Here is a 72,089-nt window from a genome sequence, read left to right on the forward strand (position 1 = left end):
AAGAGGGTGTGCTGCAATGATTTGGACATATGAAGAGAAAGAGTGTGGGGAGGTTGACAAAGAAGATATATGAGTCAGAAATGGAGGGAACAAGGAGCACATGGATAACAATTTGGAGATGGAAGGATGGAATGAAAAAGATTTTGATCAACAGTTCCTGAACATGCAGGAGGTTGAAAGGCATGCAGGTGCTAAAGTGCATTGGAATGATGTGGTATACAGGGGTCGATGTGCTGTCAATGGAATGAAACAGGGCATGTGAAGTGTCTGGAGTAAACCTAGTTGTGGATAGGGAGCTGTGGTATCAAAGCATTATTCATGACAGATAGAGAATGGGTGTGAGTGGATGCGGCCTTTTCATTTGTTCTTAGTGCTACCTTGCTAATGCAGAAAACAGCAATCAAGCTTGAAAAAACAAATCATTTAAAACTGACTTCTGTTTTCTTTCAAAGTACTAAAATCTCTAAGGTTAAGGTACAGATTTATGGATTTCATTTTTATATTCAATCCTCTTCTGCACCTAAGATTAAGATCCTATAAACACTGAATTGTGATATCCTCTAATCTCTCAAATCCAGCAACCTTGGAGATGAACAGCTGCCAAGTTATAAATTTTTATGATTATGAGCATCAACATTGCAAAGGGGATCTGATAGCAAATCAAATAAATTATCACTTATCTTGTAGAATTTCATTTTCCCAGCAAACAAGCCTTTTAAACATCACTACTGCTGTAGTTACTTAATTTACTACATATTCTTCTTTGCTTTCCATCTTAAAATTTACATGTAGACCACAAGAGTGTCAGGGAAATACAAATTAGTTGAAGAGTTGGGGGTGGCATCTGTCCCAGCTGAGGCTGAGGAAAGACGAGTGCTATCTTGCTTCGGTGAGTTTAATGCCCCAGGAGAAGCAAGCATAGATTTATTCTTTCTTCCTTTTGGTCTTTTGCCATAATTTCCCTTGGGCACACCTTTTAGCACACAACGTATGTTATATCCAGTTTTTTATATTTGTACTATCACCTAAAGTAAATTACCTCCCTGTTCCACTTAACATAAGACCTCTTAACTAATTGGATGTTCCAACCAACTTATCTTTATCATTCTTATCAAAGTCTACATTTCAAATTTTCTAATAGTTTCTTATTTTTCATCCTTAAAGCTTATGTTCCTACACCATACAGAACTTTGCTTCATAGTAATCTCTTCATTGTTTTCACTATCCATTTCTGTTTCAGGAGCATTAGCACTGATGTTCAGCAAAGAGTAGCATGAACAAAAAAATTTGGTTGGTAATGTGTAAAAACTTTGCCATTCACTTTTGCATGGTAAAAATACAATCTATGGCAATGATGAAGTATTTTACATAAACTGCAAGGATCTTTCGAGCTTTAAAGTAAACACTTTCCTTATAAATAAAGGTGAATGAAGTGAAGATTATGTTGAAAAGCTGTTAACCTAAAGATCACTGAGCAACTAAAAGATGGACTAGTGAGTGGTACAAGCACGTTCTGGCTGTCCAAGGAGTAGTTCAGTAATCTACCTACATCACCATCAGAAACCCCTTCAAGTATAAGGATATGGGAATATTTACCAAGCTGTTATTATCATTATTACAACATAATCACAACCTCTGAGTTTCTAAAACAGATCAATGATGTGGACAGTGAACATTCCTTCAAGTAATGCACAGATTGAGCAACAAGAGGATATAACATGAAATTAAGTAAGAAACTTATTTAAAAGGATGTAAAAAATACTTTTATAGCATAAGAGTGATGGATAAATGGAACAGAATGACGGACATGGCTAATACAGAAAATATACATAAATGTATGAAGCTATATGATTGAAGAAATGTTTGAGACAGAACAGAATAAATAGGTAATTACAAATAAAAAAGCACATTTGTCAGATACAGTGTTTGGATAACCTTCATTTACTATCATTTTGGAAAAGCTTTTGCCTCCTGACAACTAAACACTTGTACTGTTGTAGCACATCTGTCCAATGGAGAAAACAGTATCCAGTTATTTCTAGCAGTATTAATTAGCTAGACAGGTTTCTCATTAATCGCATTATTTTTTCAGGTATAAATCTGAGATGCCTTATAAAAGTTATATTCAAAAAGTTTAAACAAAGTATAAAAGGAGTAAACAAAAAATTCTTTTTCATATTTTCTTGTTTACTTGAATTACTGCAGTGTCACTAATACAATGATTAGAGAAGATGTTTATGTAATTTCCATGTAAAATTCCTTCCTATGTTTTATCTCATTCCTTTCCTCTTGATCACTAAGAGAGAATTCAAAGTTTTTAACAACCGACAAATGTAAAAAGGTCTACAAAATGAAACAAATTACACTTTTTGTAGGAGTTCTGTAACAAAGAGGTGCTACATATATACAGGATACTGGTTTAAGGATGAAGCCTGGTATGGATGGTTTGCACTGCTCAATGGTATGCACCATTCACTATGGTATGTGTTGGGCCACTTACTATGGAGGTAGCAACAAAGTATTCAAACTAGCTAACTTTTCTTACCTGGAGAGCTACTATTCCATGTAGTAGCAGATGGTTCTGGAGATGTTTAGTTATCCATGTAACAAGCACAATTAATAATAATGTGATATCAGCAAATAACTTATCACCAGCTGACTAGCAGTGTCGAGGGCACGGTAGTGAGCTAGTTCTCTTGGAGTGACTGATGGTACCAATTTTTCTGCAGCAATATGGAAATCCTTCTCTTCAACCACAATGACAGCATCCTCCTCCTTCACTACACCTGAGGTATTTTGTGGTACATTCTAATTATGAATATTATTGACTTCACAGAATAGTTCCCAAACTCACACACCAAAACTTGTGCTCTGTCAAAACTATTTGAGTAAAAAGTTACCTGAGAAGAGAATGAGATGAATCAAAGAAAGATGAAAAGGAATTAAGGAAAGAGAGATAATAAAGAGACAAAGAAAAGGGCAGACAAAGTAATGTAACTGACCCACCAGAATTGTTAAGTGGAAAATTCAAGTTGGTGGACAAAACACCTTAGAAAACTGGATACAAATCAAAAAATAAAAACTTATAGAGTAAAACAAAAATAAATTCATTGTCAATGAGAGGTTAACCTCTCCTGAAAAAAGTAAGCTGTCATAATGATATGACTTAATGTGTTCAAATTCTTTTTTATCTTTTTTATGATACTTGATCAGTTTTCCACATTAGCAACATAGTGCCAGGAAACAGACAAAGAGAGACCCATAAACACATATACACACATATATACATACACGCACATACACGTACATATACATACATATATACAAACATATCAATATATAAACATATACAAACACATACACATACATATATACACATCGGAAAGGACCACAATTGAACACGTGATTATGTATATTCCTGTGAGTTCATGGGGAAATGAAACACAATGAGTTCCCAAGTGCACTTTCAAGTAATAATCACATAATTAGGGGAGATACAAGAAAGAAGTAAAACAGTCAGTTGATATACAACGAAGAGACATTGCTAGGATGCCATTTGGTGAACAAGTGACTAACCAAATGTAGGTTGGGTGCATTTGAGTCTGGCAACAAGCGTATCATATACTGATTATGTGGTCACGAAGAGGAACTGTTTGCAAATTCTCTCAACAATAAAGCTATCCAATTTGTATAGACCTTCACTGATATCAGTGTGACAATTCTTTGTATATTTGACAATACGAGATTCAATTATATTTCTTGTAATACAGGAATTAGTTAATAATTGAGATGGCATTAGTCCAGTCAGTACAATGATCATCATTTTCAAAATTATTGAATAAGGCATTTGATTCTTGTCCTGTTCTTATACCATATTTATGTTACTTAAGTCTAACTGAAAGATCCTTACCAGAGTGTCCAACATAAAACTTATCACAATTTCCAAATGGCACTCTAAAGATGCATCCTGCAAAACTTTCTGGTGAGTTCCTGATCTTTATAGCATTGTTGATGCTGAAGGCAGCATTTACATTAGAGGATTTAAGCAACATGGAAAGGAAAGTAAAATTATTATCAGAAGGATCCAACAGAATATATCTTTTCAAACTCATCATCAATAAACAATGGACTGCAAATACATAATGCCCAAAGGAACATACAATGGAATGATTATAATTAAACTCTGTCATGTTGAGCTGAGTAACAATGGATATATGAGCATACATTGATGGATTTTCTTTATATGCTAAGCTTATATTTGTTTCCATCCCTATGGATCATGCAATCTAAAAATGATAATGTACCATTATTTTCATTCTACAGTAAATTTGATGGAAGGTATTAAACTGTTAAGTAAAGGGAGAAATGTTTGTAAATTTTCATTTGTTGGCTAAACACAAAGAACATTTTAATAATGATTTTACTTTACCTCCCATGTTGCTTAAATACTTTAATGTAAATGTTGTCTTCAGCAGCAACAATACTATAAAGATCAGGAACTCACCAGAAAGTTCTGCATGATGCATCTATAGAGTGCCATGTAGAACTCACCAGAAAGTTCTGTATGATGCATCTATAGAGTGCCATATAGACACTGTGATAAGTTTTATGTTGGGCAGATTAATAAGGATCTTTCAGCTAGACTTAAGCAACATAAACACAGTTTAAGAGCAGGAAAAGAATCAAATGCCTTGTTTAATCATATTAAAAATCATGATCACTGTACTAACTAGAGTAATGCCATCTCAGTTATTAACTCTACCTTCTGTACCACGAGAAATATCATTGAATCTTTTATTATCAAATACACAAAGAACTGTAACATCAATATTAGTGAAGTCTACACAAATTGGATAGCTTTACTGTTGAGAGAATTTGCAAACAGTTCCCTTTCTTGTCCACATAATAAGTTTATGATACGCTTGTTGCCAGACTCGAATGCACCCGACTTACATTCAGGTAGTCACTTGTTTACCAAATGGCGTCCTAGCTACGTCTCTTCATTATATATCAACTGACTGCCATGTTTCTTGCTTGTACCTCTCCTGATGATGAGACCATTAAACAAATTTCTTGCTTGTATCTCTCCTGATGATGTGACCATTACACAAAAGTGCACTTGGGAACTTATCGTGTTTCATTTCCCAATGGACTCATAGGAATATATACACAAGTACATATTAATTCTTGCTTGCCTTCATCCATTCCCAATGCTACCCCGCCCCACAAAAAACAGCAACGCTATCCCCTGCATCAGCAAGGTAGTGCCAAGAAAACACTGTCTCTAGCTGTCATGTGTAATGCACCAAAACCACGCTTCCTAATCCACATCCAGGCCCCACAGACCTTTCCATGGTTTACCCCAGATGTTTCACATGCCCAGGTTCAGTCCATTGACAGTACGTCAACCTCAGTATACCCTCTTGCATGTTCAGGCCCAGTCACCCAAAATCTTTTTCACTCCATCCTTCAAATTCTATAGTCACAAATAATTACATCTAAATACTCAGAGAGGATTAGTCATTTTTCATAATGAGCCATAATCCAGGTTGCCCTATCCTATTTGCATTCCAATCAGGCTCCCATAAGCAGGAAACTCTCATATCTTCATTAAATCTGAGGATAAATTCAGAGATGATGAACAGGTGACAACTGATTTTTGTGTGAGAAATTACTAACAACCATGAATATCTTTCTTCAGCACAAAGAATCACATACTCTCATACATTCAATAGGATATCACAAATTTTGTAATTACAAATACAAAACATTATAAGGTTATAGTAGCGCCATCAACACTTTTTCTAAAGGCAAAAAATATAAGGAAAACTAATCAAGAAAAGGACTATAAGTCTGAAAGATTATCAAATATGAATAATTATCTGAGAAAAACTCGTCCAAAACTTCATGAAAATCCTTGGCTAAAGCCAATATTGACCATGCACAGACCATAGTGCTGTCATTGAGAGGCAAGGCTGTACTTGAAATACTTAGGAATGATGCAAATGGTACTGGTTTTTTATCCCAATTACAAAACTAATGACTGCACACAATTATTCGCTATGAACTAACCAGTCTACAGGAGAATCATCAATTATGATAAACTGTGCCTACAATAGCCAAACCATACAAAATGTAAGGTCTCCACACCCAGTACATTAGCCTATAATTCATCTATGAAGAAACACACAATGAAATGATATTCCTGATATCTCTTACTTCAACTCTTTCATCATTTTATGAATTACAATGTTTGCGATTAATGCCAATTCTTAAATTGGAGAATTTGTAACCAGTTTGCATCCTTCTTTAGAAATATGCAGTGGCTTATCACAGAATGATAGAACAAAGAGGAAAGGTTTGAGAAAGAGAAAAAAGAAAAATCAAAGATTTAAAGGATGAGATCAGAAAAACAGATGAGAAAATGGATAAAAATGCTGAATATTAGAACGAGATGAAAGTAAGACTACATAGAGGACATAGGATATAGAAGTAAGGATTAAAAGACTGCAGAAAGGATTGGGGAAGAAGAACCGAGGATGAGTCACACATAAAATTTCACCTGCTAAAATCTGGCTTGTGGTACGATGAAGTGCCTTATATAAGGCATCCGTACATAAGGCACAGAGGTCAGCACCAGTTAGTGTTAGGGGCAGCAGGTCTGCAATTTGCTCCAATGACACACTGGATCCCAGAGGTAACCTGAAAAAGATATGCAAATGAACATAACATGGAAAGTTAAAACTCAACCAACAAAACTAGTCGTGTCAATCATAAATTGATTCAATATCAAATGGCAGTCAAGCTTAGCCAAAATCAACTGAAAAATAAAAAATTAGTGTCTGAAATGAATGGAAATAAAACGCACATACATATACATATGTACACACGTACATATTCATATTTGCTTGCTTTCATTCATTCCCATCGCTATCCTGTCCCACAGGAAACAGTATCGCTATCCCCAGCTTCAGCTATTCACAGCCAGGCCCCACAGACTTTTCCACGGTTTACCTCAGATGCTTCACATGCCGTTTCAGTCCAATGACTGGCCCTGATCGCTCAAATTCTTTTTCGCTCCATCCTTCCACCTCCAATTTCTTCAAAGATGCTGTTTTCATCAATATGCTGCAAAAGTGTTGGGAACATTTAGTAAACATGGCAATCAACTCTAACCCAAGCTTGCCATAGCATTATTGATTTCTTAAGTGTTTCTACTTCCTCGCTGTGTCAGAATGCATCGTTTCCTTTCCCTTCCAGTTTTCTTCAGGAGGAAAATATGAATCTCCATCCTTAGTTCATAAAACCTTGTTGAAATTCTGCCACAAGAAAGCCACTGAACTTCTGTATAATAACAACAGGCATGAATGATGAGCACCCATCTCCAGAAACAACATTTCAAACAACTGACTGTTAAGTGAACTTCCTTTGATTATGTTGATAATTTTCACCACCTCATTCAGAACACCTCTGACACTGTCTGGGATACCTTTGGCAACCAGTGATTCATGGTGGATGAACCAATGTTCCTAAATAATGTCATTACCGGCTGCCTCTGATATTTCAGTCACAACCCCACTGATTTACAAGTCATGTTTGTGCTCCATCAGTTGTAATTCCTTTGCAGCTGGCACAGTTCAGTTTGTTTTTTCCAACTACATGGTCATTCAACACTGTATATCTCTGATCCTGATGTATGTGTAAGATTAAGCAACAGAGCAAGTCTTCCAAGAAGTCATCTTTCCATACAAATCTCACACAAACTAAGAGTATTGCACAGTTATATGTATTGGTACTTTCATCAAGTTGAATAGCAAATTCTCCAACAGACTGTGGATGTGACACCAGCTGAAAATCTGAATTTTCCACAAAATCACTTATCTACCATGATACCACTATATCACTGAGAGGGACACATCTGATCTTGTCTGACAACTTCTCATCAAGAACTGCATTCAATGTACCCACAGTGGATGGAAGAATAACTTTTTCACCATAGGTATATGGTTTTTTTTTTTTTTTTTTGCCGCTGTCTCCCGCATTTGCGAGGTAGTGCAAGGAAACAGACGAAAGAAATGGCCCAACCCACCCCCATACACATGTATATACATACGTCCACACACGCAAATATACATACCTACACAGCTTTCCATGATCACTTCTGTTGTCCCTTTTTAGAAAGTTAAAGAATACAAGGAGGGGAGGATTTCTGGCTCCCCGCTCCCGTCCCCTCTAGTCGCCTTCTACGACACGCGAGGAATGCGTGGGAAGTATTCTTTCACCCCTATCCCCAGGGATAATATATATATATATATATATATATATATATATATATACATGGATTGCGCAAAAGATGCTTGTGGCATGAGAAGAGTGGGAGGTGGGTTGATTAGAAAGGGTAGTGAGTGGTGGGATGAAGAAGTAAGATTATTAGTGAAAGAGAAGAGAGAGGCATTTGGACGATTTTTGCAGGGAAAAAATGCAATTGAGTGGGAGATGTATAAAAGAAAGAGACAGGAGGTCAAGAGAAAGGTGCAAGAGGTGAAAAAAAGGGCAAATGAGAGTTGGGGTGAGAGAGTATCATTAAATTTTAGGGAGAATAAAAAGATGTTCTGGAAGGAGGTAAATAAAGTGCATAAGACAAGGGAGCAAATGGGAACTTCAGTGAAGGGCGCAAATGGGGAGGTGATAACAAATAGTGGTGATGTGAGAAGGAGATGGAGTGAGTATTTTGAAGGATTGTTGAATGTGTTTGATGATAGAGTGGCAGATATAGGGTGTTTTGGTCGAGGTGGTGTGCAAAGTGAGAGGGTTAGGGAAAATGATTTGGTAAACAGAGAAGAGGTAGTAAAAGCTTTGCGGAAGATGAAAGCCGGCAAGGCAGCAGGTTTGGATGGTATTGCAGTGGAATTTATTAAAAAAGGGGGTGACTGTATTGTTGACTGGTTGGTAAGGTTATTTAATGTATGTATGACTCATGGTGAGGTGCCTGAGGATAGGCGGAATGCGTGCATAGTGCCATTGTACAAAGGCAAAGGGGATAAGATTGAGTGCTCAAATTACAGAGGTATAAGTTTGTTGAGTATTCCTGGTAAATTATATGGGAGGATATTGATTGAGAGGGTGAAGGCATGTACAGAGCATCAGATTGGGGAAGAGCAGAGTGGTTTCAGAAGTGGTAGAGGATGTGTGGATCAGGTGTTTGCTTTGAAGAATGTATGTGAGAAATACTTAGAAAAGCAAATGGATTTGTATGTAGCATTTATGGATCTGGAGAAGGCATATGATAGAGTTGATAGAGATGCTCTGTGGAAGGTATTAAGAATATATGGTGTGGGAGGCAAGTTGTTAGAAGCAGTGAAAAGTTTTTATCGAGGATGTAAGGCATGTGTACGTGTAGGAAGAGAGGAAAGTGATTGGTTCTCAGTGAATGTAGGTTTGCGGCAGGGGTGTGTGATGTCTCCATGGTTGTTTAATTTGTTTATGGATGGGGTTGTTAGGGAGGTGAATGCAAGAGTTTTGGAAAGAGGGGCAAGTATGAAGTCTATTGGGGATGAGAGAGCTTGGGAAGTGAGTCAGTTGTTGTTCGCTGATGATACAGCGCTGGTGGCTGATTCATGTGAGAAACTGCAGAAGCTGGTGACTGAGTTTGGTAAAGTGTGTGAAAGAAGAAAGTTAAGAGTAAATGTGAATAAGAGCAAGATTATTAGGTACAGTAGGGTTGAGGGTCAAGTCAATTGGGAGGTGAGTTTGAATGGAGAAAAACTGGAGGAAGTGAAGTGTTTTAGATATCTGGGAGTGGATCTGGCAGCTGATGGAACCATGGAAGCGGAAGTGGATCATAGGGTGGGGGAGGGGGCGAAAATTCTGGGAGCCTTGAAGAATGTGTGGAAGTCGAGAACATTATCTCGGAAAGCAAAAATGGGTATGTTTGAAGGAATAGTGGTTCCAACAATGTTGTATGGTTGCGAGGCGTGGGCTATGGATAGAGTTGTGCGCAGGAGGATGGATGTGCTGGAAATGAGATGTTTGAGGACAATGTGTGGTGTGAGGTGGTTTGATCGAGTAAGTAACGTAAGGGTAAGAGAGATGTGTGGAAATAAAAAGAGCGTGGTTGAGAGAGCAGAAGAGGGTGTTTTGAAATGGTTCGGGCACATGGAGAGAATGAGTGAGGAAAGATTGACCAAGAGAATATATGTGTCGGAGGTGGAGGGAATGAGGAGAAGAGGGAGACCAAATTGGAGGTGGAAAGATGGAGTGAAAAAGATTTTGTGTGATCGGGGCCTGAACATGCAGGAGGGTGAAAGGAGGGCAAGGAATAGAGTGAATTGGAGCGATGTGGTATACCGGGGTTGACGTGCTGTCAGTGGATTGAATCAAGGCATGTGAAGCGTCTGGGGTAAACCATGGAAAGCTGTGTAGGTATGTATATTTGCGTGTGTGGACGTATGTATATACATATGTATGGGGGTGGGTTGGGCCATTTCTTTCGTCTGTTTCCTTGCGCTACCTCGCAAACGCGGGAGACAGCGAAATAAAAAAAAAAAATATATATATATACATATACATATACATACACATACATACGCACATATACACACACACACACACACACATATACATATATATACATATGAAAAATGTAAGAAATAATTTAGAAAACTGAAACTTCTAGCTTGAAACGAAATGAAAAAATGAATGTCACATAATGGTTCAACCTCTGGCTATGGAAAAGGGAAATGTATAATTTATTTACACAAACGTCAATAGTAGTTCTCATCAATTTAACCACTGTATCATACTGCCTGGTCCACTTCTCTTATCATGAAACAAGAATATTGGCTATTGGTACTTTCTCTTTTTCAATGCGATAGGAAACTAAATATGATGCCAGTTGTGCTTTGTCACTGAAAGTGGTAGCTTTACTAAAAATTTTCTCTGACATCTTTATTTGCTCCTTTCTTCTATGGAAATACCTGATTGGTTTTCCAAGGTCAGCATGCTTTGTCTCAAGATGTTTCTTTAATCTTGATGGTTTCAAACTTTCATTTGCAAGAACTTCACTGCAAATCACACACTGTGGCCTTGGTTCTCCTTTTTCCTGTTCACACCTGATAAAGCCATACTTCAAAAATTCATTGCTGCACTGCCTTGTCCATGACTTAACTTTCTTCTCGACAGATGGCTCAGAAGAGGAGGCAGATAAGGATGAGGCCTCTCCCAAACTCAACACATTCCTTTGTGCCTATGTCCCAAACTCGACACATTCCTTTGTGCCTGTGTATCTTTATCAGGTGCACACATACTTGATGACTGAGTAGAGACTTTACTTCCTATAACAAAACAGTTCAATGTCAAAATGTTGGGCATAACCTATGACTAAAGAAGGGACAACATTCACGCTCCCACAATACAAAGGTAACTGAGGATAAAATCGTTTCTATGGCAAGTGAAGATTATGTCTGAACATGTACAAGTCCTGTCTCTCTCTCTCTCTCTCTCTCTCTCTCTCTCTCTCTCTCTCTCTCTCTCTCTCTCTCTCTCATATTTTGGACTTCTGGTGGACTACTACTATGATTATCATTATCATTATCATCAGTAATATCAGTATTATCATTATCATTAATGCATTTCACTTATCATATACCTGTTTATGACGTGGCGACCCACTGAACAAAAGCTTGCGACCCAGTATTGGGTCGCAACCTGCACTATGAGGAACCCTGAACTAGGCCAATGATTACCTGCATGAGTGGGTTCAAGTAAATCTGGCCCCTGATTTGTTACCACTTGGTAACCAGTCATTGAAGTATGAGGTACCCATTGTCCAAAGTATGACATGTTTTATGGTGTTTAAACTACCTAGTATCACTAAGGCAAATCACTGACATGTGTCACCATGATTTGCTTTCAAGAAGAGAAACTGAAACTTTCAAGATACAACAAAGCCTCGAATTGATCATGAAAATAAGGTCGTAACATGGAATAATAACCTACAAGCTAAAAAGTGCATATTGCATTAAGTATCAATAGCTTTTTCCAGTACATACACAAAGATCTATATCCTTTTAAGTTATGAGAAGCTGCACATTAATGCATTTCTTCCCATTCATCATACAATTTTTGGCAAAAAATTAAAAAACACCAAATCATCTAAACTAAGACTTTTATATTAAGATTTACAACCACCATTTATTTGGTATGCTCAACTTACTTGGATGCAACAGCCTTCAAGATTTTGATCTGGCTGACATGGTCTTCACAAACACCTAGGAACACAAGTTTTTCAAACCTGCAATCCATCAATTACAAATTACCTTAAAGAAAAAGAAACTGGGGAAGAAGCCCCATAAGAGTGAACAACAATCTATAAATGGGAAACAATGATTAGAGAAACATTCATGTTTTCCATGGGACTGCTGCTGGTATTAACTTCTCAGGTAAGAAAATATTAAGTAATTATGAGTTACGATGAACTACTAGAGTAGAAAGCAAGTAATGAACTTTCCATACATTCTTCAGTGCTCCCAGAACCTTTGCCTCCTTCCCCACCCTATAACTCACTTCCACTTCCATGATTCCATTCGCTGCCATGTCCATTCCCAGATACCTAAAACATTTCATTTCCTCCAATTTTTCTGCACTGATATGTGATACATTTAAAAGCTATATTTTAAAACAAAAAAGCACCCCCACTGAAAACTAAAAGAAAAATATCTGAGTGAGGAGACAGAGGCCCTGAGTGCATTGAGTGGAAAGAGAACTGACTGTCTGAGAAAGCAAAGATTGGTATGTCTGATGGTATAACAGTCCCAACAGTGCTGCATAAGTGTGAGTCTTGGGCCCTATACTAAAAAAAATGGAAATGGGTGGATATATTGGAAATGAAATGCCTAAGAACAATCTGTGGCATGAGGAGGATCATTCGTGTAAGGAATGACAATGTGGATGAGAGTTATGTAAGTAAGGGGGGGTATGACTGAGATGATTAAGCAGGATAAGCTGAAAAGGTTTCACCATAAGGAGAGGATGACTACAGACAGACTGACCAAGAGGATAAATTTGTCACAAGAGCAAGGGGATCACAATGGGCAAGGGGATCTAGGAGACTGAGAGGGAGATGGAAGAATGAAGTGAAAGGGACTTTGATTTATAAATGCTTGAACATGCAGGACAGTTAGAGGCTTGTATGGGAAAGAGAGAATTGGAGCAATGTGACATACAGAGGGTGATGTGCTGTAAGTGGGCTGAACCATAGCATATGAAGTGATAAGGGGAAACCAAAGTAGCACTCTCGGGCAATCTATTGGTCAACATGTCGACCTGAACTCTTCCTCTCCTGCCACCCCCCAAGCTTGATACTTGAATTATGCCTTACTGGACCTACTATCTTAACCTACTATCTTCACATAAGTGCTTACCACCATGAATTTGACTGTGAAAGAGATAAACATATTATATACCTTTACAAGTAAAATAGTGAACCTGTAATTTCAAGAGGACTAAGTCAGAGTAGCAGTTACCTCACTGTAAACAATGGGCCACAGCCCTTTGTTCACTGGAGTTATAAACCTGGCTGACCACAGCATCTCAATTTCCTCGAGGGTCAGAGAGGTGATCACCCGACTGCCATCCATCATCACAATTACCTTGTACCAACCAGTTTTGCACAGATACAGGAATTGTCCTATACCTACTACAGTGAATGTCACAAACAATCCATGAACAAGTACACAGCTACACAAACAAGTGGCTTAGTCTTCTCGTACTTATGTGTTAATCAATTATTATATTACTTTAACAAAACCAATGTGAAAATATTTGTCACTTAAGGGTCACCATTAAATTCATTATGTCAACACAGTACTACTTCAGTTCAACAAGTACATCACTCTATATCACTTAATGTTATTATGAAATACATGATGTGTGTCAACAAAATACTACATGTTGAGCATCCCTGAACTGAAATCCAAAATGCTCCAAAATCCAAAACTTTTTGAGCAGCAACATGACATAACAAGTGGAGAAATTCCACAACTAAACATCATTTTTTCATTGTATTCATGGTATTCTATATTTTTCTTACTGTTAAATACTTATATGTGAAAAAGTGGAAGAAAATGATGGCTTATCAGTAGCATATAAATTCAGAGTCAGGAATGAAGGTGATGCCAAACAACCAAAGACTGTCCACATGGATGGCTGAGGCTGAGACACCTTAGCTTTCTGATGGTTCAGTGTCACACAAAATTTGTTTCATGAGCAAAATTATTAAAAAATTGGATAAATTACCTTCAAGCTGTGTATAAGGTGAATATGAAACATAAATGGATTTTGTATTTAGACTAGGGTCCCATCCCCAAGATATCTCATTATGTATATGCAAATATTCCAAAATCCGAGAAAATTTAAAATCCGAAACACTTCTGGTCCCAGGCATTTATGATAAGGAATACTCAACCTGTGTTGATTTCCAATCAGTATGTAATCTTAAATCACATAATGCTCAATGAATCACCAATAACTGAATAATGTAAAGACCATAATATTTACTTGGTAGAACTTCCTGTACTATGTAGATAGACTTCACTCATATGCTTATCGAAAGCATAAAAGTATCCAGCCCTTCCTTGACCTTGAGCTCTTCTGTCATTAAGTAACTACTCAGTATCAAAACCCCAAATAATATAACTTCAACCATGTTTTTCCAACCAAATGGCAATCTGAATTCAATACATCAATTTTGATTCATTTCTATCTATTTATACATATCTATGGGGCTTAGATGTGGATAGGAAAGTCTATTCTCTGTGCATTACCCATGAAAACTGAAGGTGGATGTAAGCACATGAGGCCATTCTTGTCTGTTCCTGGTTGTATCTTTCTAACAGGGGAAATGATACACAAGTATGAAAAAATCAGCAAAATGGAAGAACACCATCAGTGACTCACCATATTACCGTAGTTCAAAATCTAACAGTGCAAGCACTCAAAAAGGTAAAATCAAGCTCTTCACATATCCAATATTTACCTCCCTGGACGTAGAAGTGCAGGATCAATGAGGTCTGGTCGATTTGTAGCTGCTAGAACAAATACATCAGCTGAACTTGCTACACCATCCAACTCTGCTAATAAAGCAGACACAATCCTGCAAAATGAACATTATAATAAAGACCATTTTGGTCTAGATTCTTGAAAAGCAAGTTCCCTTAAGAAACTTTTGCCTGTAGCCTCAGAATGAAAATCATTTCTAACCTTCTAAATACTAAATCATATCCATTATTCCACAATGAGTACCTTTGATATACATATGGCCATTATGGAAAAGTGAAGTCAGTGTGTAATGAGGGTGTGTGATGGCAAACATACTAAGAGTTAATTTCATCTATCATAAGCCAGGTGAACTAAAGAAAGTATATCAATGATGGAACATAAGAGATATGGCCAATGAGAGAAACCCTAAAAGTAAAGTTACAGATAGAAAGATTTCTTTCAACTGAGCATACTTCAACTTAACTCAGCAAGACTTCACTGAATATCAAGCATCGTTAAGAGCCTTAAAATAAGCATGTGTTGTAAATGGTAGGATAACTGAATACAGTCCCTTGCTCAGGTTCATTGACACAGATCTTCAGTTTTGTAAAATGTGCTAAAAAAGACAAAAGCTTCCTCAGTGATGCAGTATAAGCACATCTTAATAGTCTACTAAACACACTGAGCTTTGTCAGATGAAACTAAATTTTCCATTCATGCCTCCTACCTCATGACCAAAATGCCTTTATCTATATCTCAAAATATCTTCTCTGGTATCCTCTTTTGACATGCCACTTGTCTTATATAATTGATCCATTGCTTCTGTCCTATATAGCATATTCTGCATTCATATAATGAGACGAAGAAACCTTTACTTTGAATAGCAAAATACCCACAAAATCAAATGTGTCCTTCATGAAACAACTAAGATTATATAGGTAAGAAAATCAAGGGCAGATGTAGATATCAAATATTCAGGTAAAATTTTCCTTTTCAGTCAACTTCACACACTTTTTAATTTAAACAATGATGCTAATTCATTGATAAGGCACATTCAAAATATTTCCAAATGTAAAAAGTAATTAGCTCAGGTCTAGGCACTAGTTCAAAAAGTAACTCCATTTACCTGTCCATGACACCGCCAGAGTCACCAGACTGTCCACGGTTGGGTGCTAAGGAATCCAACTCATCAAAGAATATGACACAAGGAGCAGCAGCCTGAGCTCGTCTGAACACTGGAGATAAATAAATCACACAAAAAATAATCATTATCTAAATTATCATTCATATGATTGTTTTCATCAACAGTTAAATCAAACTCATGTTAACTAATATAGGGAACATTGCCACTGTAATCATATGACGCTCAATTTCTAAGGGAGGCTATCTTCTGAAAGAAAGAGGGCTTTTTCTCCAAGGCGGAGATAAGCTATTCAATTATCATAATTCTTAACCCAACCTCCTAAACAAAAGCACCATTACCAGTGACTGAGAGACCATGACTAATCAAAAACTTAACTGCTTCAAAAGTTAATTACATAATCAAATTTGTCAACATGAATCTTTTAAACTCATGTTCTTAATCTGCTTAACAGCACCTAAGATGAGATATTCAAACAAAATCTAAATAACTATTATTTTTCTTAAATCAGATATGTCATGTTTATGGATTTTGTTCCCCTTTTTCTTAAACCCTGTCTCCTTAAAAAATGTACCCAAGATTTTTTTAACGTTAGTTGAGACAGCACAGGCAACTGAGGCCCTAATCAAGGCCTGGATGTGGACAGGAAGCTCTGGTTTTGGTGCATTACACATGACAGCTTGAGATTGAGTATGAGCGAATGTGGCCTTTTTTGTCTGTTTTCATGGCGCTACTTTGCTGATCCAGGGGGTGGCGATGCTGTTTCCTGTGGGGCAGGGTGGCACCGAGAATGGATGAAGGCAAGCAAGCATGAATATGTATATGCATATACATGTATATGTCTGTGTATGTATATGTATGTATATGATGATATGTATATGCAGGTGTATGCGCATTTATGTATATATGACATAGCAATCCCCCCCCCCCGCCCGCCAGCGAGATAGTGCCAGGAAAAGACTAAAAAGGCCACATTTGTTCAAACTCAGTCTCTTGCTGTCATGTGTAATACATCGAAACCACAGCTCCCTATCCACATCCAGGCCCTACAGACAATTCCATGGTTTAACCCAGATGTTTCACATGCCCTGGTTCAGTCTATTGACAGCACATCAACCCCAGTATATACCCTAGCCTAAGCCAGGTACCCATTTAATAAACCAACCCCTAGGGGTGGATGAACAGATGGGTTAAGTGTGAACCAACTGCCGCATCCTGGATTCGAACCTATGCGCTTGACTCTGGGCGGCCCATGAATGCATCACAGTCAGGAATACTAACTGCTATGAAACAGGAGTCCATAAAATTTAGAGGTCACTACTAAATAAGTATTTAACACCTAATCCCTTGTAATTATAAATATTTCAAAATTCTTTACTGACAGTTCATAGTGTAGTAACACTATGCAATACTCAACAGGATCACCTACAAATGAGAAAACATTACACATAAACAATAAAGTAAATCACACAACTAACCTTGGCGCACATTCTCCTCACTCTGACCAACATACATGTTGAGTAGTTCAGGACCTTTAACTGACATGAAATTGAGACCACATTCAGTGGCCACAGCTTTAGCTAAGAGAGTTTTGCCTGTTCCAGGTGGCCCATACAATAACACACCTGTGGTAATAATGTTGGATCATGAACAATAAAAGACAGAAATATATTTTGTAAAAATAGATCTGTGGAGTTATAATGTTCTATCAATAATTCTCAGATGATGTTTCACATTCAAGAAAAACAATCCAGAGGTAATCTTGTGTCATTAATACATCTTTACTGGATCATTGAATACTTGTCAACAATACCCTCATTCACAACCCACAAACATATCCAATATACATACCATACATGATGTTAAAATAATTCACCTAAAGTGTGTACTGAGAACCAATGGTCTGAATTCTAATAAAAAAATATTCATCACCAGCATGTGAGCAGAAAATGAGGACTGATCTTTCACAGATGTTTATCTAGTTCCAAAATATTCCAATCTAAAAAGAATATTCTCTCTAAATGTTACATCCAGATAGGAAATCTACTTGAAGGCTTACTCAATGTTTTCATTTGGAAAAAATGAAAATAGTGAGTGCATGCTACAGAGCCAGAATCTGTGCAAAGATTAATGTAGTCATTATAGTAAATAAAGTTAGATCGAAAAACAAAGTGGAAAGAGCACGAAACAAGGTGTTTAAGTAAATCTTCTTCATCAAGACAGGCCTGCTTTAGCATATAATAATTTAATCCTGATATTGCTTGGATGTGGCACTGAGATAAGAGATAAAGGTGAAGCATAATCTATCCTGAGGAATCTTAAAATTTGATATATTACACATCCACGGCCCTTATTCAGCTTGAAAGTTCTGGTTCGTGTAATACTGACTTAGGGAGGTTCAACTTGTATAAACAGAAACGAAGAACTAATAAAATCATTTATGCCGTCTATTAAAGTTTCATACTGAATCAGTTAAACAAAAACAAGAGAATTCATTAGAGATGGATCATTAATGACAAAATCCTTACCAGAACGTCTGAGTCTGTTGGACACAAAAGCAGGATAGTGAAGAGGCAACTGTATAGTGTTGACAACCTGACGCTTAGCATCTTCTAAGCCTCCTACTTCAGTCCATCGCACTTGAGGAATACGTGGTGCACCCAAAGCTTCACTACGATTTGCTTGTAACTCACCTGGAAATATCCACAAGTACAGGGATAAAACACTGCTAATTTCATTTATATATTTCCAATACTATCTTCTTTTTAATGTTTGAGCCTCTAGTCATGAACAAAAGTCCACATCAAGGATGGGCCTTGATTAAAATATAGAGAGGTAAATGAAAGTGGAAAAACATGGGACAAGTGAAAATATTTGTGAATATTGGAATAAAAAACCTCTTACAAAATGAGCCAAGTCAAAGTTATTGTAAAAAACATGACAAGGTAGAGTTCCAAAGCTTGCAGGTGTAAGGAAAGAAATGGTTATCAGAATGTCCCACCCTTGAGCTGTCAATAGCCACACAGTAATCATGTCATGCAGAGCTTGCCGACCAGTGTGTGGTCTCTAGCTTTTAGTGGGGTCACACTAGCAGCCAGCCTTTGGGAGCAAATACTAAACTTATACCCATAGAAGAAGAAAAGTGAACCAACATTGCAGCACAGGGCAAGCAGGTCAAGTTTTGAAGTTAGCCTTGGAGAGTTTATAAATTGGACTGCTTTTGATCCAACTTTGTCAAGTAGGGATGCAGAGCTAGAGCCACCCCAGATGTGAGAGCAGTACTCCATTCAAGGATGGATCAATCCTTTGTACAAACAGAGTAACTGTTCAGAAATTTCAGCATCTAAACAGGACTCTCAGATTTTATGAGGCTGACTTAGCTGCTTCTATAATGTGGGGTTTCTATGAAAGTGTGGATACTACAGCAACACCAAGTATGTTCACCAACTCAAAAGTTGAGTTACAGAACGATCAAAGGAGAGAGGAAAGTTGCGAAGAATTTTCAATAGGAAGATGGGTAGAAACTGGGTCTAAGAGGCATTAAATAAACCAGATTTCATATACTCCACCAAGATATCCTGTCCAAATCTGAGTTTCATGAGGAATTTGTGTCAAAACAAATGCAGATCGAGTGAGAGATGAAGGAGCTGAACTGAGAAATGTAGAAGAAATCAGTGTTGAGCTGTCAGCATATGAGTGCATTTAGATATTTGTGGAAGAAAGAAAATTGCTGATTAAGAGGAAAAAAATGTAGGAGACAGGACAAAACCTTGAGGGACACTGCTACTGATGGAGAAAGGGGAAAGGTTGATCCATCAACAACCATGGAGATAGATCAGACAAAGAGGAAGCTATATGTAAGGGAGCAAATTGAGGAAGGGCAGCCAAAAGAGATAAGCTCAGAGATGAGTCCCCTAGAGCCAAACTTCATCAAAAGATATGGATATATCAAGGGCAATTTTACAAGACTCCCTAAAACCTTTAGGGGATGATGACCAGACATTGGTAAGAAAGAATATCGCTAGTGGATCTAGCCTTAAGAAAGCCATACTGGTGATCAAAGACAAGATTGTGAGATTCAAGATGTCTAAGGATATGGGTAATGAGGATTTCAGAGACTTTGGAAATGGTAGGGGTTAAAGGAACAGGATGAGTTAGAGGGGGGGTTAGAATGGTCACCCTTTTTAGGGATGGGATGTACCAATGAATGTCTCCAAGAAATTCTGTTTTTAAAAAGAAGTGGAACTGACAATCAAGGACAGCTGCAAGTTCATAGGCACACTCTTTCAGTACACAGGGATGGATGCCATCATTACTGTAAGCCTTGCTTGTGTCCAGAGAGAGTAGCACTTTCCAGATTGTTTGTAAAGAGATGATGGGAATGGGCACAGGATTAGTAAGAGGAGCATCAGATGGTGAAGGAATGTTAAAGTCATTCAAGGTAGAGTTAGAGGAGAAATGGTAACCAAAGGTAATTGCTTTGACTTTGGGATAGACAGCTATAATATTGTTGGAAGAGAAAAGTGATAGAGAGGTAGAGCAGCAGTTGTTAGCAATGCTGTTAGATAAAGACCATGATGAGAGGTTTCTATATTACATTTTTTTAAAGTGACAATCCCAAAACTGTTTTCATCTTGTTATCTTCTACTTCTGTTGAAAGGCCCATGCAAAGATATGAAAACTTCTTTACAATCCTTGAACAATACACAAACCACAGAGATATTATGACGAGTATGACACACAGGCAACAAAAACCACATCAAGTGGGAGGTCCATTACTTTGCAATGTGGTCATCTACTTAAATGACTGGCCACCAGGCACACACCAATTATACATGTTTCAGCTCAATTCCCCAGTTCAGACACTCCTTGTCTTGTAACGTTGGGTTTCTTGATGAATCAATATATAAATCCGAAATTAACATGAATTTCCTTAGGTCCAGAATTTTTAACACCATGTGTACAAAATTAAATCAAAATGTTTTCCCCTTGCAAACTGACAAGTGGCATGCAAAAGTAAAAGGAATACATGCATATACAACATAATACAGCGAACTTTGTACTGACATGGTGGACTGTTGAGTGAGGAGGTATGGCTAACATGTCTGACACCTCAAGACGAAATGGAGGTCTTTTTCATTAATTGTCTTGAACTTTGTATCACAACCAATCTTATTCCACACACAGGTTGTGTTGAAGGTGAACAACATGAATATGTGTAGAAAGATTACACTACACTAGGTGTCCCCAAAGAAGAAAAAGACAGAGTAGAGGATTTTATAATCCATCTTACCCAAGCACTATTAGCAGTGGATCATAAGAACATTCCACACACAAGATCGAAGCCTCCTTCTGATACTTTGGATAGCACTAACTTATTAATGCTAGATTTTCAGTGATTGGGGCCTGAACATGCAGAAGGGTGAAAGGCGTGCAAGGAAGAGTGAATTGGTACGATGTGGTATACCGGGGTCGATGTGCTGTCAATGGATTGAACCAGGGCATGTGAAGCGTCTGGGGTAAACCATGGAAAGTTCTGTGGGGCCTGGATGTGGAAAGGGAGCTGTGGTTTTGGTGCATTATTACATGACAGCTAGAGACTGAGTGTGAACGAATGGGGCCTTTGTTGTCTTCCTAGCGCTACCTCACGCACATGAGGGGGGAGGGGGTTGTTATTTCATGTGTGGTGGGGTGGCGATGGGAATGAATAAAGGCAGACAGTATGAATTATGTACATGTGTATATATGTATATGTCTGTGTGTGTATATATACATATATATACATACGTTGAGATGTATAGGTATGTATATTTGCGTGTGATGACATGTATGTATATACATGTGTATGTGGGTGGGTTGGGCCGTTCTTTCGTCTGTTTCCTTGCGCTACCTCACTAACGCGGGAGACAGCGACAAAGCAAAATAAATACATAAATATTGCTCCCAACTATATAAACCACACTCTACAACCTATCAGGGCAACATCTAAACACTACAAAGAGTGGGTTCTGGTTTCCAAGATACGTTGCTTTTCAACCACGCCAACATTCAAAAAACCTTATGAACATGTATGTTGATGCCTTCCAGATGTGCATAGATAGATCCCACCACACTGTACCCAACAAACCTCCTGTTCTGATAATGAAATGCCCAGAGGCAACCACCACCAACAGCTGGGCAAATCAGGACAAGACTGAGGCAATGCTATCCCCTAAAATAAGCACTAAGCATGAATCCTAAAATTCTCAAAGGCTTTAGAGTGTTCGAGTCTGAACATTTAGATGGACAAGAATCATGCACTACATAAAATGAATTAGAGCAATGTTGTACACTGGAGATACTGTCAAAGGACTGAACCAAGACTTGAAATGGCAAAACAAAACCATAGAGCAGTCTGTGGGACTTAGCTGTGGATGGTGGGCTCTGGTTTTAGTACATTATACATGACAGCTAGATATTGGAAGTGTGCAAATAAGGCCACTGTTATTTTCCTCCTAATGCAACCTCACTAAGGTTGTTGGATATGATAAACAACTAGTTAAAGTAAAGCAAATGATCTTATTCAACATAGATGATATCATCAATACATTTACAAGACAAACAGCATATCTTTTATCCTGATACTGTAGGAAGAAAGGATCACATAAAGATTTTGTAAATTCTCATTCATATGAAATTATGAGGGAGTTCATCAAAGAAATAAAAGTACAATGTGAAATACTGATGGCTGGTATTAAACAACATCCAAGTAAAGCAAGATATATGAAGTGTAGGTAAGGTTATTTAAAGTGAAGACTAAAACTTATTATTCCACAGCAGTCTTACATTGTCTTTTGGAACAAAGGACAACCAAATTTGTGCAGCTTGTAATCAGTAAGTAAGCTGCTAGTTTCTCTTAAGACTTTAACATGAAAACAAAACTTTTCTAAATCTGTCTCATTCCTAAGCACCAAGAGCAGCCACTTTGATAAAAATACTTTCTGCTCTAGTTATACATCATATTCCATTAGATATTTTCTTGCTCTATAGGAGACGTGGGCTCATTTCAAATCTGCTAACCCTATGGAGAGTTCATTTCTGTACATTCCACTGTCACAACATCTTTCTCACAGATATACATCTCTGTCACTTTTCTTTACCTTTAGTTTCCACTTCATTGTTTGCACAAAAAAATGCTTTTCAACTATTTAAGGCCTGTAACAGAAATACATAAATAAACATACCAAGAGCTTTCAGAAGGTCATTATACACCAAGGGTAGAGCTCTCTTGTCTGTATTCATGTTATTCTCTGAATCTCCTGCCACCTGGCTGTCTTTCTTTGCAGTCATGCGACATAAACAATGTCTGTAAGAACAAAGTCAAGATGACAACATAAATCGTAAAATAAAGAGGATAATTAAGTAAGAGAATGTTTCAGATTAAAAAAGCCAACTATGAGCAAAAGAGAAGCATGCTTTTGAGTTACAATCATCATCTCCCCTTCATCTATGTAGTTCTCCAATGAAGCCTTTGAATGCAAACACCTGATATTGATGAGACAGGCAAACACAACAAAAAATGCCAGTCACATAAAATGCATATAAAAATGTAACCTAATGTGTCCTGCAGAGCAGAGTTAAAACTACTCAAAAATACTCCTGTAACCACCTACTGAACTGTACCCCCATGTCTTGCCTATGAGGCCACAATGCAATATTTCCCCACCTCAACCATTACTGCCATCGATCTGAAACCCTTAGAGGCTGTTGTAAGGTGAGCTAACCTCTTTAGGATAAGTTGGTTGGATGCACAAGGGATAAAGGACTAATAATTCTTCTTCAAAAGCATTCTTTCTACAAGCTTAAAGTTACATTTTTTAAGAGATTCCTCATTTACCCTTTACTCATGTAGTCATACCACAATAGTCTAAAGAGGATGAGACTCCATCTAGCAGGACGAAACTTTGAAGTAACTAACAGGAGAATAAACACCTCCAGTTTGTATTGCCATAAATTACTGTTTACAAATTAAGAAAAATATAGAGCCACTATTCCTCCATAGTTGGTGGCTACCTGCTACCAACTACTAATACTACAAAATAACAGCAGCAGTGAGTGCCAACTTCTTTTGTTCTATATCCTTGAGGGTAGTACCAAGTGTTCATTATTCCAACATGTCAATATGGTTCTAGGTCCAATAATGAAAATAGCTCACCTGGCCCCTTAAGTTCATATCTGTATGGAACTCCCATCATTTTACAAAAGTTTTTTTCACACTTGATTATTGTTCCCACATGAGTGAGGTAGTGCCAAGAACAGATGAAGAAAGGCTACATCCTCTCACATCCATTCTCTAATTTTCATGTGTAATGCACCAAAACCAAAGTTTCCAATCCAAAACCAAGCCCTACAGGCCTTTCCATGCTTTACTCTGGACACTTCACATGCCCTGGTTCAGTCCACTGACAGCACGTCAACCCAGCAAGCCAGAGATGTCCTCCATCTGAGCTTTTCACTCAACCCTTCCAGATGCAGCCACCTTTTCCTTTATGTTCCTCAAACCATCCCACATCCTCATGGAAATGAGCTTCAGGATTCTGTTTGTGAGATGAACTTGGAAGTCAACATCGTCCCTAGCCTGTTGTCAGAATCCATATTAGGAGAATAATTAGAAACACATCAACTGCCAGCAAATTAGAACAGCTTTCAATTATATGAATAACAAAATATTCAGCAATATGTTCATAATGGACTCCTGTGGTGAAGCGGTTAGCATTCCTGACCATAACGCATTCACAGGTTGCCTAAGGTCGAGCACACAGATTCAAATTCTGGTTGTAGCAATTGGTCCACAGTCAAACCAGGTGTTCATCCACCCCTAGGGCTTGGCAAATGAAATTAGTACCTGGCTTAAGCTAAGATATATATATATATATATATATATATTCTTTCTTTCATACTATTCGCCATTTCCTGCATTAGTGAGGTAGCGTTTAGAACAGAGGACTGGGCCTTTGAGGGAATATCCTAACCTGGCCCCCTTCTCTGTTCCTTCTTTTGGAAAATTAAAAAAAAAAAATGAGAGGGGAGGATTTCCAGCCCCCTGCTCCCTTCCCTTTTAGTCGCCTTCTACGACAGAAAGGGAATACGTGAGAAGTATTCTTTCTCCCCTATCCCCAGGGATAATATATATACTTATTATTTATTTATTTTGCTTTGTCGCTGTGTCCCGCGTTTGCGAGGTAGCGCAAGGAAATAGATGAAAGAAATGGCCCAACCAACCCCCATACATATGTATACACATACACGTCCACACACGCAAATATACATACCTATACATCTCAATGTACACATATATATACACACACAGACACATACATATATAAACATGCATACAATTCACACTGTCTGCCATTATTCATTCCCATCGCCACCTCGCCACACATGGAATAACATCCCCCTCCCCCCTAATGTGTGCGAGGTAGCACTAGGAAAAGACAACAAAGGCCCCATTCGTTCACACTCAGTCTCTAGCTGTCATGCAATAATGCCCGAAACCACAGCTCCCTTTCCACATCCAGGCCCCACACAACTTTCCATGGTTTACCCCAGACGCTCCACATGCCCTGATTCAATCCACTGACAGCACATCGACCCCGGTATACCACATCGATCCAATTCACTCTATTCCTTGCCCGCCTTTCACCCTCCTGCATGTTCAGGCCCCGATCACTCAAAATCTTTGTCACTCCATCTTTCCACCTCCAATTTGGTCTCCCACTTCTTTTCGTTCCCTCCGACTCCGACACATATATCCTCTTGGTTAATCTTTCCTCACTCATTCTCTCCATGTGCCCAAACCATTTCAAAACACCCTCTTCTGCTCTCTCAACCACGCTCTTTTCATTTCCACACATCTCTCTTACCCTTACATTACTTACTCGATCAAACCACCTCACACCACACATTGTCCTCAAACATCTCATTTCCAGCACATCCACCCTCCTCCACACAACTCTATCCATAGCCCACGCCTCACAACCATACAACATTGTTGGAACCACTATTCCTTCAAACATACCCATTTTTGCTTTCGGAAATAATGGTCTCGACTTCTACACATTCTTCAAGGCTCCCAGGATTTTCGCCCCCTCCCCCACCCTATGATTCACTTCCGCTTCCATGGTTTCATCCGCTGCCGAATCCACTCCCAGATATCTAAAACACTTTACTTCCTCCAGTTTTTCTCCATTCAAACTTACCTCCCAATTGACTTGACCCTCAACCCTACTGTATCTAATAACCTTGCTCTTATTCACATTTACTCTTAACTTTCTTCTTTCACACACTTTACCAAACTCAGTCACCAGCTTCTGCAGTTTCTAACATGAATCAGCCACCAGCGCTGTATCATCAGCGAACAACAACTGACTCACTTCCCAAGCTCTCTCATCCCCAACAGACTTCATACTTGCCCCTCTTTCCAAAACTCTTGCATTCACCTCCCTAACAACCCCATCCATAAACAAATTAAACATCCATGGAGACATCACACACCCCTGCCGCAAACCTACATTCACCTAGAAGCAATCACTTTCCTCTCTTCCTACACGTACACATGCCTTACATCCTTGATAAAAACTTTTCACTGCTTCTAACAACTTGCCTCCCACACCATATATTCTTAATACCTTCCACAGAGCATCTCCATCAACTCTATCATATGCCTTCTCCAGATACATAAATGCCACATACAAATCCATTTGCTTTTCTAAGTATTTCCCACATATATTCTTCAAAGCGAACATCTGATCCACACAACCTCTACCACTTCTGAAACCACACTGCTCTTCCCCAGTCTGATGCTCTATACATGCCTTCACCCTCTCAATCAATACATATATATATTTTTTTTTGCTTTGTCTCTGTCTCCCACATTTGTGAGGTAGTGCAAGGAAACAGACGAAAGAAATGGCCCAACACACCCCCATACACATGTATATACATACACGTCCACACACGCAAATATACATACCTACACAGCTTTCCATGGTTTACCCCAGACGCTTCACATGCCCTGATTCAATCCACTGACAGCACGTCAACCCCGGTATACCACATCGATCCAATTCACTCCATTCCTTGCCCTCCTTTCACCCTCCTGGATGTTCAGGCCCCGATCACACAAAATCCCCTTCACTCCATCTTTCCACCTCCAATTTGGTCTCCCACCTCTCCTCGCTCCCTCAACCTCCGACACACACATCCCCCCTGGTCAATCTTTCCTCACTCATTCTCTCCATGTGCCCAAACCACTTCAAAACACCCTCTTCTGCTCTCTCAACCACGCCCCCTTTTTATTTCCACACATCTCTCACACCCTTACGCTACTCACTCGATCAAACCACCTCACACCACACATTGTCCTCAAACATCTCATTTCCAGCACATCCACCCTCCTGCACACAACTCCATCCACAGCCCACGCCTCGCAACCATACAAAATTGTTGGAACCACTATATATATATATTATATTCATATATTTATTTTGCTTTGTCGCTGTCTCCCGCATTTGCGAGGTAGCGCAAGGAAACAGACGAAAGAAATGGCCCAACCCACCCCCATACACAATGTATACACACACACGTCCACACACGCAAATATACATACCTATACATCTCAATGTACACATATATATACATACACAGACACATACATATATACCCATGCACACAATTCACACTGTCTGCCCCCATTCACTCCCATCGCCACCTCGCCACACATGGAATACCATCCCCCTCCCCCCTCATGTGTGCGAGGTAGCACTTGGAAAAGACAACAAAGGCCCCATTCGTTCACACTCAGTCTCTAGCTGCCACGCAATAATGCCCGAAACCACAGCTCCCTTTCCACATCCAGGCCCCACACAACTTTCCATGGTTTACCCCAGACGCTTCACATGCCCTGATTCAATATATAAATATATATATATATTCATCATACTTGATCGCTGTTTTCCGAGTCAGTGAGGTAGCTCCAGGAAACAGACAAAGAATGGCCCATTCACTCATATACACATGTATATACATAAACACCCATACACGCACATATACATACATATACATACACATACACAGACATATATATAAATACACGTGAACTGTATATATTCATACTTGCTTGCCTTCATCCATTCCTGGCACTAACCACCCCACAGGAAACAGCATTGCTGGCTTTCAGAAAACTGGTCTCTAAAGTCATCTAAAATTATTTACAGTCACGTATTACTATGCATACTTGAAGTGCCTGAAGACTGGCGGGATGCATGCAGAGTGCCATTGTACAAAGGCATAGGGGATAAATGTGAATGTTCAAATTATAAAAGTAAGTTTGTTGAATATTCCTGGGAAATTATATGAGAGGGTATTGATTGAGAGGTTAAAGGCATGAAGAGAGCATCAGATTGGGGAAGAGCAGTGTGGTTTCAGAAGTGGTAAAGGATGTGTGGATCAGGTGTTTGCTTTGAAGAATGCACGCGAGAAATACTTAGAAAAACAGATGGCTTTGTACGTAGCATTTATGGATCTGGAGAAGGCATATGACAGGGTTGACAGAAATGCTTTGTGGGAGGTATTAACGGTATATGGTGTGGGAGATAAGTTGCTAGAAGCAGTGAAAAGTTTTTATCAAGGATGTAAGGCATGTGTACAAGTAGTGAGAGAGGAAAGTGAGTGGTTCCCAGTGAATGTCAGTTTGTGGCAGGGGTTCGTGATGTCTCCATGGTTGTTTAATTTGTTTATGGATGGGGTGGATAGGGAGGTGAATACAAGAGTTCTGGAGAGAGGGGCAATTTGCAGTCTGTTGTGGATGAGAGGACTGGGGAAGTGAGTCAGTTATTGTTAGCTGATGAGAAACTGCAGGAGATGGTGAGTGAGTTTGGTAAAGTGTGTGAAAGAAGAAAGTTGAGAGTAGATGTGAATAAGAGCAAGGTTATTAGGTTCAGTAGGGTTGAGAAACAAGTTAATTGGAAGGTAAGTTTGAATGGAGAAAAACTGGAAGTGAAGTGATGTGTTTTAGATATCTGGGAGTGGATTTAGCAGCAGATGGAACCATGAAAGCGGAAGTGAGTCACAGGGTGGGGGAGGGGGCGAAGGCTCTGGGAGCGTTGAAAAATGTGAGGAAGGAATAGTGGTTCCAACAATGTTATATGGTTGCGAGGCATGGGCTATAGATAGGGTTGTATGGAAAAGGTTAGATGCGTTGGAAATGAGATGTTTGAGGACAATATGTGGTGTGAGGTGGTTTGATCGAGTAAGTACTGAAAGGGTAAGAGAGATGTGTGGTAATAAAAAGAGTGTGGTTGAGAGCAGAAAAGGGTGTGTTGAAATGGTATGGTCACATGAAAAGAATGAGTGAGGAAAGATTGACAGAGGATATATGTGTCAGAAGTAGAGGGAACAAGAAGTGGGGAAACAAAATTGGAGGTGGAAGGATGAAGTGAAAAGGATTTTGAGCGAGTAGGGCCTGAACACACAGGAGGGTGAAAGGCGTGCAAGGAATAGAGTGAAGTGGAAGGATGTGGTATACTGGGGTCAACACGCTGTCAATGGAATGAACCAGGGTATGTGAAGCGTTGGGTGTAAACCATGGAAAGTTTTGCGGGGCCTGGATGTGGAAAGGGAGCTGTGGTTTGGGTGCACTACACATAACAGCCAGAGACAGTGTGAACGAATGTGGCCTATTTTGTCTTTTCCTGGCGCTGCCTCGCGGCGGCCAGGGGGGAGGGATGCTATTTCATGTGTGGTGGGGTGGTGACAGGAATGGATGAAGGCAGCAAGTATGAATATGTACATGTGTACATATATGTATATGTCTGTGTATGTATATGTATGTATACATTGAAATGTATAGGTATGTATATGTGAGTGTGTGGGCATTTATGTATATACATGTGTATGTGGGTAGGTTGAGTCATTCTTTCGTCTGTTTCCTTGCGCTACCTCACTGATGCGGGAGACAACAATTAAGTATAATAAAAAAATAAAAAACAAATGAATATTGCAGACAAGGTCAATCTACATATCATAAGTTTTTACAAATTCTTACATTCCTGGATACAAAACCAACATAAATATATTTCTGCAGTATCATCCCAACAATTCCTGTTAGCATGAGACTACCAAAAAAATGTATGTATCTTTTGGATTAATGTCTTCAAATACATCTACAACAAATTCAGTCAGACTTGTCTGAATGATAGCTCTAATCAGTTAAGCAAAATGCACCTGTTAGCCGCATTCAGTAGTGCTTGAAAGTCACCCAGTACATAACCAGCTGTACGTTGGGCTAAAGTCTGAGTCTGAAGTGCAGTAAGCCACTTTGAAAGCAGCCAATCAAGCATGATGCTACGCTGGTGAAGGTCAGATACTTCTGCGCTCTCTTGATAGCTCCACACACTCCAAAGATCTCCTGCAAAGAAGATATTTTTGCATGAAATAATATCAGACTTCAGTATTGATTATGGCTCAGAAACAACTACTCACATTTGATCAAATACAGGTTAAGCATCCGTAATCCAAAATGTTCCGAAACCCGAAACTTTTTGAGTGGCTACATGATGTTACAAGTGGAAAATTCCACACCTGACCTCACATGCTCATGCTGGGCTCTGATGCTCTATTGGCACCAGTTTGTTACAAACCATTGTCACAGCCAGACCTACTTGCATTACTTATTGTGTTTTTGCTTATTCTCTGCTCTGTGGTACAAAGATACTGTTGAAAACGTCAAAAAGGCCTGCAGATAACGAAATGAGTCTCCAGTTGTTCATTCACTGACCAATAATGAAATAGCTGAAATGGCTCTGAAGGTGAGCATGATAAGTGATGTTGAAGATGACTTTGCTAACACTGCAGAAAAAGTGCCTATGGACAACATGGTAAAAATGGGTGATGGACTTATTGAAGGACTAGAGCAGTGTGCATTCATACCAGAACAAGAAATCAAGTCAGTTAATAAAATCAAAGGGAGACATCTAAGACAAAAACCAATGTTAATGAGGCAGATAACTCTGGAGGAAACATTTAAAAAAGCCATTTAAAAAAGCTGAGGTTGTGACACCTTAGCTTTCTAACGGTTCAGTGTTACACAAACTTTGTTTCATGTCCAAAATCATTAAAAATATTGTATAAATTAACTTTAGGCTATGTGTATAAGGTGTATATGAAACATAAATGGATTTTGTGTTTAGACTTGGGTTCCATCCCCAACATATCTCATTATTGATCGTCCATCATGACTATTGTGGAAAATAGTGTGGTATGGAAACAAGCAGGGTAGAGCTAGGACATACCTCAACATCTCAATCGTTCAACAGTTTTCCTCAGGAGATACTGATTCCAGCATTCAGAAGGACCATATTCCCCAGCAAGTGATGGTCACCTGGTCAGGTGCCTTGGTGTGTTGCTCTCTCATTGGATTGCTTGTCCTGCTCCCTCCACTTGTCACAGCAATCTCCGCTGTCTGGAGTGACCAGCAGATGAAATTTGACCATGTGTTAACATTGTCTTTGGCAGTGATGTCAGCCGCTTCTAATGTCTTTTATTTGTTTGCTTAGTCCCTTATGCAGTGTTCCTACCTCATTCCACTAAATGGATTTGCAGCAACAAGTTCCACTTTGTTTACATCATGCTGAAACTTGCACGATGTAAATGAAGTCGAACTCTTTGCTGCAAATCCATGTAGTGGAACAAGGTGAGAATAATGCAAAAGGACTGAAGCAAACAAATAAGAAAGACATCTGAAGCAGCTTACATCGCTACTAAAGACAACGTCAACACAAGGTCTGATTTCATCTGCTGGTTGCATCAGGCAGGGGAGATTGCTGTGAACAAGTGGAGGTAGCAGGAAAAGCAATCCAATCAGAGAGTGACATGCCAAGGTGTCTGAGTGGGTGACTATCACTTGCTGGGTAATATGGTCCCTATGAATGCTGGAATCAGTATCTCCTCAGGAAGACCAATGAACAGTCAAAACATTGTGGCATGTCTCAGCTCTAACCCATTTGTTTCCATACAATCCTGTTTTTTATATCTCATCATGTATATGCAAATATTCCAAAATCCGAAACACTTTTGGTCCCAGGCATTTCAGATAAGGGATACTCAACCTGTACCATCAAACAGTATGCTCAGTCACACCCAATCATATCAGGCAGTATGCTATGTTCATCCTTGCTTTTCACCAAATTGTTGAATGTTTGATCATTTCTGTTTCACATTAAAAAATGAAAAAATAAATATTTTTGGCCTATACATTACACTCCTTATCTATCATACTTGAAAATAAATAAGTGAAAACACTGGTAATGTATCTAACACCAGTGTCAATTTCAAATATTTATCAATATCTGACGTACTAATTTCCATATCTGAAACAGGATGCTCTACAGTCTCACCTGAATGATATGAGCACTGCTTAGGTATGCCCAATCATTCAACTTTGAAGCTTTCAATCTACCTATCTACCTAATAACTCCATTCCCACTTTAATAAGGGCGTCAAGTACATACTGTACTGGTGTCTGCCACATACCCTATTTCATAGGAGCTGAATTCACAAGAATTTCCTTTTCTATCCAAAATTCATTTTCACTGATTAGGGTTTGCACTCACACAGCTGAACATAACCAACATAAATCTGAGGAGAATAAACATTAATCTCACGCTTGTCTGAAATAAATGTAAACCATTACAAGCCTGTTTAATGAATGATAGATACAGCATGGTGAATGAGGAAAGCTTAACAACAGGAAACAAAGAAATCAGGAAGGCAGGAACCCTCCTGCTCATATATTTGAAAATAACAAGTATCTATCTGGGAGTGGATCTGGCAGCGGATGGAACCATGGAAGCGGAAGTGAATCATAGGGTGGGGGAGGGGGCAAAAATCCTGGGAGCCTTGAAGAATGTGTGGAAGTCGAGAACATTATCTCGGAAAGCAAAAATGGGTATATTTGAAGGAATAGTGGTTCCAACAATGTTGTATGGTTGCGAGGCGTGGGCTATGGATAGAGTTGTGCGCAGGAGGGTGGATGTGCTGGAAATGAGATGTTTGAGGACAATGTGTGGTGTGAGGTGGTTTGATCGAGTTAGTAATGTAAGGGTAAGAAAGATGTGTGGAAATAAAAAGAGCGTGGTTGAGAGAGCAGAAGAGGGTGTTTTGAAATGGTTTGGGCACATGGAGAGAATGAGTGAGGAAAGATTGACCAAGAGGATATATGTGTTGGAGGTGGAGGGAACGAGGAGAAGTGGGAGACCAAACTGGAGGTAGAAAGATGGAGTGACAAAGATTTTGAGTGATCAGGGCCTGAACATGCAGGAGGGTGAAAGGCGGGCAAGGAATAGAGTGAACTGGATCGATGTGCATTATTGCATGACAGCTAGAGACTGAGTGTGAACGAATGAGGCCTTTGTTGTCTTTTCCTAGCGCTACCCCACACACATGAGGGGGGAGGGGGATGGTATTCCATGTGTGGCGAAGTGGCGATGGGAATGAATAAAGGCAGACAGTGTGAATTGTAAGCATGGGTATATATGTATGTGTCTGTGTGTGTATATATATGTGTACATTGAGATGTATAGGTATGTATATTTGCGTGTGTGGATGTGTGTGTATATACATGTGTATGGGGGTGGGTTGGGCCATTTCTTTCGTCTTTTTCCTTGCGCTACCTCGCAAACGCGGGAGACAGCGACAAAGCAAAATAAAAAAAAAAAAATAAGTATCTATCATGAGCTTGCCTAAAAATATTGCAAAAAACAATGAAAATCTAACATATTACTAGTAGTGACATAATGAATAAAACATGGTGAACAAAGGGAGCTAAGATAACTACAGCAAACCACAAATGAGGGGGATGAAGCTCTCCTCGCTGTATGTTCAAAAAGAATTTGTACTGTATTCATTTTACACTCAAAAGATGGAAAGAAGAAACATGAAAAGCAAGTCAAATCACTTATACCAAGAGAAAACATAAAATACCTTGAGCAATGAGAGCTAACTACAATAAACAAACAAATCTTTTCAAATGTAAGAGCTAGATGGCTTTCTCCTGCTCCATTTACTTGTTCATGTTATTCATTTTTGCTTTCCATGAACATATATCATATTCTATAACAATTCTACCGATATCAGTAATCTGACAGGCTCCTACTGTTTTCCATCACTTTCAGACACATTCAAATTCAATGCTTATTTGTTTATTATCATGGCTCTCACTGTTCACCACATTTCATTTATCATTCTATCAATACCATATTATTAATGTGAGACTCTACTAACTCACATCTGGTAGATCGCATGCAATTCCGGTCCAGTTTTAAACCAAAGAAACCTTGAAATACCACAATGTAACACATGCAATACCAAAACAAAATGCTCATCAGAGAGGTGAATTGTGAGGGGAAGAAAGGCTATGCCCTGCATGTAGATATGATCAGCTAGACTGCCTTTCATGAGAATACATCCTTTGATAAATGACTTCTTATACTTGCAGAAGCACCCCACATGAGGTAAATGAGAATGAAGTTAAAGAAAAAAGATAATAGACAGAAAGACAAGAAAAATACATGCAGTATTTTCATACCTGGATCCGAGGCAGCCTTGGTTAGAAACATTAATCATACAGGGAAAATATGAATGAAATGCAGCACAGCATAGGGACATTATGCTGCATTTAAAACACTTCATTCTCAAAGGTTTAAACAGATGTGGTTTGCTGATACTTTGCCTTAAATAAGCTGAATCCTATGGCATAAAAAGATGCTATTCTACTCTTGAAACCAACATAACTAGATGTTAAAGTTTATGATTGGATGTTAAATCTGATAAGCAACTCAGGTAAGCTGAAATCTAATGCTTCAAGAATGTAAATCTTGAAAATTAGTTTTAACCTGAGACTGAAGTGCGATCTGGAGCTGTGGCTACAAGAAACACATGTGGTTCCAACTGTGACAGCCTGGCAGCTTCCTCCCTCAATGCTGCTACAACACGTGCATCATCACTACCATCACGATCCTGGAGATCCAAGTCATTAATGTTGTAAGTCAGCATGTGAAACAGTAGATATTTCTTGGTCTTCTATAAGCAATGCAAAATCTGAAAGACCTAAAGTCAGAAACAACAGTCCAATCATCCAGCGACAATCTTTCCACCTAAAGTAGAGAGATCAGAGTATGATGTAGAGCCAAGTGGGTAACATCAGGAAGTTTAGTAAGGATTATTACATGTTACTGATACATTTTCATATTAAATTTAATTTAGATGCCCTAAATAGTAGCAATAAATGACAGCATGTTGTCAGGGAAATTCTAAAGATATTTACAACATATTCTGCTTCAACTGTTTGATATCTTATCGTAGAACATTAAATAAATAATTTTCTTTATATCTGCAATAAGCTAGGTGACTCATCTAAAAATGCAACTTTCTAAGTCTAAGTTTAATCATGTTTCTAACATGTCTATTATCATAGTTCTGATTACATATCTAAACTTTTTTTTTTTTTTTTTTTTTTTATACTTTGTCGCTGTCTCCCGCGTTTGTGAGGTAGCGCAAGGAAACAGACGAAAGAAATGGCCCAACCCCCCCCCCATACACATGTACATACACACGTCCACACACGCAAATATACATACCTACACAGCTTTCCATGGTTTACCCCAGACGCTTCACATGCCCCGACTCAATCCACTGACAGCACGTCAACCCCTGTATACCACATCGCTCCAATTCACTCTATTCCTTGCCCTCCTTTCACCCTCCTGCATGTTCAGGCCCCGATCACACAAAATCTTTTTCACTCCATCTTTCCACCTCCAATTTGGTCTCCCTCTTCTCCTCGTTCCCTCCACCTCCGACACATATATCCTCTTGGTCAATCTTTCCTCACTCATTCTCTCCATGTGCCCAAACCATTTCAAAACACCCTCTTCTGCTCTCTCAACCACGCTCTTTTTATTTCCACACATCTCTCTTACCCTTACGTTACTTACTCGATCAAACCACCTCACACCACACATTTTCCTCAAACATCTCATTTCCAGCACGTCCATCCTCCTGCGCACAACTCTATCCATAGCCCACGCCTCGCAACCATACACCATTGTTGGAACCACTATTCCTTCAAACATACCCATTTTTGCTTTCCGAGATAATGTTCTCGACTTCCACACATTTTTCAAGGCTCCCAAAATTTTCGCCCCCTCCCCCACCCTATGATCCACTTCCGCTTCCATGGTTCCATCCGCTGACAGATCCACTCCCAGATATCTAAAACACTTCACTTCCTCCAGTTTTTCTCCATTCAAACTCACCTCCCAATTGACTTGACCCTCAACCCTACTGTACCTAATAACCTTGCTCTTATTCACATTTACTCTTAACTTTCTTCTTCCACACACTTTACCAAACTCAGTCACCAGCTTCTGCAGTTTCTCACATGAATCAGCCACCAGCGCTGTATCATCAGCGAACAACAACTGACACACTACTATCATATTCAAGGGTGTAATCACAAACCTTAGCTATGCAGTGCACATTAAGAAGAGCAAGCACACATGGACCTTGTGATGTGGCTCGCACAAAGGTCTGACGTAATCTTGCCTCTGTTCCACCACTAGTGTCTCCTTTCAGTTGCCAAGAATTCGTCCACAGTACTCCAAGGCCCAGAGCTGATGCAGCAAACTTGATGACTTGTTCATTGCCACAACCTGGAGGCCCCAGTAACAATATTGTGGCATTGTCTACATTGCTCTGTTCTTCATGGGTACACACCTCACTATTTTTTTCTTTCCTGCGATATGCATCATTCTCAAAGTGTTTGATATCATTCAGTACACTGCACTTATCTTTGTGTTTCCTACTGCTCTTCAAATGCACAGTTTTACTACTGTGTTGTATGCTGCCATTAGAGTTCCACTGCATATGTCTTCTTTGTTGCATTTCCATCTGAAGAACATTCTTCAGTCTAACAAAAGTCTTCTCTAAAATAGGAGGAACATCAAGGTCACCTTGCTTATCAAAATCTTCCATAAATAAAGGAAGGTGACAATGTGTAGTACCAGTAAGGTACAAACTTGTAACACCCATTTCTATAAGAACACTTTGTTGGGTTTCTCTGTCAGACCTTACTTTTGTACCCATTATCTTGATAAAAACATATTTCGGAGGTATTATTGAACCACTTGTTACAAAGTCATATCCAAGATGCGTGGGTATAGGCACAGCTAAAACATCCTTTACTGAAATCAGTTTAGGAATTCTGAAATAATCTCTAAGAAGTGACTCCAACTCATTTCCACATTTGTATTTTGTTGATTCAACAATCTGAATGTGCACTTCATTAGCAACATCTGGATAGATTTGTGCAGACTCAAAGTTCTCACTAGAAATCTTACTTCCATGTCCATCATTCCACAGCATAAGAATTCTCTTGATAGCCTCTGACTGAAATGTAATACCATTGTCATCAAATTCTATGAAAACTTCCTTATCATTACCACCTTGTAAATTATGATAGAGTATGGAAGACACAAAACAATGATCCTCTCCTAAACCTGAACACACTACAATAATGATCCACCTTCTACAAACATTTTCCATCTGATCTTTACACATACCACTCTTGGAAGGATTTCCATTGTGGTACAAGACACTCTGCCACTGGCCACACTTCAGTCCAAGGGAAATAGCACTTTTTTCACTTATAAGAACAACAGCATTTACATCAGGTTCAAAGCCAATAGTTTTCACTACTCTGTAATGCAATGTTTTCATTGAGATCCTTCGTACTTTTATTCTACGTCTGGACTGGCTGCATTTTGCTTGTTTTGCAGCAAATACTAGTGGATTAACTATGTGAGGCCTGATAGCTTTTATCAAAATACAAGTATACAACAACATCTGTAGGTGGCTCCACATATTCATCACCATATTTTCTCCCATGTTATACCTGAAAATAGATTATGAATGAAAACTATAATTTGTTTTCGATTGCAGCACAACAGTATAAAATAACAACACTGATCTCAGTTCAGCAAAACCTTAAATGGACTTTTAAGCATAATAAAATGGTTTTTCATAAAGCAGCTAAGAAGGGTGATTCCTTTCTTTAAAGGTCAAAATTTAGATGTTCTTCCACTCTGTTTCAGCATTAATGAAACAATTTTCCAATCTACATTTGCAGAAGTGTGGCTTACTTAAACATTAGAAGTAAAAGTATTACCATTTACAATGAAATAAAAATCCAGTATCAACTACAAGGAAAATAATGACTGCAGTTTACTTCATCAGTTCTCCTTTTATCTTGCCTTCCCATGTACTCCCCAGAACAAATACAGTGCCTACTAAAACTTTGAAATACAAATTATTTTTCAAAAAGATATCTTGTATAAAAAAAAAAGGACAGAGTCAACAAGAACCTTTACTTAAAGAACCACTTTTTGAGGCCTAACCTTATAACTCTAATGAAATGTCAATTCCATAGCTATTTTCTACCAAAAAAAAAAATGACATTAGAACACTGTAGGCGTCTCTCCTGTTCCTATGCTAATTCATAAACTTTGACAAATGTGGTGACAATGGATTCTTCATGCTCTCAACTATTAATAGAGATCTTTTTTACTCAAGCATCTAATTATTTCAAAGCCATGCCTTCACAAGAACGTAAAACTACTGGAATAGCAAATGCTACAAGTAAAATTTCCCACACTGTAATAACTCTGTATTGAATAAAGAATACAATGGCAACACTTTCATGGAAATCTATCAAGCAGAACACATGCATCAGTCAACAAATAAATCACCCTATTATCGTAAGTCAACCTATATGTTCATTAATCCTCAAAATCCTCCCCACTTTCCAGGGTTCATTATGATCCAAAGAATCAAAACTTAGTTATATAAACATCACGATCATTAGCATCTCACTCATTCCATAAAAACCATTTCACTTGTTTCCTAAAACTATCTATCTATTCATTACAGACCCACTGTGGAAAATCATTCTATATACTGGTACACAGAAATAACATAAAATGTATTATATAATTTTTGAACAGGAGTTTCATAGAATTACATACAAGCATACTTAACCCATCAAACACTAACTTAATGTAACCAAGAAATAAACATGCAATTTCAACACTTCATGTTACTGAAGGAAAAAAAAGTTCTCCACCTGTCTGTTGTGTACAGTTGCCATGATGTAAATAATGAGAGGTATCAAATATAGATATCTATTATAACACAAACTGATACTTTTACGAAATTAATCTTCAATATAACTATGAAGATTTTTTCGGTTCATCCAAAAATATATTTCTTACTAATTTCATGAAATAAAATTTATGTTTATACTGTGTTTTTATACATGGTCCCTGTTACTCTAGATTGTTTACACGTAAGTCAGAACCAATGTCAATGTTATTCCATTCATTTCTTTACTAGGGAATTCATCTTTGACTTAGCTTGTACTGGAGACAACTGATAGGTTCAGTATTTTTCAATCTGGAAGGATTTACTTATGATATAACCATAGCTTTCAAACAATGGTATAGGTGTTTCAGTGGCAAGGGCGAGATATCCGTACCAATGTGAAACTAATGATATAATGAACTTTAAGTTTGCCAGTAGATTATCAGTTTATCCCCAGCACAATAAGGTAAAATTGCAGTTGGCTGACACGCATTTTTTGTTCAGCGTTATGTGTACTTGTGGGTACTTTGTTGTCCTTGGAAAGAATGATGAGTGTGGGAATTTCCTATTTCGTTCTGAAAACCGATATTTCGAGAATAGATAACCCGATTGTGGTCAGTTTTTGAGATAAAGGGAAAATTTAGAGTTAGATAATGAATATATGATATGAAAATGATAAATATGAATAATGTATTTCTGTTTAGATGTTACATCAGGTACACCATACAGCACTGGCCAAGCTGTTGCATCACAATATTGCTGTGAGGTCGCTGGCAACTCCAGTGAGCCATTTTGATAAATGTTTCTTTTCCTGCACCTCGATGCTTTGAAAGTCTCTTTCCTCTCATGTCTATCCCAGTTACTATAACCTGGCACTTTTTAAAAGGCAGGTGTTTTCAATACCTCCAAAATTCTTGAGTAGTTTTCTTTGTTTCTTTTTCTCTTTCATTAATCTCTTTATATTTCAATTAATTCCCGGCCTTGATGTTGAATTTTGTCCATGACTGAAGCCTCCAGTGTAAGAAAAAGAATTAACACTAAAGATTTCTTGTGGGTTCAGTTATTGGTGAAATTATTCCTTGTAGCCAAAATTGATCATATTTTTTGGGCTATGTGAAAACATGTTACCATTTTGGTCCATTTCTTATATTCAGCAGCTAGGTTTATTCACTCCGTGTGTTTCCTTTCTTCATCAGATAACCAATCCAGCTAGCATACATCCCAGCAACTAGTGTAAACAGAGGACTAAGTATTTCTAAGTTTTTCTCACATACATTCTTCAAAGCAAACACCTGATCCACACATCCTCTACCACTTCTGAAACCACACTGCTCTTCCCCAATCTGATGCTCTGTACATGCCTTCACCATCTCAATCAATACCCTCCCATATAATTTCCTAGGAATACTCAACAAACTTATACCTTTGTAATCTGAGTACTCACTTTTATCCCCTTTGCCTTTGTACAATGGCACTATGCAAGCATTCCACCAATCCTCAGGTCCCTCACCATGAGTTATACATACATTAAATAACCTTACCATGTTAGGGAGGTGAATGCAAGAGTTTTGGAAAGAGGGGCAAGTATACAGTCTGTTGGGGATGAGAGAGCTTGGGAAGTGAGTCATTTGCTGTACACTGATGATACAGCGCTGGTGGCTGATTCGTATGAGAAACTGCTGAAGCTGGTGACTGAGTTTGGTAAAGTATGTGAAGGAAGAAAGCTCAGAGTAAATGTGAATAAGAGCAAGGTTATTAGGTACAGTAGGGTTGAGGGGCAAGTCAATTGGGAGGTAAGTTTGAGTGGAGTAGAACTGGAGGAAGTGAAGTGTTTTAGATATCTGGGAGTGGATTTGGTAGCGGATGGAATCATGGAAGTGAATCATAGGATGGGGGAGGGGGCAAAAATTCTTGGAGCCTTGAAGAATGTGTGGAAGTCGAGAACATTATCTCGGAAAGCAAAAATGGGTATGTTTGAAGGAATATTGGTTCCAACAATGTTTTATGGTTGCGAGTCGTGGGCTATAGATAGAGTTGTGCGGAGGAGGGTGGATGTGCTGGAAATGAGATGCTTGAGGACAATATGTGGTGTGAGGTGGTTTGATCGAGTAAGTAATAATAGAGTAAGAGAGATGTGTGGTAATAAAAAGAGTGTGATTGCGAGAGCAGAAGAGGGTGTTTTGAAATGGTTTGGTCACATGGAGAGAATGAGTGAGGAAAGATTGACCGAGAGGATATGTGTGTCAGAGGTGAAGGGAACGAGGAGAAGTGGAAGACCAAATTGGAGGTGGAAAGACAGAGTGATAAATATTTTGAGTGATCAGGGCCTGAACATGCAGGAGGGTGAAAGGCGTGCAAGGAATAGAGTGAATCGGAACAGTGTGGTATACCAGGGTCGATGTGCTGTCAGTGGATTGAACCAGGGCGTGTGAAGCTTTTGGGGTAAACCATACAAAGTTCTATGGGGCCTGGATGTGGTTTCAGTGCATTATACGTGATCACTAGAGACTGAGTGTGAACGAATGTGGCCTTTGTTGTCTTTTCCTAGCGCTACCTCGCACACATGCGGGAGGAGGGGGCTGTTATTTCATGTGTGGCGGCGTGGCAAAGGGAATGAATAAAGGCATTTTTTTAATTTTTTTAATTTTCCAAAAGAAGGAATAGAGAAGGGGGCCAGGTGAGGATATTCCCTTAAAGGCCCAGTTCTCTGTTCTTAACGCTACCTCGCTAACGCGGGAAATGGCGAATAGTTTGAAAAAAAAAAGAAAAAGAAAGTATGAACTATGTCCATGTGTATATATGTATATGTCTATGTGTGTATATATATGTATACGTTGAGATGTATAGGTATGTATATGTGCGTGTGTGGACATGTATGTATATACATGTGTATGTGGGTGGGATGGGCTATTTTTTCGTCAGTTTCCTTGCGCTACCTCACTAACATGGGAGACAGTGACAAAGCAAAATAATGAAAAATAATGATAATATATATTGTGGGTTGGGCCATTCTTTTGTCTGTTTCCTTGCGCTACCTCGCTAACGCGGGAGACTGCGACAAAGTGTGATAGATAAGATAAATAAATATAAGTTTATCATGTAACTTTCAGAGTTGTACTTATGATATCCTTGTGCTCATAGGAAAGACTAAGACATGGCTGGTGATGGATTGCTTTCTCTTCGCTGGAACAATCATCGCACTTCCTTTTTGCAGGTGTTATCTTCATTGAAAAACAAGGTGAGTGTAAACCATTAGTGAATATCACTGAATGAATCCCTGCTTTATAGTAAGCTATAGTTTTATAAATTTAATGCTTGTTACCTGTTCACTGATAGTTTAAGTATATGTGAGTAAGAAATATATCCTGTTTGAGTGTATAGATTTAAAGCTTGTTACCTGTTCACTAATAGTTTATGTGAGTAAGAAATATATCCTGTTTCTAAAGTTACAACCCCCTAAGTTATTGATTACGTGTATGAAGTTTCCTTATGGTAATTAAAGTTTTGAATTCAGTGTAGCTCAATGCAAGTACCCTACTTTGTCTCAATTATCAGGTATACAGTGCTGAAATTCAGCTTGTTGGTCACTAAGGCAGCAATGCATGATTGCTTTCATATTACATGTCATCCACATTAACCATGTTCTAAAATATTTTGTTAAGGCTAAACATCAAAGTTCTTAGAATGTTGACCATGAGATCCTTGATTTGTTGTATGTATCCTCTTTATCCAACATTCATTATCATCATTTATTCTGATTCTTGCTTCAAATTTATATGTTTACTCTTATTTAAACATTGTATTGAAAAGTATATCAGTATTTTTTTTTTATAAAGCAGTGTTTGCAGATTTATTAACTTTCCTCATATCACCAACAAAGATTTGGCTTTGCAAAAGCACATTGAGGAACAGCTGTATATAATGGATATTTTATAGAATGAAAATATAACTCTCAACAATAATATATTAGATTTCCTTATATCTGCAAATGAGGATCTCTTTGATAATGTTGAAGTTGGAGAAAAGTTTGGTACAAGTGAACATGGACAAATTACTTTTCAACACTACATGTCATGTTGGTGAACATGACAATCTCAAAAAAATACCTAGTTTTTAATATGTACACTTTAATGATCTTCAAATTGCTTTTGACAGACAAACCTGGGATGATATTGTCAGTGAAAATGAACTTAGCTTGAAATAGCTTCAGAAGAATCTCCAAAGCTACAGAAGGGGCACATGTATCAGGGCATAGTAGACTGTATTTGTAAAATTCGACCAAGATGGAGGAACTATGAAATAAGAAGTGCTTATTGTCCCTTTCTGGTAGCTATGGGCTGGGCTCTACTTAAAGTTCTTGATAGTGCCCTAATGCAATTAGTTGAAAAACTTGCTTACAGCAAGAACAAACAATGTTTAGTTCTAGTTACAAAAGAGAATCTTATTAATAATTTTGAAGCTGGAGAAAAGTTTGGTACAAATGATTACTAGCAAATTGCTTATGAGTTAACTTTCGACATAGCCTATAATGCTGGTCAACATGAGTGAAAAAGAAAAAGTTTTGGACTTGCAAAATTATTGCTGGGATATTGTTTGCTTTGAAGAATGTATGTGAGAAATACTAAGAAAAGCAAATGGATTTGTATGTAGCATTTATGGATCTGAAGAAGGCATATGATAGAGTTGATAGAGATGCTCTGTGGAAGGTATTAAGAATATATGGTGTGGGAGGCAAGTTGTTAGAAGCAGTGAAAAGTTTTTACCGAGGTTGTAAGGCATGTGTACGTGTAGGAAGAGAGGAAAGTGATTGGTTCTCAGTGAATGTAGGTTTGTAGCAGGGGTGTGTGATGTTTCCATGGTTGTTTAATTTGTTTATGGTGGGGTTATTAGGGAGGTCAATGCAAGAGTTTTGGAGAGAGGGGCAAGTATGCAGTCTGTTGTGGATGAAAGAGCTTGGGAAGTGAGTCATTTGTTGTTCACTGATGGTACAGGGCTGGTGGCTGACTCATGTGAGAAACTGCAGAAGCTGGTGACTGAGTTTGGTAAAGTGTGTGAAAGAAGAAAGCTGAGAGTAAATGTGAATAAGAGCAAGGTTATTAGGTACTGCAGTGTTGAGGGACAAGTCATCTGGGAGGTAAGTTTGAATGGAGAAAAACTGGAGGAAGTGAAGTGCTTTAGATATCAGGGAGTGGATTTGGCAGTGGATGGAACCATTGAAGTGGAAGTGAATCATAGGGTGGGGGAGGGGTCAAAAGTTCTGGGAGCGTTGAAGAATGTGTGGAAGGCGAGAACATTATCTCGTAAAGGAAAAATGGGTATGTTTGAAGGAATAATGGTGAGGCATGGGCTATGGATAGAATTGTGTGGAGGAGGGTGGATGTGCTGAAAATGAGATGTTTGAGGACAATATGTGGTGTGAGGTGGTTTGATCGAGTAAGTAATAATAGGGTAAGAGAGATGTGTAGTAATAAAAAGAGTGTTTGAGAGAGCAGAAGAGGGTGTTTTGAAATGGTTTGGTCACATGGAGAGAATGAGTGAGGAAAGATTGACCAAGAGGATATATGTGTCAGAGGTGGAGGGAACGAGGAGAAGTGGGAGACCAAATTGGAGGTGGAAAGATGGAGTGAAAAAGATTTTGAGTGATCGGGGCCTGAACATGCAGGAGGGTGAAAGGCGTGCAAGGAATAGAGTGAATTGGAACGATGTGGCATACCGGGGTCGACGTGCTGTCAATGGATTGAACCAGGGCATGTGAAGTGTCTTGGGTAAACCATGATAAGTTCTGTGGGGCCTGGATGTGGAAAGGGAGCTGTGGTTTTGGTGCATTATTACGTGACAGCTAGAGACTGAGTATGAATAAATGTGGCCTTTGTTGTCTTTTCCTAGTGCTACCTTGCGCACATGAGGGGGATAGGGTTGTTATTTCATGTGTGGTGGGTTGGCGATGGGAATGAATAAGTGCAGACAGTATGAATTATGTACATGTGTATATATGTATATGTCTTTGTGTGTATATATATGTATATGTTGAGATGTATAGGTATGTATTTGTGCGTGTGTGGACATATATGTATGTACATGTGTATGTGGGTGGGTTGGGCCATTCTCTCATCTGTTTCCTTGCACTACCTCGCCAATGCGGGAGACAATGACAAAGCAAAATAAAAATCGTTAATGAAAAAAAATATAAAAAGGTATGGATGTAACTTGGGAAAGCTTCAGTAAAGTTTCAAATTAGTGGAGGGAATATATGTGCTAGTGCATAGTAGATGGTCAGTTTCCAAAATGAGCTGAAATGATAGAATGATGACATAAAGATGTGCCTATTTTTCAGAAAGTATCACAAATATAACTCAAAGAGACCAATAACCTACTTGTTAGGTTGAATTTTGTAAATATATGTATAGAGGATTGAATTTTGTAGATAAATGTATAGAAACAAAGTGATTTTATCTATGTCTCTGATGCCCATTCCCTCCCGGAACGTCCATCAAATTGAACATCAGATTGAAGCTTGCTGAAAAGAGTAAAAGAAACCTAAGGAATTTTATGATTATTTTTGAAGAAAGTCACATTACCCAGTCAGTTGGTCCTAAGGGAATGAAAGTATATAAAACAGCAGGCCCAAATTAGTTTTCTATAAGGGCAATGGAAGAAGGAAAGCATGAGATAGTTAAGCCCCTGACTGCTCTTCTCAGTAAGTCACCTGCTGTGGGGAGAGTTCCAGAGGATTGGAAGTTTGATTATGTAATACTGATATCAAGAAAAGATAGTAATTCTTTGCCCAAAAATTATCATCCAGTTGATGTAACACCTGTGGTTGGTGGACTTATGGAAACCATCATTCAACATAAAATTGTAAACCTTAAAGAGGACCATTACTTGATAAACAATTCTCAGCATGGCTTCTTATGAAATCGCTTATTTTTGACAAATCTTCTAGATTTCTGTTATTATATATCAACATGCGTGATGAAAGAATTACAAAGTGGTTGATGTAATCTACTTAGATTTTCAGAAAGCATTTGATAAAGTTCCACACTAAAGGTTACAAAATGAAAGTCAAGTCACAGGGTACAAAATAAGTTGTATTTCATTGGTTAGGATATTGATTGTCAGGCCTAAACAGAGTAATCTTAGTGGATAAGCCTCTGAATGATTAGATGTAGCAAGTGGTCACAGTGGTCAGTCTTGTGACCAGCTCTCTTTTTCAAATATATTAATGATCTAGGTAATTGGCTACATTGCAAGGTATTGAAATTCACACATGATACTATGTTGGTAAATAAACCTACAACAGAAATTGAATGTCTGCAACTTCAAGCAAACATAAAGAAACTGATGGACTGTAAGTGCAAAATTTTACATTTTGGTAGTAGATATGAGAAGGCAAGCTATAGCATGAATTCTTGTAAGCTGCATGGGAGGAAGACTTGCATGTAATGATCTTTGGTGACCTAGAGACAGATAGTCAGAAAACTAAGCAGTGAAAAGGGGCAAACAAAAATCTTGGATTCAATGGTAGGGCTATCGAACTTAAATCCATGGAAATTATCCTCTCTACAAGTCATTGGTGTGCCCTAATCTTGAATTAGCACTTGCAAAGAAAATACAGTCTTCCAAGAAGACATAGCATATTAAACACTATTATTGGACCTTTTGCCCTAACAAGGAGGCCAATGGGCTCTCTGTGTAAAGACAAGGAGAGCAGTGTGCTCTGCATTTGGACACATGCAGTCTGATACACAAAAAATGTTGCACAACAATTATACTTCTATATGTACTCCATATTCAAAAACTGTGTTCAGTTTTGGTCACCCAACCTGAAAAAGTGATAGATAGATAGAATGGAGGAGTACAGAGGTGTATTATCATGATGTTCCCTGGACTGAGAAACAAATCCAATGAGAAGTGGCTAAACAGTGTAGATTTATTTAGCTTAGAAAAGAGAAGATTAAGAAGTGATCTAATACAGGTATTCATGATTATCGGTGGCTTTGATAATCTTGATCCAAGCTTCTTAAGGATAGATTTGTCTGATATCACTTATAGTAATGGATGCAAACTCATAAGCAAATGTTTTATCTCAAATGAGACATAGTACTTTTTCTTTACTAGGATTGTTGACATGGAATGATCTATCATTTGGGTAATTGAGAGCAGTACCATAGATATGATTAAGAATAGAATTGATAAATATTTTGCTTCGAATCCACATATGACATTAGTTGCACCTCCATAGTTTCTTTTCATATTGAAAGCAGTACCTTAGATATAGCTAAGAAAAGACCTGATAAATATTTTGCTTCAAATTCTCATATGACACCAGTTGTACTTCCATAGTTACATAGAAAGTTTACAGTTTTTTTCTTTGAAGTATCTATATGGTTTTCTGCTCTTACCAAACTGATCTATGAGTTTCTGATCTCTTCTGTTATCATAGACTGCCTTTTTAGGGTACAGTCTGTTGCTGTTTGAATTCCTTTGTACATGTTATATATTTAAGTCTCCATTAGGTATCCATTTATAGACCATCCCTGAGGGAAGGATAAGCAGCTGGGTTTGGTAACAGATGATTACCCTCACCATGACGTGAACCCTAGTGGGCTTGTGTGTAATTCATTGTCAGTAATACTGACCAAAGTACAATCACTGTCTGTTTCTGATGCTGCTTAGCTAAGGCAGGAAACATTGAATATGTATAAATTTAAAAAGTTGTTATGTTTTTGGTTAGATATAAGATTTTGCTTTAACATGCATGCATTATCATTAATATAGAACTGTATTTTTTTCACAGCAAACCTACAGTGATGTAACTCTTGCATGTGCAGGCAAGTTCTACAGTGTGCACAAGTTTGTCTTGTCAACATGCAGTGATTATTTTGTTGAGATAATGGAGAAGACGCCATGTAAACACCCAATCATTGTGCTCAAGGATATTTGTCACCAAGATTTAGAGGCTCTTTTGAATTATATGTACTTGGGTGAAGTTAATGTATTGCAGAATGAGTTAGCAGGGCTAATAAAAGCTGCTGAATGTTTAAGGATTAAAGGCTTAGCAGTGCCTGATGAATCCCCACCCCCACTCCCCAGTGGAGCATCACAGAACTCTCTCAGTTGGGATGAAGGAAGTCCACAGACAAAAAGGAGGAAGAATGAAGATGATTCAGCTAACAGTAATTCAAGCCCACCCTGGAAAATGAATAACTCTCGGCCAGAGTCTGAAGGTCCTGTTGAAACTGCAGCATCTGAAGATTATATAAATACCAATGAGAATAGTACAAGGGAAACTGCAGTTGCAAATATGCTGCCTGCACAAGAACAACAGCAAGTCAGTACAAATGAACATAACAGTGAAGGATCTCTGCCCATCCCTAAAGATAATCAACAAGAAAAGGTACATTAAAAACTCATGATTTTTAAGGGTTTTATATATATTTTAGTATTAGCTCTTGATCATTACTTAACAGGGAGTAGCCTATATAAGGAATATCATTATTTTGGTTGATCTTGTGAATATACACCTGGTGTGCAGCTGTAGAGATATATGAAGGTAACTGAATCCTAGAATGGTTTTCTAGTAGTCTTACTTTAAACCACTGATAATGAATTTAATTATCGTAGTGTGTAATATCCTTCCATTTATCCAACATTCAAGAACTTAAACTTAGCAAGGAAAATTCATGGCATATATGAAAGACCTCAGGTACACAGTTGTAGTACCTCATTAAAGCCAAACTTTTTTCAGAAACAGAGCTTAATTTGGGTGAATTGCCAAGTCCCTTTGATGGCATGTGTATGGAAAGGATGTTGAAAATTAATGCTATTAAGATTAAGATCCTGGATTTTGGAAGAGATGAGCTGTCTCAGAATGATATCTATTTGAATGGAGAAGTATTAGACATTGTACCAGAGTTTAGGTAGTTATAATTGATGATCAGTAAAGATAGCAGTAGGAGAGCATAAGTGAAGAGTTGAACCATGCTAGGGAGGGAGAGTTAGATGTGCATTGACAGCTTTGGCAAATGAGAAGTTAAATTTAAAGTGGGCAAGTAAGCTGGATGATGGAGTGCATTTTTTCCCCATACTTGCTGACATGGCACTGGCAGAAGCCTTCCCCATTCAAAGCCATATAGGTATAAGAAGAAAAGATGTGCTGTCATTGGATTGAACCAGGGCATGTGAAACATCTAGAGTAAACCATAGAAAGGTCTGTGGGGCCTGGATTTGGACAGGGAGCTGTAGTTTCAGTGCATTACACATGACAGCTAGTGACTGAATGTGAACGAATGTGGTCTTTTTTTATCTGTTTTCCTGGTTCTACCTCGTTGAAGCAGGGGGTAGCGATGCTGTTTCCTGTGGGGCAGGTTAGTGCTGGCACAGGATGGAGGCAGTCAAGTATGAATGTGTACATGTGTATATATGTATGTCTCTGTATGTGTATTTATATATGCATTTATGTATATATATATTGTATGTATGTATATGTGCATGTGTGGGCATTTATTTATATATGTGATATGAGTGGATGGGCCATTCTTCATCTGTATCCTGGTGCTACATCACTGATGCAGGAACTGGTGATCAAGTATAATGATAATAAGAAGAAGATGGAAAGAATAGAAGAGGGATTAATTTGATTTCTTTCTGTGTTTGTAAACCTGACTTAAAGATGGAAAAAGCTTAGGAAGAGGGAAAGCCAAACAACTGCAGAGGATTTCATGTCTGCTGAGAAAAGAATGAAGTGTCATAAGTCAGTCCTCATGTGAGTGGTCCTCAGGCAGAAGCTTTGAGAGACATCACCTGGACATGTGCTGTGGTTTCAAATTGTGTGTGTTTGTCTGGAGGGGATGCACACATACATCATGCTAAAAGTGACCAAATTGATAGCTTTAGAACAAAGAGAAGGAAGCACCATTATAGCAGATGGAAAGGTTTGATTGAAGAGCAATAACAGCAGGAGAGTGAGCAAGGAAGAAGGCTTTAGATTCCCCTTTTGGTAAGAGGGAGGTGGAATAAGAGCCACCCAAGATATGCAAGTAGTGCACCATCCTGGGACAAATGAAACCCCTGTAGATAGGAAATAGCTGCTCTTTAGAAATGTTTAAGCAATAATTGTTATGTGAGGTTTTCAGGATATAGTAGAGGAATTTTCCAAAGGAAGGAACAGAGAAGGGAGCCGGGTGAGGATGTTTCCTCAGAGGCCCAGTCCTCTGTTCTTAATGCTACGTCGTTGATGCGGGAAATGGCGAATAGTATGAAAGAAAGAAAGTAGAGGAATTGATTTGAGATGTTCTGAGTGAATTTCAGGCCTTGAGTAAGATTTTGAGAGAGATGTACATAGAAAGCTGCATTTTGGCACTGTTAAATCTGACTAGACTATTGCTTCCCTATACCTTGTTGTTTCATAGGTCTGAATTAAGGGAGGATATATGTTCAGTAAAAGTAAAAGAACAAGTAGGGAGGGAAAAAGACAGTGAAGTGTGGAGAGTGAATCATCACTATAGGAGTGATTAGGGTAGGAAGTTGAAGGTCATTTGTTCTGGTTCTTCTGTGTAGGTGTGTACCCTAGGAATCCTGGTTACTAAGAGTTACAAAGTGACAGCAGGAGAGGTGAATGATTTATCTAGTATATTGGGAGTTAAAGAAACTGATTACATGAGAAATTAAGCTGGCAAAAGTATGAGGTGGCAGGAAATATTGAAAAGAAGTTTATAGATGAAGTGCTGCTATGGCTGAAGATAGTATAGCCACATAAGATATAGAACACTCAGATGTTAGTAGAGAAGATTAGTGATGTGTGGTTGAAGGTAAAAGAAGTGGTAGACTGTGAAAGAGGTCAATTGAAATATTGACTTAAATACTAAGAGCTACTCTTGAAGCAGTTGAGCATGTTGGGGAAATGATTGTAGATTGTGTATGATGGACCCATTTTCTGTGTGAAGATGGAAGTTTTAAAGAATGAATAGTTTGTGAGCTTTGTACTAGCATAGAGGCATTTGGTTTCTCCAGATAATAGGACAAGTTGATAATACATTTGTGTGGCTCGAGAGGCTCTTTGTACTTGGTCCACCTGATAAGTAGTTTTGTTCGTAAATGTGATTAAAGATTATAAAAGGCCATATGTCAGGGGCCTGATAAGTGAAGTAAATATATTGTGGCTTTTTCCAACATTTAAATGATGATTAGAAAAAACCCACTTAATACATAGAGGATGCTTATAGTAGTCGGATATTTTTTTTTTTTTTTTTTTTGCCGCTGTCTCCCGCGTTTGCGAGGTAGCGCAAGGAAACAGACGAAAGAAATAGCCCAACCCACCCCCATACACATGTATATACATACGTCCACACACGCAAATATACATACCTACACAGCTTTCCATGGTTTACCCCAGACGCTTCACATGCCCTGATTCAATCCACTGACAGCACGTCAACCCCTGTATACCACATCGCTCCAATTCACTCTATTCCTTGCCCTCCTTTCACCCTCCTGCATGTTCAGGCCCCGATCACACAAAATCTTTTTCACTCCATCTTTCCACCTCCAATTTGGTCTCCCTCTTCTCCTCGTTCCCTCCACCTCCGACACATATATCCTCTTGGTCAACCTTTCCTCACTCATTCTCTCCATGTGCCCAAACCATTTCAAAACACCCTCTTCTGCTCTCTCAACCACGCTCTTTTTATTTCCACACATCTCTCTTACCCTTACGTTACTTACTCGATCAAACCACCTCACACCACACATTGTCCTCAAACATCTCATTTCCAGCACATCCATCCTCCTGCGCACCACTCTATCCATAGCCCACGCCTCGCAACCATACAACATTGTTGGAACCACTATTCCTTCAAACATACCCATTTTTGCTTTCCGAGATAATGTTCTCGACTTCCACACATTCTTCAAGGCTCCCAGAATTTTCGCCCCCTCCCCCACCCTATGATCCACTTCTGCTTTATGTCTTAATTTTTTCATTAGGTTACAGATATTCTTTGCATTGTGTAGTGTATAAAGAGAACAGTGGAGTATTTGTTTTTGCAATGAATGCTTTTATTTGAAGTATGAAGGCCAGCTGACTTTCTTGTTGATATAGTCTCAATAGGATTAAACTGTGTTTTGCTTATTAACCTTTAAACACCTGGTGACTAGCAGAATTTTGTACACAATTCAGGAAAAAAGTCTTCAAATTTCTGTCTCTTATTTTAAGATGTAGGAAATATATTTAAAGGATATGCATATAGAAATGAGCAAATCTACCTTCTGAGGCTATAGTATGACTCTGAAGTATACACATAGCTCCTCCAGAGTGTTGATGGAGGAAGGGTGAATGAGGGTGCTCTCATTCCAAAGTTTGGGTTCCCATTGTAATGTGAGCCAACTCACCCTACATGGGCATTGAATATCATTGAAGTATATGCATAGATACTCTGTAGGGGTGGCAGAGGGAGTTGTTCTCATTCAGATAATCTGTTTCCCATCATTAAATGAAATAAAGTCTCTTAAAGTAATGGATATTTGCAAAAAAAGTGAGTTGATATATCCTATATGACCACAGTAGAAAGGTGTGGATCAGCCATTGTCTCAGTCTGAGGCATCACTGAGTTGCCACCCAGCTGCCTGCATGTGAGAAGTGAGCAAACTAATGTAGTAGTATCGATGGCAGGTTGAAGAAACCACAAAGGTTAGCACTATTATTATGAGTCTTGTTGCATCCTTGGCAGTCAGCTCTCTGTGCGTTCCAGTATTTAAGGATTGAGGAAGGATGCTAACATTATACTGTAATTCATATATATTATTTTTATTGTTAAAAGCATTTGTGCCAATAAGTAACATTTTAACTGTGACTTTTTGGCACAAAAGCCTCCAGAGTCTTTGTCAAATACTTTTATTGATAAAAATGAGATTCATTGATTACAGTATGATTTGTTGAGAAAGAAGTCCATTAACCAGTTCTTTGATATTTTAGAATGCTGAAGTTGAAAATCCAGACATAAAAGTTGAAGAAGAAGATGTCAAATATGAAGATGAAAATGGCATACATGTGCCAGACACTTGCAGCACTCTGGAGGTTCAGATGATTGAATCAGAAGGGTCATCACGAGGTCCAGTTAGGAACAATGAAGCCAGGTTGAAGTATGAGCCACCCAACTCTGGAAGTGCTGGAGGTACTCCTCTTCGACTGCCTGTTACCCAGCACTATTCCTCTCACCCGCAATCATTTGAAGAGATAGTCTCACAGGCATTACCAGGACCATCTGGGATACAAGGGGTAAGTAACTTTTTCTTTTTTCTCAACAGCTTTTGATTTATGGTTTGGTACTGTGATTGCATTAGTGATTAAGAGGATGAAGGCATGTACAGAACATTAGATTTGGGAGTAACAGTATGGTATCAGAAGTGGTAGAGGATGTGTGGATCAGGTGTTTGTTTTAAAGAATGTGTGTGAGAAGTACTTAGAGATACAGAAGGATTTCTGTGTGGCATTCATGGATGTAGAGAAAGCGTATGATAGGGTTGATAAAGATGCCTTGTGGTAGGTCTTAAGGATATATGGCGTGGAAGGAAAACTTTTAGAAGCAGTGAAAAGTTTTTGTCAAGTGTAAGGCATGTGTACGAGTAGGAAGATAGGAGAGTGATTAGTTCTAAATGAAGTTAGTCTGTAGCAGGAGTGTGTAATATCACCATGGTTGCTTGATTTTTTTTTATGGTTGGGCTGGTGAGGGAGCTAAATGCAAGTCTTACATAGATGGGTGAGTATGCAGTATGAGAGGGCTTGAGAGGTGTCAGTTGTTGTTGGCAGATGATAGAGCACTGGTGGCAGATTTGATTGAGAAACTGCAGAAATTGGTGACTGATTTTGGAAGAGTGTGTAAAAGGATGTAGTTTAGAGTAAATGTGAATAAAAGCAAGGTTTTTAGGTGTGTCAGAAGGTGTAGCAGGTGAGAAACAGGTTAGTTGGGGTGTGAGTTTGAATAGAGAAAACTTGGGGTAAGTGAAGTGTTTTAGATATCTGGGAGTGGACATGGCAGCAAATGGAACCATGGAAGCAGAAATGAGTAGGTGAGGGAGAAAAGGTTCTGGAAGTGCTTAAGAGTATGTAGAGAGATTGTTATCTTTTTTTTTTTTTTTTTTCATACTATTCGCTATTTCCCGCGATAGCGAGGTAGCGTTAAGAACAGAGGACTGGGCCTTTGAGGGAATATCCTCACCTGGACCTCTTCTCTGTTCCTTCTTTTGGAAAATTAAAAAAAAAAAAAAAAAATTAGTAGTGCGATCAAGACCAACTTACGTCAACATCTGGAGACATTTTCCCCAGCCAGCTGCCTCAGGTGCAGAATCCTCACAGTCTGTCTTTTATGCTGTAACCACAGTGGACAGACAGAATGGGGTGAAAAGTTGTGGTAGATTGTTATCTAGAAGGGCAAAAATGGGTATGTTTGAGAGTATAGTAGTGCTAACAATATATTTTGGATTCAAGGCATAGGGTGTAGATAATGCTGTGCAGAGGAGGACGGATGTATTGAAAATGAGATGTTTGAGGTATGAGGTGGTTTAATTGAGTAATTGACAAAAGGGTAGGAGAGATTTTATTTTTTTTTTTTTTATTATACTTTGTCGCTGTCTCCCGCGTTTGCGAGGTAGCGCAAGGAAACAGACGAAAGAAATGGTCCAACCCCCCCCCATACACATGTATATACATACGTCCACACACGCAAATATACATACCTACACATCTTTCCATGGTTTACCCCAGACGCTTCACATGCCTTGATTCAATCCACTGACAGCACGTCAACCCCGGTATACCACATCGCTCCAATTCACTCTATTCCTTGCCCTCCTTTCACCCTCCTGCATGTTCAGGCCCCGATCACACAAAATCTTTTTCACTCCATCTTTCCACCTCCAATTTGGTCTCCCTCTTCTCCTCGTTCCCTCCACCTCCGACACATATATCCTCTTGGTCAATCTTTCCTCACTCATTCTCTCCATGTGCCCAAACCACTTCAAAACACCCTCTTCTGCTCTCTCAACCACGCTCTTTTTATTTCCACACATCTCTCTTACCCTTACGTTACTCACTCGATCAAACCACCTCACACCACACATTGTCCTCAAACATCTCATTTCCAGCACATCCATCCTCCCGCGCACAACTCTATCCATAGCCCACGCTTCGCAACCATACAACATTGTTGGAACCACTATTCCTTCAAACATACCCATTTTTGCTTTCCGAGATAATGTTCTCGACTTCCACACACTCCTCAAGGCCCCCAGAATTTTCGCCCCCTCCCCCACCCTATGATCCACTTCCGCTTCCATGGTTCCATCCGCTGTCAGATCCACTCCCAGATATCTAAAACACTTCACTTCCTCCAGCCTTTCTCCATTCAAACTCACCTCCCAATTGACTTGACCCTCAACCCTACTGTACCTAATAACCTTGCTCTTATTCACATTTACTCCTAACTTTCTTCTTCCACACACTTTACCAAACTCAGTCACCAGCTTCTGCAGTTTCTCACATGAATAATGTGTGATAATAAAGAGTATGGTTGAGAGAGCTGAAGAAGGTGTGCTGAAATGGTCTGGACATACGGCGAGAATGAGTGAGGAAAGGTTGTCAAAGAGGATAGTATCAGAAGTGGAGGGAACAAGGAAATCATGGAGATCGACTTGGAGATGGAGGGATGGAGTGAAAAATAACATGCAGAAGGGTGAAAGGCATGCCCAGGTTAGAGTGAATTGGAACTATGTTGTATACAGGGGTCAGCATGTAGTCACTGGACTGAACCAGGGCATGTGAAGTGTTCCATGAAAAGGTGTGTGGAGCCTGGTTGTGGATAGAAAGCTGTGGTTTCAGTGCATTACTCATAACAGCTATAGAATGGATGGGAGCAGATTCAGCCTTTCTTTGTCTGTTCCTAGTGATCAAGTGTGAAAAAAATACATGTTAGTGTGTGTGTGTGTGTGTGTGTGTAAGTAAGTGTTGCCAGACTCTTCCATATCAAGATTGTAGTGTGAGTGAAAAGTCACCTTTGCTGAGGCTCTCGTTTGGAGTACAATTTCATCAAAAAGCCTTTCACTTAAAAAGTAGTCCTCATTCTCCTGTTACTAGAAATAGCACAGTATTGGGCTGCAGGAGCTTCTGGAAAGAGATTCTTGGTAAAATCAAGATTCTTTCTTGAAAGAGATTGTAGAGTAATTATAGATAAATAGATATGTATAGATAGATAGATAGATGGATGTATATACATGTATATGAATATATCTTTTTATGCCTTTCATGCTGGTTCCAAGGTAGCATAAGGAACTGGTGACTGGGCCCTAAGTAATGATGTAGGAATGGAGGAATTTCAGCCTCCTGCTCCCACCCCTCTTTGTCACCTTCTGCAAGTCGCAGGAGATATTTGGATGCTATTGTTTGTCTCCTGTCCCTATTTTTATATGTACCTTCCTACCCTGGGAGCTCCTTCCTTCATTGGGGCCCCTGCCAGCCAAGCACACTGGATGGGACCACAGGTCGAAAAAGTGTGATATGTCTAATTGCTTCCTTTGTCTCTTCCCACACATTCCCTTTTGCATCTTATATCTTTCATCTCATTCAGGTACTGTTGTTTTGAATATTAATTTCTCAACATTCATTCTCACTACCATATCACCATTCTATCATCTTAAACCATACTCTTCAAGTATTATATCTCTTTCTGATTTCTTCGTTTCTTTTTTTGGAAAAAAATTTCTGATTTCTTCGTTTCTTTTTTTGTAGAAAAACGTGTGTGTGTGTCTCAGATATCATTTGAATATAAGATTTCATTAACACTCATAGTTTTACAGGTTGAAAATTATATAGAGTTTCTTTCTTATTATTTGCTTTATCATTAAGAATATATGGTGTGGGAGGCAAGTTGTTAGAAGCAGTGAAAAGTTTTTATCGAGGATGTAAGGCATGTGTACGTGTAGGAAGAGAGGAAAGTGATTGGTTCTCAGTGAATGTAGGTTTGCGGCAGGGGTGTGTGATGTCTCCATGGTTGTTTAATTTGTTTATGGATGGGGTTGTTAGGGAGGTGAATGCAAGAGTTTTGGAAAGAGGGGCAAGTATGAAGTCTGTTGGGGATGAGAGAGCTTGGGAAGTGAGTCAGTTATTGTTCGCTGATGATACAGTGCTGGTGGCTGATTCATGTGAGAAACTGCAGAAGCTGGTGACTGAGTTTGGTAAAGTGTGTGGAAGAAGAAAGTTAAGAGTAAATGTGAATAAGAGCAAGGTTATTAGGTACAGTAGGGTTGAGGGTCAAGTCAATTGGGAGGTGAGTCTGATTGGAGAAAAACTGGAGGAAGTGAAGTGTTTTAGATATCTGGGAGTGGATCTGGCAGCGGATGGAACCATGGAAGCGGAAGTGGATCATAGGGTGGGGGAGGGGGCGAAAATTCTGGGAGCCTTGAGGAGTGTGTGGAAGTCGAGAACATTACCTTGGAAAGCAAAAATGGGTATGTTTGAAGGAATAGTGGTCCCAACAATGTTGTATGGTTGCAAGGCGTGGGCTATGGACAGAGTTGTGCGCAGGAGGATGGATGTGCTGGAAATGAGATGTTTGAGGACAATGTGTGGTGTGAGGTGGTGTGATCGAGTAAGTAACGTAAGGGTAAGAGAGACGTGTGGAAATAAAAAGAGCGTGGTTGAGAGAGCAGAAGAGGGTGTTTTGAAATGGTTTGGGCACATGGAGAGAATGAGTGAGGAAAGATTGACCAAGAGGATATATGTGTCGGAGGTGGAGGGAACGAGGAGAAGAGGGAGACCAAATTGGAGGTGGAAGGATGGAGTGAAGAAGATTTTGTGTGATCGGGGCCTGAACATGCAGAAGGGTGAAAGGAGGGCAAGGAATAGAGTGAATTGGAGCGATGTGGTATACTGGGGTTGACGTGCTGTCAGTGGATTGAATCAAGGCATGTGAAGCGTCTGGGGTAAACCATGGAAAGTTGTGTAGGTATGTATATTTGCGTGTGTGGACGTATGTATATACATGTGTATGGGGGTGGGTTGGACCATTTCTTTCGTCTGTTTCCTTGCGCTACCTCGCAAACGCGGGAGACAGCGACAAAGCAAAAAAAAAAAAAAAAAAATCATTTGTAAATAGTTTTATCCCCTGTTACAACATTTGCTTTACCATCAGGACTCTGGTCAAACTTGGGATGGAAATCATAGTGAAGGAGACATGACTCCGTTTCATCTCAGAGGTTTTCCTCAACAAGAAGGTCTGACCCCCCATCATCGTGGTCTCCAACAAATGGTAAGTGAAGTTATGCTCTGAGTTAGAGGAATTCTGATATAGATATATATCAAAGTATCTGTTTGTACTTATCTGTAGAAGTTGAGACATGGATAGCTGCAGGTAACAACTACTTTCATTTCCAATTGCATGTAAGAATAAAGGCACTGGATATTATAATTCCTTTTTAATGTTCCCTGATCTGTGGGACATAGGACAGTGCATATATAGGTGAGTTGTGGATTATGTAAGAATATTAAACATCTCCCATCATATTGTAGTGCTATCTTAGCAGATAATGTAGAGCTTTATTCAGAAAAAGGTTAGTAATATTCAAAAATAAAGAATAAGTTTTAGCTGTAACAGCAAATTGAGTGACTGTATAATTCAGATAGCTTCAAGATATTTTATAAAGCAAGCACTTGTGTTTACATTTTCTTTAGGTTGCCATGCAGTGAAAGTTGAGAACACTTTACTGAATATTGAGAATGTTATATGATAAGAATTTGGGTTGTTGTTGTTGTTGCTGTTTGCTCTGTTAGTTTGCTACATCTAATGTGTAGTTGTATAGATCTTAGAGAGGAGAGATGTTGAAGTTTGTATGCCCAGGGCAAACTATAGGCAATCAAAGATTAGATGTTTTGTGTCATCAGCGAGATAATGACAGCATGAATGGGAAGGGTCTTCTGTGGGGTTTATTCTTTGTATGCTTGTAATGATGGATGGTGGCTAGATATGAGGTTTGATAGCATAACACATGTTTCTCTGGGTAGGGTAGATTCAGAAGGGTTTATTTCATAGAGAATGTTTTGAGAATAGTGCTAGAAGGATGACTGCTTTAATATGTATGTAGTGAGTTATATGTGTCTGCATGTGATTGGCCTTACAAGTATTGGTTAATAGAAAGTGGATTTGGTTGTCTAGATGATTAAGATGTGAGATTGGATGTGTTCCATAATTATGGGTGGGGATGGATAGGTTATGAGGGGGTAGTAGGGATGAGTGGGGTCATGTATGGCAGGATTGAAATGCATTCTTGTTAAGTCTAGATGCATCTGCAATGGCAGGATTTGGGTTTCTAGGTGAAGCTATATTATATTTATAGCTCAGATGTATTATGGTTCTGAAAACCTTATGTAATGTTTAGAGTCTTGAAATGTGCAAATTAGAGATGGAAGGATGGAATGAAAAAGATTTTCAGTGATCAAGGCCAGAACATACAGGAAGGTGAAAGGCATGCAAAGAATATTGTGAATTGGAACGATGTGGTATGCTTGGGTTGACGTTCTGTCAATGGATTGAACCAGGGCATATGAAACATCTGGGGTAAACCATGGAAAGGTCTGTGGATCCTGGATGTGGAAAGGGAGGTGTGGTTTCGGTGCATTACACATGACAGCTAGAGACTGAGTGTGAATGAATGTGGCCTTTTTTGTCTTTTCCTGGTGCTGCTGTTTCATGTGCAGCGGGGTTGTTACTGAGGTATAAGTTTGTTGAATATTCCTGGGAAATTATATGGGAGGGTACTGATTGAGAGGGTGAAGGCATGTACAGAGCATCAGATTGGGGAAGAGTAATGTGGTTTCAGAAGTGGTAGAGGATGTGTGGATCAGGTGTTTGCTTTGAAGAATGTATGTGAGAAATACTTAGAAAAACAAATGGATTTGTATGTAGCATTTATGGATCTGGAGAAGGCATATGATAGGGTTGATAGAAATGCTCTGTGGAAGGTATTAAGAGTATATGGTGTGTGAGGCAAGTTGCAAGAAGCCGTGAAAAGTTTTTATCAAGGATGTAAGGCATGTGTACGAGTAGGAAGAGAGGAAAGTGATTGGTTCCCAGTGAATGTCGGTTTGCGGCAGGGGTGCGTGATCTCTCCGTGGTTGTTTAATTTGTTTATGGATAGGGTTGTTAGGGAGGTGAATGCAAGAGTTTTGGAGAGAGGGGCAAGTAGGCAGTCTGTTGTGGATCAGAAGTCTCGGGAAGTGGGCCAGTTGTTGTTTGCTGATGATACAGCACTGATGGCTGATTCGGGTGAGAAACTGCAGAAGCTGAGTTTGATAAAGTGTGTGAAAGAAGAAAGCTGAGAGTAAATGTGAATAAGATCAAGGTTATTAGATACAGTAGGGTTGAGGGACAAGTCAATTGGGAGGTAAGTTTGAATGGAGAAAAACTGGAGGAAGTGAAGTGTTTTAGATATCTAGGAGTGGATTTGGCTGTGGATGGAACCATGGAAGCAGAAGTGAGTCACAGGGTTGGGGAGGGAGTGAAGGTTCTGGGAGCTTTGAAGAATGTGTGGAAGGTGAGATCATTATCTTGGAAAGCAAAAATGGGTATGTTTGAGGGAATAGTGGTTCCAACAATGTTATATGGTTGCGAGGCATGGGCTATAGATAGGGTTGTTCGGAGGAAGGTGGATGTGTTGGAAATGAGATGTTTGAGGACAGTTTGTGGTGTGAGGTGGTTTGATTAAGTAATGAAAGGGTAAGAGAGATGTGTGGCAATAAAAAGTGTGTGGTTGAGAGAGCAGAAGAGGGTGTGTTGAAATGGTTTGGTCACATGGAGAGAATAAGTGAGGAAAGATTGACAAAGAGGATATATATATATATATGTATATATATATATATATATATATATATATATATATATATATATATATATATATATATATATATATATATATATATATATATATATATATATATATATATATATATATATAATATATATATATTCTTCTTTCTTTCATACTATTCGCCATTTCCCGCATTAGCGAGGTAGCGTTAAGAACAGAGGACTGGGCCTTTGAGGGAATATCCTCACCTGGCCCCCTTCTCTGTTCCTTCTTTCGGAAAATCAAAAAAAAAATGAGAGGGGAGGATTTCCAGCCCCCCGCTCCCTTCCCTTTAAGTCGCCTTCCACGACACACAGGGAATACGTGGGAAGTATTCTGTCTCCCCTATCCCCATATATATATATATATATATATATATATATATATATATATATATATATATATATTTTTTTTTTTTTTTTTTTTTTTTTTTTTTTTTTGCCGCTGACATATATATATATATATATATATATATATATATATATATGTCAGAGGTGGAAGGAACGAGGAGAAGTGGGAGACCAAATTGGTGGTGGAAAGGTGGAGTGAAAAAGATTTTGAGCGATCAGGGCCTGGACATGCAGGAGGATGAAAGGCATGCAAGGGATAGAGTGAATTGGAACGATGTGGTATACTGGGGTTGACATGTATATTTGCGTGTGTGGACGTGTATGTATATACATGTGTATGGGGGTGGGTTGGACCATTTCTTTCGTCTGTTTCCTTGCGCTACCTCGCAAACGCGGGAGACAGCGACAAAGCAAAAAAAAAAAAAAAAAAAATCATTTGTAAATAGTTTTATCCCCTGTTACAACATTTGCTTTACCATCAGGACTTGGTCAAACTTGGGATGGAAATCATAGTGAAGGAGACATGACTCCGTTTCATCTCAGAGGTTTTCCTCAACAAGAAGGTCTGACCCCCCATCATCGTGGTCTCCAACAAATGGTAAGTGAAGTTATGCTCTGAGTTAGAGGAATTCTGATATAGATATATATCAAAGTATCTGTTTGTACTTATCTGTAGAAGTTGAGACATGGATAGCTGCAGGTAACAACTACTTTCATTTCCAATTGCATGTAAGAATAAAGGCACTGGATATTATAATTCCTTTTTAATGTTCCCTGATCTGTGGGACATAGGACAGTGCATATATAGGTGAGTTGTGGATTATGTAAGAATATTAAAATCTCCCATCATATTGTAGTGCTATCTTAGCAGATAATGTAGAGCTTTATTCAGAAAAAGGTTAGTAATATTCAAAAAATAAAGAATAAGTTTTAGCTGTAACAGCAAATTGAGTGACTGTATAATTCAGATAGCTTCAAGATATTTTATAAAGCAAGCACTTGTGTTTACATTTTCTTTAGGTTGCCATGCAGTGAAAGTTGAGAACACTTTACTGAATATTGAGAATGTTATATGATAAGAATTTGGGTTGTTGTTGTTGTTGCTGTTTGCTCTGTTAGTTTGCTACATCTAATGTGTAGTTGTATAGATCTTAGAGAGGAGAGATGTTGAAGTTTGTATGCCCAGGGCAAACTATAGGCAATCAAAGATTAGATGTTTTGTGTCATCAGCGAGATAATGACAGCATGAATGGGAAGGGTCTTCTGTGGGGTTTATTCTTTGTATGCTTGTAATGATGGATGGTGGCTAGATATGAGGTTTGATAGCATAACACATGTTTCTCTGGGTAGGGTAGATTCAGAAGGGTTTATTTCATAGAGAATGTTTTGAGAATAGTGCTAGAAGGATGACTGCTTTAATATGTATGTAGTGAGTTATATGTGTCTGCATGTGATTGGCCTTACAAGTATTGGTTAATAGAAAGTGGATTTGGTTGTCTAGATGATTAAGATGTGAGATTGGATGTGTTCCATAATTATGGGTGGGGATGGATAGGTTATGAGGGGGTAGTAGGGATGAGTGGGGTCATGTATGGCAGGATTGAAATGCATTCTTGTTAAGTCTAGATGCATCTGCAATGGCAGGATTTGGGTTTCTAGGTGAAGCTATATTATATTTATAGCTCAGATGTATTATGGTTCTGAAAACCTTATGTAATGTTTAGAGTCTTGAAATGTGCAAATTAGAGATGGAAGGATGGAATGAAAAAGATTTTCAGTGATCAAGGCCAGAACATACAGGAAGGTGAAAGGCATGCAAAGAATATTGTGAATTGGAACGATGTGGTATGCTTGGGTTGACGTTCTGTCAATGGATTGAACCAGGGCATATGAAACATCTGGGGTAAACCATGGAAAGGTCTGTGGATCCTGGATGTGGAAAGGGAGGTGTGGTTTCGGTGCATTACACATGACAGCTAGAGACTGAGTGTGAATGAATGTGGCCTTTTTTGTCTTTTCCTGGTGCTGCTGTTTCATGTGCAGCGGGGTTGTTACTGAGGTATAAGTTTGTTGAATATTCCTGGGAAATTATATGGGAGGGTACTGATTGAGAGGGTGAAGGCATGTACAGAGCATCAGATTGGGGAAGAGTAATGTGGTTTCAGAAGTGGTAGAGGATGTGTGGATCAGGTGTTTGCTTTGAAGAATGTATGTGAGAAATACTTAGAAAAACAAATGGATTTGTATGTAGCATTTATGGATCTGGAGAAGGCATATGATAGGGTTGATAGAAATGCTCTGTGGAAGGTATTAAGAGTATATGGTGTGTGAGGCAAGTTGCAAGAAGCCGTGAAAAGTTTTTATCAAGGATGTAAGGCATGTGTACGTGTAGGAAGAGAGGAAAGTGATTGGTTCTCAGTGAATGTAGGTTTGCGGCAGGGGTGCGTGATCTCTCCGTGGTTGTTTAATTTGTTTATGGATAGGGTTGTTAGGGAGGTGAATGCAAGAGTTTTGGAGAGAGGGGCAAGTAGGCAGTCTGTTGTGGATCAGAAGTCTCGGGAAGTGGGCCAGTTGTTGTTTGCTGATGATACAGCACTGATGGCTGATTCGGGTGAGAAACTGCAGAAGCTGAGTTTGATAAAGTGTGTGAAAGAAGAAAGCTGAGAGTAAATGTGAATAAGATCAAGGTTATTAGATACAGTAGGGTTGAGGGACAAGTCAATTGGGAGGTGAGTCTGATTGGAGAAAAACTGGAGGAAGTGAAGTGTTTTAGATATCTAGGAGTGGATTTGGCTGTGGATGGAACCATGGAAGCAGAAGTGAGTCACAGGGTTGGGGAGGGAGTGAAGGTTCTGGGAGCTTTGAAGAATGTGTGGAAGGTGAGATCATTATCTTGGAAAGCAAAAATGGGTATGTTTGAGGGAATAGTGGTTCCAACAATGTTATATGGTTGCGAGGCATGGGCTATAGATAGGGTTGTTCGGAGGAAGGTGGATGTGTTGGAAATGAGATGTTTGAGGACAGTTTGTGGTGTGAGGTGGTTTGATTAAGTAATGAAAGGGTAAGAGAGATGTGTGGCAATAAAAAGTGTGTGGTTGAGAGAGCAGAAGAGGGTGTTTTGAAATGGTTTGGTCACATGGAGAGAATAAGTGAGGAAAGATTGACAAAGAGGATATATATATATATTTATATATATATATTATATATTATATATATATATATATATATATAATATATATATATATTATATATATTATATATATTATATATATATATATATATTATATATATATATATATATTATATATATATATATATGTATATATATATATATATATATATATAATATATATATATATTCTTCTTTCTTTCATACTATTCGCCATTTCCCGCATTAGCGAGGTAGCGTTAAGAACAGAGGACTGGGCCTTTGAGGGAATATCCTCACCTGGCCCCTTCTCTGTTCCTTCTTTCGGAAAATCAAAAAAAAAAATGAGAGGGGAGGATTTCCAGCCCCCCGCTCCCTTCCCTTTAAGTCGCCTTCCACGACACACAGGGAATACGTGGGAAGTATTCTGTCTCCCCTATCCCCATATATATATATATTTTTTTTTTTTTTTCTCTCTTATGAGTGAGTTACTGTGCAGAGAGGGTAAAGGCTGGGATCTCCACCAAAGCTAGCTACAGTCCACTAATTAGGTAGTGCTGGTCTGTTGGATAACCCCTGTGATCCTTCAGTTGCTTCCTCATATTTTCCTCAAATGCATGAAATGCATTACCATTGCCTCTCCTCTTGCTTTCACCTGCAGCCTTTATTTCACACTCACATATTGCATCCTTTTCTGTTATCCTAGACATCACTCCTCTCATTCTATCATCATTTTAATTTTCTGCCTTTGCATACCTGTTTTGCTCTGGAAGTAGAGACAAGAAAGATCTTTTGCTTGTTAAATGATTGATAGATTCCTTAAACATACTCTCTATTTCTTGTTCATTACAATGTAAATTTTTTATTTTATTTTTATTTTTACTTTGTTGCTGTCTCCCACGTTAGCGAGGGAGTGCAAGGAAACAGATGAGAGAATAGCCCAACCCACCCACATACACATGTATATACATACACATCCGCACACAATTATACATACCTATACATCTCAACGTATACATATATATACACACAGACACATACTTATATACACATGCACATAATTCATACTGTCTGCCTTTATTCATTCCCATTGCCACCCTACCACACATGAAATAACAACCCCCTCCCCTCGCATGTGCGCGGGGTATCACTAGGAAAAGACAACAAAGGCCACATTCATTCACACTCAGTCTCTGGCTGTCATGTATAATGCACCGAAACCACAGCTCCCTTTCCACATCCAGGCCCCACAGAACTTTCCATGTTTACCCCAGACACTTTACATGCCCTGGTTCAATCCATTAACAGCACGTCGACCCCGGTATATCACATCATTTCAATTCACTCTATTCCTTGCACGCCTTTCACCCTCCTGCATGTTCAGGCCCCGATCACTCAAAATCTTTTTCACTCCATCTTTCCACCTCCAATTTGGTCTTCCACTTCTCCTCGTTCCCTCCACCTCTGACACATATATCCTCTTGGTCAATCTTTCCTCGCTCATTCTTTCCATGTGCCCAAACCATTTCAAAACACCCTCTTCTGCTCTCTCAACCACACTCTTTTTATTACCACACATCTCTCTTACTCTATTATTACTTACTCGATCAAACCACCTCACACCACATATTGTCCTCAAACATCTCATTTCTAGCACATCCACCCTCCTCCGCACAACTCTATCTATAACCCATGCCTCACAACCATATAACATTGTTGGAACCACTATTCCTTCAAACATAGCCATTTTTGCTTTCGGAGATAATGTTCTCGACTTCCACACATTTTTCAATGCTCCAATGATTCACTTCTGCTTCCATGGTTCCATCCGCTGGCAAATCCACTCCCAGATATCTATAACACTTCACTTCCAGTTTTTCTCCATTCAAACTGACTTCCCAATTGACTTGTCCCTCAACCCTACTGTACCTAATAACCTTGCTCTTATTCACATTTATTCAGCTTTCTTCTTTCACACACTTTACCAAACTCAATCGCCAGCTTCTGCGGTTTGTCACACGAATCAGCCACCAGCGCTGTATCATCAGTGAACAACAACTGACTCACTTCCCAAGCTCTCTCATCCACAACAGGCTGCATAATTGCCCCTCTTTTCAAAACTGTTGCATTCACCTCCCTAACAACCCCATCCATAAACAAATTATTGTATGATTATCTCCTGAATTAAAAACAAGTTAGGGAAGTGAGTCTCGTTTCTCTATGTATCAATTTATTTTTACCCAGAAGTCATGCTAAATGACACACAAAAACTAAATGGGGTTTACAAAATGATGATGGTGCAGTTATTCAATGGTAGTGTAGGCTAGATTTCTATATAGAGGCAAACACTGAAGTTTGGAAGGTGCTTGGTCCCAGCTTTGCCAGATTATCAACATTTCATACGTATATTGAAGATGTGCATGTGACTTTTTGTTGGCTCGAAATGAATTTTTACAATCATCACTTGTTGAATATAATAATTTTTTAGCCACTGTAATCACTTGCAACAGATTTTGGCTGCTGCAAAATTTTCTGCCTTTTTAGTATATTCTTTGAGGTTCTTCCTTTGAAAATTGTACTCCTTGCACAAGGAAGTTTCTGATATCTGCATTATATTGTAAAATAATTTCTGATAGTTTATATGCAATAGGGAATGGGTACAACTGGGTAACAGCACATCTCACATTATGGAATAGACTGTCCTCTGTTTACTTTCAAGTTACCAACTAAACAAGCTTTGTCCAGCTAAAGATATAGAGGGATGTCATGGGCCTAAGAGAATCACAAAAGTCAGATGAGTGCCCACACTTTTTTTAAAATATTTGTGCAAGTATAAGGTGGGCATTCTGGTCTATGCTATAATAGCCTGGGCTCAGCCAGGGCTGTGGGGATAGAAAACCTTCCAAAGACCTCACCAGGTATTCAGGCTATGAAGGGATCTGTATTATCGTAGGGGAAGATGGTCATGGCTGTTATTCCTTGGCAGAGATAGAGCATACTCTGTTTAGTAAGTACAGTTGTACCTTGGGCTAAAGATTTTTTTCTTTTTGTTTAGTGACCAACATGAAGTAGACAGATGATATGCCTGAATCAAGGCCATCTTGGGTGAAAGGAAAATGTTGAAGAGAAATAAGTAGAAATTACTTAAGGCTCCACAAGTGTTTGTGCAAGCCAACCTGTTAATCTAAAAGATGCCCAAAGTGTTTGTGTTTGTATTTGCATGTGTCACCTAGAGCCTCACTTGATCCATTCATCCAAGACTTGCACATGTTAACACACACCCTGCCACTGCTGTGAGTATGTGCACCAATAAGAGCCTTGCCCCCAGCTCTGCCAGATGTACAAGATAACCCAGTCCTGGAATGCACCTCATAGCTGCCCATGGGTCACCTCATTGTCAGCTCAGCAGCTATCCAGGAACATTGCCTCTTCACCTTTTAAGATGGTGAAACATAGGATCTGTAAATCACACTGCCACATGGGTTTGTCTCATCCTCTATAGAGAACTTAGGCACATACCATAATTGGACCATATGAATGTGTTTAGTGTAAGAGAGTGTACAGTGTATTAGTAGAGCAGTTATAGATTGTATAATGTATACATTGTAAATTTGAAATGAAAAGTGACACATGAGTGCATAGCAATGATTCCAAGGTGCTTCTCAACACATGTAAAGCCCTACAAGCTTCATCACCCAAGTGTGGGTAATGTACACATGGTCAGAGTATGGAGTCAGGAGGACAGGACCTGTTTATACAGTCACCTAGATGGCCATCTCATACACAAGTTTCTTTAATGTAATGTTTATTTTAGTGTGAATTTAGTCAGAGTGAATGAGTAACACAAAGAGAATAATCATGTGAATGTATGTTAAGTCAAAGAATACGTGATTTGATATTTCAATATTTGTATACTTTTAAGCCCTGTTCCCAGAAACTGTTCAATCCTGTACTTAGTAGACCCACATTTAACTCACAGCTCATATGTAACAACCCTTTAATTATAGAAGGTAGTGTGTGACTGAATAATGATATGGGTTGGGGATGTAATTCTTATGCATTAATCTGCCATCAGAAGTAACTGATATAGTTGTTCCATGGTTGACAGAAGTGCATATGACATTCTGGTAGCCATCAGTGAATTTTAACAAAAATGCATAGAGTACAGGTAGATTGTTTTCACTTTTTTCTCAGTCCTTTGTCCTTATGTTCAATATATATTTCTGTTTTACATAAAGAAATGATACTTTATCATCAGTAAACTTCTTGTAAGTTTTTCTGCGCAACACAGGTTTTTCTTTTTTTGGCACTATGTATCTCACTTTAAAGCTGAAAATTCTCTGTACAGACATGAGCATTCTGTTTCTTTTATGTTTTATTCATTTGTATATACTAGCAGCTGATCATTTTATGCCTGAAGATGTCTTGGATGAAGCTTTTTTTTTCTTTTAGGATAACTCTTGGCACAAGTTTATGCTTGGCTCTGTAATTTTCTGCTTCCTTACCTTTTTCTTTCCATCCCTTCTTAGAATACTGGAAATTAATTCTCATATATTAATGCTGAGCCTCTGATCTTATGTGCTCCACCTCATTACCAATACGAATCAGCATCACTGGGCAGCTTTAGGGAATAATGAATATTCTCTGCCATTTATGTAGTTCATGCATGTTTGTATTCAAAAGTTTTCTTCACTTCAGTAGATATTTGCATCACTATTAGCCAGGGTTCATTTAGCTAGGATGTACAACTACTTTTCCTCTCTCAAATACAGCATATCTACTTTAACATACTTGTACTCCCTTTGATTTCATATGCCGAATTCATTGATATTTTACATATTCCTTTGGTTTTATTGATGTTAGTAATGCTGAATATTTGGACCATTGAGAATGATCTCTAACAAAATAGAATGGAACTTTTGCTTATTTATGTTTTTTACTTCTTTGTTTTTGTGAATTGATGTTAGTGTTGACAGAGATATTTTATGGAAGATGCTACAAATACATGGTGTGGGAAGAAAGCTACTAGATGCAGTGAGGATTTATACTGGAAAATAAGGCATGTGTGTGAGTAGGAAGAGAGGAGGACGGGTGGTTCCAGGTGAAGGAGGGTCTTCATCAGGGATGAGTGATGTCACCATAACAATTTATATGTTTATGGCCAGGGTGGTCAGGAAGGTAAATGTGAGGGTCTTGGAGAGTGGGGCAAATCTGCAGTGCTGGGGAGGGAGGCCTTGAAAGGTATAAAGTTGCCGTTTATGTGAACGAAATGGCTCTAGTAGCAGGGCTAAGAGAGAAACTGCAGTAGTGGGTGTTTGAGTTTGGAAAAATGTGTGAAAGAAGGAAGTTGAGAGTAAATAATGAATAGAAGTAAGACTGAGTTTTAGTTTGAGTGTGAATTTGTATAGAGAGAAGCTAGAGGAAGTGGAAAGTTTTAGATACCTTGAAATGAACATGGTAGTAGATAGAACTGTGGGAGCTGATGCGGACCATATGTTAGGTGAGGGGACAAGGGTTATGGGTGCACTGAGGAATATGCGGAAAGAGCTTATTGTCTATGAGGAGAAAGATGGGTGTATGTTTTGGTATAATTGTCCTGACAGGGCAGTATGATTGCAAGTGTTATGCCATAGAATACAGCAGAATAGAAGATGAACATGTTGGAGATGAAAGGCCTGAGGACATTATGTGGTGTGAAGAAGATTGATCATTGAAGGAATGACAGTGCAAGAGAGATATGTAGCAGTAAGCAGAATATGACTGAGCAAGCTGACCATGATGTGTTGAAATGATTGGGACATATGGAGAGGATGAGCAAAAAGTGACTGACTTGAGGAAATATAAGTCAGAGGGAGCAAGGGGTAGGATGAACTGAGAAGATAAAAGGATGGAAGTAAAAGAAGATTTAAGTCACTGTGGCGTAAATATTCATGAAGATTAGAGGCATGCATGGGAAAGAGTGATTTGGAGTAATGTGATATTCAAAGGGCAACATGCTGTTATTAGACAGAACTAGGGCATATAGCATGGTCAGGGAAAATTACAGAATAGTCTGTGGGGCCTCACTGTGAATCAGGGCTCTGATTTCAATGCATTAGACATGGTAGCTAGAGTGTGGATGTGGACAAATGAAGCTGTTCTTTATCTGTTCTTGATACTATCTCACTAACATGGAAAACTGTAAACAAGTATGAAAAAATACACATTTTACAGCTCTGTCAACCACACTCTTTTTATTATAACACCTCTCTCTTATCCTGTTAGTGCTCACTCAAAACCACCTCACACCACATGTCCTCAACCAGACCCACTTCTTAGTTCCTCCAATCCCCAACAGACTGCATACTCAACCATCTCTCCAAGACTGTCACATTTACTTCCCTCACTACTACATCCATAACGAATTAAAAAACCATTATGTCATCACACACCCCTGCTTCAGAGCAGCCTTCACTTCACTTTCCTCTTTTCCTGCTTGTACACATGCCTTACACCCTTGATAAAACCTTTTCACTGCTTCCAACAGCTTTTCTTCTAAACTGTATATTCTTAAAACCTTCCACAAGGCATTGTTATCAACCTTTTCATGTGCTTTCTTCAGTTTCATAAAGGCTACATACAAATCCATCTGTTTTAAGTACTTTTCACACACATTCTTTAGAGCAAACACCTGATCCACACATCTTAGATCTACCACTTTTGAAACCACACTGCTCCTCCCCAATCTGATGCTCTTTACATATCTTCATCCTTTCCATCACTACTTTCCTATGCAACTTACCATGTACACTCAACACACTTATACCTCTTTATCCCCCTTGCCTTTTATACAAAAGTGGTAGAGGATGTGTGGATCAGGTGTATGCTTTGAAGAATGTATGTGAGAAATACTTAGAAAAACAGATGGATATGTATGCAGCATTTATGGATCTGGAGAAGGTATATGATAGAGTTGATAGAGATGCTCTGTGGAAGGTATTAAGAGTATATGGTGTGGGAGGTAAGTTGCTAGAAGCAGTGTTGGAGTTGATAGAGATGCTCTGTGGAAGGTATTAAGAATATATGGTGTGGGAGGTAAGTTACTAGAAGCCCTGAAATGTTTTTATTAAGGATGTAAGGCATGTGTACAAGTAGGAAGAGAAGAAAGTGATTGGTTCCCAGTGAATGTTGCTTTGCGGCATGGGTGCATGATGTCTCCATGGTTGTTTAATTTGTTTATGGATAGGGTTGTTAGGGAGGTGAATGCAAGAGTTTTGGAGAGAGGGGCAAGTATGCAGTCTGTTGTGGA

At 38.8% G+C, this 72,089-nt stretch overlaps 3 protein-coding genes across 10 annotated transcripts in view; 2 read left to right on the top strand and 1 right to left on the bottom strand.

Moving 5' to 3' along the window:
* Window positions 1–2,166: 2,166 nt before the first annotated feature.
* Pex6 (peroxin 6) lies at window positions 2,167–39,525 on the bottom strand. 5 transcript variants are annotated; one of them, XM_071674760.1, is made up of 12 exons: window positions 39,396–39,525; window positions 36,737–38,168; window positions 35,110–35,233; window positions 30,443–30,626; window positions 23,401–23,522; window positions 18,706–18,870; window positions 17,656–17,802; window positions 16,163–16,271; window positions 15,035–15,151; window positions 12,215–12,292; window positions 6,563–6,702; window positions 2,167–2,786 (listed from the first exon to the last, which is right to left on the bottom strand). In XM_071674760.1, the coding sequence occupies exons 2-12, from the start codon at window positions 38,159–38,161 to the stop codon at window positions 2,617–2,619; spliced, it is 2,781 nt and encodes a 926-aa protein (XP_071530861.1). In that variant the 5' UTR covers window positions 38,162–38,168; window positions 39,396–39,525; the 3' UTR covers window positions 2,167–2,616. The 5 variants fall into 5 exon arrangements, with proteins under 5 accessions (XP_071530861.1, XP_071530850.1, XP_071530891.1 ...); XM_071674749.1 differs by lacking the exon at window positions 39,396–39,525 and adding an exon at window positions 39,326–39,393; XM_071674790.1 differs by lacking the exon at window positions 39,396–39,525 and adding an exon at window positions 39,326–39,376 and having other exon boundaries at window positions 36,737–37,663.
* Window positions 39,526–39,584: 59 nt separating this feature from the next.
* On the top strand, window positions 39,585–58,750 carry LOC139755986 (uncharacterized). 3 transcript variants are annotated; one of them, XM_071674889.1, is made up of 5 exons: window positions 39,585–39,617; window positions 42,554–42,650; window positions 48,210–48,809; window positions 53,385–53,687; window positions 58,594–58,750. In XM_071674889.1, exons 2-5 carry the CDS (start codon window positions 42,567–42,569, stop codon window positions 58,729–58,731), a joined length of 1,125 nt encoding a protein of 374 aa, XP_071530990.1. In that variant the 5' UTR covers window positions 39,585–39,617; window positions 42,554–42,566; the 3' UTR covers window positions 58,732–58,750. The 3 variants fall into 3 exon arrangements, with proteins under 3 accessions (XP_071530990.1, XP_071531008.1, XP_071531000.1); XM_071674907.1 differs by lacking the exon at window positions 39,585–39,617 and adding an exon at window positions 39,660–39,707; XM_071674899.1 differs by lacking the exon at window positions 39,585–39,617 and adding an exon at window positions 39,720–39,878.
* A 3,389-nt stretch (window positions 58,751–62,139) lies between these two features.
* Window positions 62,140–72,089, top strand: part of LOC139755997 (early growth response protein 1-B-like) — a 50,198-nt gene continuing 40,248 nt past the window's right edge. The window contains exon 1 of one of the 2 annotated variants that reach the window (XR_011714239.1): window positions 62,140–62,251. Coding sequence is in view for 1 of the 2 variants with exons in the window: in XM_071674921.1 (XP_071531022.1) it covers window positions 62,177–62,251 (75 nt within the window). In the remaining variant the exon portion in view is untranslated. The remainder of the gene's footprint in view (window positions 62,252–72,089) is intronic. The other variant, XM_071674921.1, reaches the window with a different exon arrangement.

This window comes from Panulirus ornatus, chromosome 2 (assembly GCF_036320965.1).
Source record: "Panulirus ornatus isolate Po-2019 chromosome 2, ASM3632096v1, whole genome shotgun sequence".
NCBI classification, from domain to species: domain Eukaryota; kingdom Metazoa; phylum Arthropoda; class Malacostraca; order Decapoda; family Palinuridae; genus Panulirus; species Panulirus ornatus.

Bases quoted from the DNA above. Each gene is read 5' to 3' on its own strand.
- Pex6 (XM_071674760.1), bottom strand. From the start codon at position 38,161: ATGGGAGAAAATATGGTGATGAATATGTGGAGCCACCTACAGATGTTG. The intron at 35,234-36,736 runs GTTTGTGATTAC...TTGGATCTCCAG, and splicing joins ATGTGCACTGCATAGCTAAG to GATCGTGATGGTAGTGATGA. The intron at 12,293-15,034 runs GTAAATATTGGA...GATGGATTGCAG, and splicing joins GCACTTCTACGTCCAGGGAG to GTTTGAAAAACTTGTGTTCC.
- LOC139755986 (XM_071674889.1), top strand. From the start codon at position 42,567: ATGGCTGGTGATGGATTGCTTTCTCTTCGCTGGAACAATCATCGCACT. The intron at 42,651-48,209 runs GTGAGTGTAAAC...TTTTTTTCACAG, and splicing joins TATCTTCATTGAAAAACAAG to CAAACCTACAGTGATGTAAC. The intron at 48,810-53,384 runs GTACATTAAAAA...TTGATATTTTAG, and splicing joins AAGATAATCAACAAGAAAAG to AATGCTGAAGTTGAAAATCC.